The sequence below is a fragment of the Pseudophryne corroboree genome, chromosome 7 (genome assembly GCF_028390025.1).
Source record: "Pseudophryne corroboree isolate aPseCor3 chromosome 7, aPseCor3.hap2, whole genome shotgun sequence".
NCBI lineage: Eukaryota > Metazoa > Chordata > Amphibia > Anura > Myobatrachidae > Pseudophryne > Pseudophryne corroboree.
In genome coordinates, this window is record NC_086450.1 from 413,160,493 (window position 1) to 413,232,581 (window position 72,089).

A 72,089-nucleotide genomic window follows, 5' to 3' on the forward strand; every position below is an offset into this window, starting at 1 on the left:
CTAAGCATATCAAATGCCCTAGGCAATTGCCTGTTTACCTATGCCTATGGCCGGCTCTGCTTGTGTATCAATACCTATTTCCCTACAGAGTGTAATCTTGCGAGCAGGGCCTTCCTGCCTCTATGTCTGTTTGTTATTACCCAGTTTTGCTATTTTACTGTTTTTTTCCAATTGTAAAGCGCAACGGAATACTGTATATTGCACTATATAAGAAACTGTTAATAAAAATAGAATCAATTACCTGGTAGGATAATTGGCTACCAACAAAAAAATTAACCCTAGGGTGCATGTGTGCGTGTACATGTGATAGGGAATATAGATTGTAAGCTCCACTGGGGCAGGGACTGATGGGAATAGTTAAATATTCTCTGTAAAGCGCTGCGGAATATGTGTGCGCTATATAAATAACTGGTAATAATAAATTACCTTGAAAAGCCATGCGATAATTCAATCATTAGCTATGGTTATATACAGGGGCGGATTGGGAACAAAAAGCGGCCCTGGAAAAATTTGTACTAGTGGCCCTACATGGGCAGCACCAGAGGTGTAAGGTCTAGCCATGGGCCATGGCAGCAGCACCCTCCCCCCAAGACTTTCCAGATAGTGGGCATGTCCAGCATCAAGGGGGAAGTTAAAAAGAAATAAAATTAAATATTATGAGCACATTATATGTTACACCTTCAGAATTTAGGAAACTACAGTATATCATTCTTTAGAAAGATATATTTTCTTGCTTATTACACCAACCGTATCCCAATCACTATTCACTCAATCTTATATGTCAGCCAAGCAGGCAGAGAGAGCATACACTAGATCATCTGCATTCACAGGCTAAGTGGCAAAGTAATTTTCATATATGCAAATTATTTTGCATCTTAATTATGTCTATAAAAAGGACCACATGTCCTCAAACAAAACAGGTCCCACGGGTGCGTCGGCCCACCGGGAATCTTCCCTGTAAACCCTATGGCCAATCCGCCTCTGGTTATATAGCCACTGGATGGCATTGTTTCAGTGGAGTCTACGGATGTTACTGTATGTAATTGTATGTATGTATGTCATTCTGTTTCTTAAACATTTATTTGTTGGGCACCACAATACTGTGTAGTGATGGTAAATAGGGAAAGCAAAGTGTACATAAAACATGAAGCAAGGACTAAAGGCCCATACACACTAAACGAGCCCCCACCGACGCCGATATTGACATCATGTCGTTAACGAGGACCTCCCTCATCTGTACATGTTCAGACGAGGGAGGGGGTCGTTATTGATGTGCGGGAGCACGCATCATTAACAACATTGAGTGCACACACTAGAATGGCCCTTCTGAGCGGTATCTTTTATTTTCTCTTCTAGTGTGTATTGGCCTTTAGGCTGGGTACACACTTGACGATATGCAGATGATATATCGTCTAAATCGACGGATTGGATGATATATCGTTCAGATCGTCCAGTGTGTATGTACTATGGGGGGTATTAAATTAGCAGTGAAACCGCAGTAATTTACTGGGATTGCCGTTTTTGCCATTTTCGCGTCTTTTTTGCTACGAAAACAGACTTTTCGTGGGTATGTGCACTCCCGCAAATTGCCCATTGCAAATGCAAATTAGCAAAAAATTGGTGGCGAAAGTGAAAAATGGGTAAATCTGTCCATAGCCTCCCCAAAAGCTAAACTAATAGGCCCTACACATTAGGCGATATAACTGAACGATGTGAACGTTCTCGTTCATTAATGAACGAGAACTTGTTCATATCGTTCAGTGTGTAGGCACCAACAATGAACGATGCGCGGCCCCGCGCTCGTTCATCGTTGGTGCCCCGTCGCTTATGCATGCAAGCCAATATGGACAATCTCGTCCATATTAGCTTGCACTGCTATGGAGCTGGGTGACAGGGTGAGTGAAGAAACTTCACTCTCCCGTCACCTCCCCCCGCCACCGGGTCGACCGTCTGCCGTACCGGCCGACGGGCAGCTCAGAGGTGGGTCCACGATTGTGTAGTGCCCATAACATCGGATAACAGTATAAAAGTTTATTATTGGTTATAATAAACGTATTTCTGGTACTTAAATTGGGTCGAATGGATGTTATATGCATTTTTTTAAATGAAAAAAATTATAGAAAGCTATTTTTTTCAAAAAGTAAGTGCTAAAATTAAACTTGGGGTACATAAAAATGGGTATAAGTATATATGTATTTGGGTCATTTTAGGGGACTTTTAAAACAAGTGGAAACAGACCGATTACTCCCACCTGCAAATCTGAAAACACTTGTCCCACTCATAAAGCACCCCAATATACCTGTACCATACCTTGTACCCCAATTTCCATAATTTTGCACTTTTTCACCCCAAAAATGACATTTCATTATTGTCCAATTAAAAATAATAAAAAAACATCTAAGTGCCTAATTAGTCATTCAGGGGGTTGTCCCAGGGGTTCAGAAACAAATCCCAACATTTTTAACGTAAAATATGGATTTTCCCCAAGTTTTCCGCCGGCTCAGAGTTGGTAAATAGAAATTTGCTGTAAAATTACTGCAAAACAGCTTTTGCGGACAACTGAATAGGCGATTTCACAAATTTACCGCGATTTTCGGAAATTTGGTGTCTTTTTATCGCGAAAATGCTAATTGAATAACCCCCTATATCATTATCGATGCGCGCTCCCGCGGGTCATTTGCGATGTCCAATATCTTTAGTTCAAGCTTTGAAATCTAAAGATATTGGATAAGACTGCATGCACCTCGATGTGGGTGGATGCCATCACTGACGATATCAGTAACGATATTGTTCAGTGTGTATGCCCGATATCATTTGCCTTGACGATGTTGCATCGTATGCGCATTGTGTGTACCCAGCCTTACAAAGTAGCCAAGAAAGACTGGACAGCAATTAGTGTTCTGCTCCAAAGGGATTACCATCTAATGATCTTGGCTGCATGATATGGTACATAACTCCTACAGATTTGTATAAAACCTTTTATATCAACATAAACACTTAAGTTCTGTATGCTTTCTACTTTTAGAACCAGCTTTTGATTCAATGCTTTGAGCTAAGGTAGCAGCGACCACATTTAGCAGGGTGCTCTGTCAGAGCATAAAATAAACTTTCTTAAATTACATTACACGTCCCTTATCCACACGGCTTCGCTGAGAGTATGCCGGCAAAACTATCCAAAGTTTGATGTAATAAAGGCTTAGGCAACCCATGACTTTCATGTTGCTGTGGAACTACAAGTTTCTGCATGCCTGCTAGTTCCAAAATAGCTGGAGAACCACAGGATCCCTGGCTGAGCTGTAGAGTGATCCAATATAGTTTATGATGGAAAACAAATTTCCAATCAATTTTCATGTTAATCTGGCCATTAGATGGCGCCGTGTTGGTGCTGTCAATACATTTCATCTCAGCAGAACATGCACTATGGGAGGGACCTCAGTGGATATCAGGAGATAGCGTTTTCGATCGCACAAAGGTTTCTAGGGGGCTGCTAGTTGCGAGATTTACGAAACTCCGGAATGCAAAGCTTTATAAGGCATTTGCCATTGTATCCTATAAACTACTTTCCACACAATTTAGTGGGAGATGGGTCCAAAGGATTCCTCTCTGGCAATGACAGCTCATACTTACGCGATATGATGTCCATGCATGCGCATGGTCAGAGTCGGCCTCAGGCATAGGCAAACTAGGCAAATGCCTAGGGCATTTGGTATGCTTAGGGGCACCAGCAGCTCCCGCTGATTAAAATGATATGCGGCATGCCTATATTCTGTGTGTGACTGCGGCTGTATCTGCATACAAAATGCTACGTTGCGTGTATTCCTGGAAATCACTGTAATGTAGCATTTTGTATGCAGATGCAGCTGCAGTCGCACACAGAATATAGGCATGCTGCATATCATTTTAATCAGCCGAAGCTGCTTGTGCATCCTAGCCATATAGTAATGCAAATAATATGCATTTTCATAAACAAAAGGTGCCCGACGTTAGCAGAGCTGCCAGCTGACTCATGCCAGGCATCTCCTGCAGAACTAGCGGCGGTGCTAGGGCACATCAGCCAAAATCTTGCCTAGGGTATTATATTGGTTAGGGCCGGCTCTGCGCATAGTCACTCTGATCGCATTAGAGCCCCGTCTCTGGATGTGTTCTTTAATTTAATGGCGGCAATACATCATTTCCAATTGGTGCGATCAGCTGTGTAAAGAATTTTAAACCTAATAATTAGCAAATATTCTCCTTTATTACTACAAATAAGCTAGCCTGTAATGTTTGGCTATATATTTTTAGAAATAATTTTACGCAAGTGAAAACAAAACTGTATGTTCTGTGTAATGCTGTGTGCACTATTTATGGAAGGAACACTCCTTTTACGTGTTCTTCCTTTAATAAGAGTTGTTCTACAAACACCTGGGCATCTGTGACGCCCGATAAATAGGGAGAGTACTAGACATGAACTAAGGTGCTTTTTGTTTTAGGTTCAGCAAACCTTTGTGCAGTGTTTGACTTAGGAACAGCAATTTAATCTCCGGTCACACAGGATCACTCAGTTCTCATGTGCTCTAGTGTGTTTCTTTGCTTGACTACACTTGTTCTTCACCAGTAGATCACAATAAAACATCTCCATAAACAGACTGGCGCACTGTTGTAGCCTATGGGATCACATCCGTCAATCAGTTATATATGTATATAAATAAACGTAAACCTGCATGGAATTATTTTTTTTTTTGTATCACGGGATTAACCACACAAACTAGTTACTTGTTGCTTACTCCAGACACACAAAAGGATCCCCCTCGCTCGCTCGAAACTTACTTATAGGCCTGTTTGGCATCAGTGCATACCATCCAATATTTGGCAAAAAAGATACACCTGGAAGACACACCCTCACTGAACCCTGGCTGTTAGTGCGCCCCTCTACTTTATCCCAGTGCTGCCACTTGTATACCAGAGATGTGAGTGACAATGCCTCATAGGCCCTACACACTGGCTGACATCACTCAAAGAGATGAACGATTGGGATACGTTATTGATGTGCGGGAGCACGCATCATTAACAACATTGAGTGCACACACTAGAATGGCCCTTCTGAGCGGTATCTTTTATTTTCTCTTCTAGTGTGTATTGGCCTTTAGGCTGGGTACACACTTGACAATATGCAGATGATATATCGTCTAAATCGACGGATTGGATGATATATTGGCCCTCATTCCGAGTTGTTCGCTCGCAAGCTGTTTTTAGCAGCATTGCACACGCTAAGCCGCCGCCTACTGGGAGTGTATCTTAGCATAGTAAAATTGCGAACGAAAGATTCGCAATATTGCGATTACACACCTCTTAGCAGTTTCAGAGTAGCTCCAGACTTACTCGGCATCTGCGATCAGTTCAGTGCTTGTCGTTCCTGGTTTGACGTCACAAACACACCCAGCGTTCGGCCAGACACTCCCCCGTTTCTCCAGCCACTCCTGCGTTTTTCCCAGAAACGGTAGCGTTTTTTCACACACCCCCATAAAACGGCCTGTTTCCGCCCAGAAACACCCACTTCCTGTCAATCACACTACGATCGCCTGAGCGAAGAAAAAGCCGTGAGTAAAAATACTAACTTCATAGCAAATTTACTTGGCGCAGTCGCAGTGCGAACATTGCGCATGCGCACTAAGCGGAAAATCGCTGCGATGCGAAGAAAATTACCGAGCGAACAACTCGGAATGAGGGCCATTGTTCAGATCGTCCAGTGTGTATGTACTATGGGGGGTACTAAATTAGCAGTGAAACCGCAGTAATTTACTGGGATTGCCGTTTTTGCCATTTTCGCGTCTTTTTTGCTACGAAAACAGACTTTTCGTGGGTATGTGCACTCCCGCGAATTGCCCATTGCAAATGCAAATTAGCAAAAAATTGGTGGCGAAAGTGAAAAATGGGTAAATCTGTCCATAGCCTCCCCAAAAGCTAAACTAATAGGCCCTACACATTAGGCGATATAACTGAACGATGTGAACGTTCTCGTTCATTAATGAACGAGAACTTGTTCATATCGTTCAGTGTGTATTCACCAACAATGAACGATGCGCGGCCCCGCGCTCGTTCATCGTTGGTGCCCCGTCGCTTATGCATGCAAGCCAATATGGACAATCTCGTCCATATTAGCTTGCACTGCTATGGAGCTGGGTGACAGGGTGAGTGAAGAAACTTCACTCTCCCGTCACCTCCCCCCGCCACCGGGTCGACCGTCTGCCGTACCGGCCGACGGGCAGCTCGGAGGTGGGTCAACGATTTTGTAGTGCCCATAACATCGGATAACAGTATAAAAGTTTATTATATCTCCTATATAATAGCCCTATTCTGTGACCTTGTGATTCATTTGCTAACGCTGGGCGGAGTCACAACAGTGGGCGGAGTTATTCAAATGAGTCACAGAGATCTGGCCAAATCTACAGGAGACTAGGAGCAGAAGCAGATAGCATGGACATTGGGCATGTCACAGACAGGGCTGCATACCTCCCAGCTTTCTGCAGGAGCTTTCTCCAGGCAGGAGGGAAACACTCGGCGAAAAGGGGGCGTGGCTTCACGGGTGGGTCCCCGTTTTCGTCAGTGAGGGGGCATGCCCAGCGCTCTGTGAGCTGCTGGCATGCCCCCAGGGGCTGATTATGAGTCCGGGGGGCCCAGGGCACTTGAGACAGGGGAGCCCTATCTCATTGCTGTGCCTGCTGGGGGTTGGGGGGCGTGGCCTAATCGCGGACCGCGCGGCCACGCCCCCTTATGCAAATTCCGATTTTTGTTTTTATTTTTTAAATGGGATTTTGGCCCCTCAGCTAGGGCTAAATCCAGAGGAGGTGGTCGCTCCCCCCTACACACCCGCACAGGGAGAAGAAAGCAGACAGACTGCTGCCTCCCTGCAACACCACAGACCTGCCAATATGCAGCAGCGTGTGCTGACTGTAGCACAATGCTGCCACTGTTGCTGGCAGGACGGGGGGGGGGGGGGGAGCTTCTGAGCTGGGACAGAACTACTCCAGCCGGGGGGGCCTCTAAAACTGTGGGGCCAACGGTACGTATACCCCGCCCCCCCCCCTTAATCCGGCTCTGCTGCTGGAACCCCCCCATTAATCCGTACCCCCTGATGCCCCCTCTCCCTCTGTCTCCACTATTCACCGCTGCTCTGCTAAGCAGAACAGCGAGTACAGGAGCTTTCCAACTGCCCCCCCCCCCCCACCGCAGGACACTGCGACCCGCGGGTGGGACAGCGGGACAGACCCCAAAAAATGGGACTGTCCCGCGAAAATCGGGACATTTGGGAGGTATGGGGGTGTGTGAGGGGTATGTCATACAGACAGACGGGCACCGGCTCACTGTGTGCTTGACCCCCCACATCGGCATACTCAGCAGGGTCTCTCTGGTGCGGAGGAGCGTCACTTTCTGACACACTCCACGCTTCTTAGCTGCAGTTTAGTGAGGCACCTGCCGCTGTGCAGGTTCCATACTGCCTCTGTTATCTCCAGCCCCGGCAACCCCACCGCTAGCTGCAGCGCTGCCACCCGCAGTGGAGTGCGCCCAGCTCATTCACACACTTTAGCTGGCGGGTAGCGCTGCAGAAATCCGAGCTGCTTGCAGGCTCTGACCCACTCCTCCCTCCAGCCGCAGCGTCTCCTGGGAGCTAACCAGTCACTCCCAGTCTCCCCTTACCACAGTGCCCGGAAGCCGTGAGGTCCGCGCCACGTGCATGCTATGACCCCCTCCTCCCTCCAGCCGCAGCATCTCCTGGGGGCTAACCAGTCATTTCCAGTATCACCTTACCACAGTGCCCGGCAGCTGCGCGAGGTCTGCGGTGTGTGACTGAGGAGGGGGGGGAGGGATGCGGACTGGCAGAGAAAGCAGGACTCCAGCCTGAGAGAGTCAGCCATGCCAAGTCTCCAGCAGCAGCAGATCCCAACAGGTTGGAATGGAACAGCAGCAGCCAGCAGTGACTCCGGTAAGACACATCTGTCTGTCACCACTGTTTTGTCCCTAATACCAATCTCTCCCGTGCCCTGTGTTCTGTCATGTCCCTGGCCTTGCCCTGCCACCCTTATTCTGGCCCTTTCACCCTTATCCTGGCCCTGTCACCCTTATGCTGGCCCTGTTACCCCTATCCTGGCCCTGTCACCCCTGTGCTTGCCCTGTGAACCCTATACTGGCCCCGTCACCCCTGTCCTGGTCCTGCCGCCCCTACCCTGGCCCTGTCACCCCTATCCTGGCCCCGTCACCCCTGTCCTGGCCCCGTCACCCCTATCCTGGCACCGTCACCCCTGTCCTGGCCCCGTCAACCCTGTACTGACCCTGTCACCCCTGTCCTGGCCCTGTTACTGCATACCCTCCAACTACCTTTTATGGCATGTACAGTACCCGCAGCGCCTCCAGACCTCTCCCCAATGCACCACACCTCCGCACCTTCCCCTCCACCACATGCGGCACTCCACCCCTCCCCCACATGCTGTGCCTCCAGACCCCCTACACCACCCGTGGCTCCCACTCCTCCACCCCTTCACCACCCACAGCACCTCCAGGCCCCTTCCACCATTCACCCCCCTTATACGTCTCCCCCCACACCTGCCCCCCTCCACCCGCAGCATCTGCAGACACCCTCCTCCATCAGCGGTCCCCCCCTCACCCACCCCTCCCCCACCAATGGCACCCCTGCACCTGCCCCTCCACCACCTGCAGCACCTCCTTTCCCATCCGCCGCAACACCCGTACATGCCCCTACCCTACCCATGGTGCCTGCGGTCCCCTACCCAACCCCCGGCACACCCGTCCCTTCCCATCCCACAGCACCTCCGGAACCCTTCACCCATCCACAACATCCCCACACCTGCCCCTCTCCCACCCGTGGCACCCCTGCCCCTCCCCCACCTGCGGTGCCTCCGGACCCCTCCCCCATCTGCATCCCCCACTCCTCTGCCCCTCCCCCACGCGCAGCACCTCCCGAACCTTCCCCATCCGGGCCCCACCCCCACTTCTGCCTCCCCTCCACCCGCAGCATCTACAGACACCATCCGCAGTCCCCCCCCGCACCCGCTACATTCTGTACATCGTGCCCTGCAGGTGCTGTTCACGCCGTCGCAAGGGGCTGCACCTCCTTTACCATCGCACGCCCTTTCATTGTGCAATATTTAACCACTAACAAAGGAATGCAGGTAATACTCCATATAATACAAATATTAAACCCCAGAAAGGCATGCAAGGGTTAAGGGGGCGTAGCCCCTTGCGACGGTGTGAAGTGCGCCCGTAGGGCGCGATGAAGCACCTAGTTGGTTATAATAAACGTATTTCTGGTACTTAAATTGGGTCGAATGGATGTTATATGCATTTTTTTAAATGAAAAAAATTATAGAAAGCTATTTTTTTCAAAAAGTAAGTGCTAAAATTAAACTTGGGGTACATAAAAATGGGTATAAGTATATATGTATTTGGGTCATTTTAGGGGACTTTTAAAACAAGCGGAAACAGACCGATTACTCCCACCTGCAAATCTGAAAACACTTGTCCCACTCATAAAGCACCCCAATATACCTGTACCATACCTTGTACCCCAATTTCCATAATTTTGCACTTTTTCACCCCAAAAATGACATTTCATTATTGTCCAATTAAAAATAATAAAAAACTTCTAAGTGCCTAATTAGTCATTCAGGGGGTTGTCCCAGGGGTTCAGAAACAAATCCCAACATTTTTAACGTAAAATATGGATTTTCCCCAAGTTTTCCGCCGGCTCAGAGTTGGTAAATAGAAATTTGCTGTAAAATTACTGCAAAACAGCTTTTGCGGACAACTGAATAGGCGCTTTCACAAATTTACCGCGATTTTCGGAAATTTGGTGTCTTTTTATCGCGAAAATGCTAATTGAATAACCCCCTATATCATTATCGATGCGCGCTCCCGCGGGTCATTTGCGATGTCCAATATCTTTAGTTCAAGCTTTGAAATCTAAAGATATTGGATAAGACTGCATGCACCTCGATGTGGGTGGATGCCATCACTGACGATATCAGTAACGATATTGTTCAGTGTGTATGCCCGATATCATTTGCCTTGACGATGTTGCATCGTATGCGCATTGTGTGTACCCAGCCTTACAAAGTAGCCAAGAAAGACTGGACAGCAATTAGTGTTCTGCTCCAAAGGGATTACCATCTAATGATCTTGGCTGCATGATATGGTACATATCTCCTACAGATTTGTATAAAACCTTTTATATCAACATAAACACTTAAGTTCTGTATGCTTTCTACTTTTAGAACCAGCTTTTGATTCATTGCTTTGAGCTAAGGGAGCAGCGACCACATTTAGCAGGGTGCTCTGTCAGAGCATAAAATAAACTTTCTTAAATTACATTACACGTCCCTTATCCACACGGCTTCGCTGAGAGTATGCCGGCAAAACTATCCAAAGTTTGATGTAATAAAGGCTTAGGCAACCCATGACTTTCATGTTGCTGTGGAACTACAAGTTTCTGCATGCCTGCTAGTTCCAAAATAGCTGGAGAACCACAGGATCCCTGGCTGAGCTGTAGAGTGATCCAATATAGTTTATGATGGAAAACAAATTTCCAATCAATTTTCATGTTAATCTGGCCATTAGATGGCGCCGTGTTGGTGCTGTCAATACATTTCATCTCAGCAGAGCATGCACTATGGGAGGGACCTCAGTGGATATCAGGAGATAGCGTTTTCGATCGCACAAAGGTTTCTAGGGGGCTGCTAGTTGCGAGATTTACGAATCTCCGGAATGCAAAGCTTTATAAGGCATTTGCCATTGTATCCTATAAACTACTTTCCACACAATTTAGTGGGAGATGGGTCCAAAGGATTCCTCTCTGGCAATGACAGCTCATACTTACGCGATATGATGTCCATGCATGCGCATGGTCAGAGTCGGCCTTAGGCATAGGCAAACTAGGCAAATGCCTAGGGTATTTGGTATGCTTAGGGGCACCAGCAGCTCCCGCTGATTAAAATGATATGCGGCATGCCTATATTCTGTGTGTGACTGCGGCTGTATCTGCATACAAAATGCTACGTTGCGTGTATTCCTGAAAATCACTGTAATGTAGCATTTTGTATGCAGATGCAGCTGCAGTCGTACACAGAATATAGGCATGCTGCATATCATTTTAATCAGCCGAAGCTGCTTGTGCATCCTAGCCATATAGTAATGCAAATAATATGCATTTTCATAAACAAAAGGTGCCCGACGTTAGCAGAGCTGCCAGCTGACTCATGCCAGGCATCTCCTGCAGAACTAGCGGCGGTGCTAGGGCACATCAGCCAAAATCTTGCCTAGGGCATCATATTGGTTAGGGCCGGCTCTGCGCATGGTCACTCTGATCGCATTAGAGCCCCGTCTCTGGATGTGTTCTTTAATTTAATGGCGGCAATACATCATTTCCAATTGGTGCGATAAGCTGTGTAAAGAATTTTAAACCTAATAATTAGCAAATATTCTCCTATATTACTACAAATAAGCTAGCCTGTAATGTTTGGCTATATATTTTTAGAAATAATTTTACGCAAGTGAAAACAAAACTGTATGTTCTGTGTAATGCTGTGTGCACTATTTATGGAAGGAACACTCCTTTTACGTGTTCTTCCTTTAATAAGAGTTGTTCTACAAACACCTGGGCATCTGTGACGCCCGATAAATAGGGAGAGTACTAGACATGAACTAAGGTGCTTTTTGTTTTAGGTTCAGCAAACCTTTGTGCAGTGTTTGACTTAGGAACAGCAATTTAATCTCCGGTCACACAGGATCACTCAGTTCTCATGTGCTCTAGTGTGTTCCTTTGCTTGACTACACTTGTTCTTCACCAGTAGATCACAATAAAACATCTCCATAAACAGACTGGCGCACTGTTGTAGCCTATGGGATCACATCCGTCAATCAGTTATATATGTATATAAATAAACGTAAACCTGCATGGATTTTTTTTTTTTTGTATCACGGGATTAACCACACAAACTAGTTACTTGTTGCTTACTCCAGACACACAAAAGGATCCCCCTCGCTCGCTCGAAACTTACTAATAGGCCTGTTTGGCATCAGTGCATACCATCCAATATTTGGTACAAAAGATACACCTGGAAGACACACCCTCACTGAACCCTGGCTGTTAGTGCGCCCCTCTACTTTATCCCAGTGCTGCCACTTGTATACCAGAGATGTGAGTGACATGCCTCATAGGCCCTACACACTGGCTGACATCACTCAAAGAGATGAACGATCTCGTTCATTAATGAACGAGATACCGTTCATATCTTTGAGTGTGGAGGCACCAGCGATGAACGATGCGCGGCCCCGCGCTCGTTCATCGCTAGTGCCCCGTCGGCTGTGCATGCAGGCCAATATGGACGATCTGCACTGCTATGGAGTCGGATGACGGGGGCCCCCGTCACTGCCCCCCCGCCGCTGGGTCGCCCTTTGGCCGTATCCGCCGTCGGGCAGCTCGGCGGCGGATCGGTCAATGTGTAGGGCCCTTAAGACTTTGTATCACCAATATGTACAAACGGATCATCCGTGCTGCAAGAACACAAAAGATACGCCCGCGCGCGCGCGCGCGCGCACACACACACACACACACACACACACACACACACACACACACACGTCCATAAGTGTGGAATCACCCTTATAAAAATGAAATGAGTAACTGGTAGCATTCACGCTGGGGCGCCCATTTTTTCATATGTTCCCGGTTACCGCCACCCTTCCATCCTCCTGCTGCACCCTTTATCCATTGTAGCAGCACCCCTCCACACTGACGTGCTCCTGAGCTGTCTCAGCTCCCTGCAGCTGACAGCTATTTCCGGCTAATGCGCTCCCCCTCTGCGTGCAGCCGCATTGCTAATTGGACACTGCTGGATCTGGTGAGACAGGAGGGCTGGCTTTGATTCTCCTGCCAATGCAAACCCAGCCCTCCTGTCTGTCTGAAGTTTTTATAGGAGATGACAGTAGGGATGGCCATCATGGACTGTCCATTGATGGTTGCCATCGATGACACCATCAGTGATAACCATTGATGGTACATAAACCATCTATGGCAAATCATCGATGGTTAGCACCACTCGATGGCCACCACTGAAATGTGCTGCCTGGGCTGCGGGCCAATAAAAAAACAAGGGCGGGGCTTAGCAGTGTCTGGGCGGAGCTATGCACCGTGTCCCGACACCTTGCAAAAAAATATAAAAAATTAAAAATATTCGTTTATGCCGTGCCATCAGAGGCAGAACTCTGGGAGGCAACGGAGTCATCTGCCGCCGGGCTCCTGCTTTGAAGGGGGGCACCTCTCCTCCTGTTCCGTGTGTTCAGTGACATTAATCAATTAAGTTAATTGACAGCAGCTGGTATCTCTTCCGTAGCGGACTTCCCCACTAGTCACTACACCTTACAAATCACACCCTCTTTATTATAGATACACTGGAAGCAGACACCTTACTGATGAAGCTATTTGCTCCTATAAAGGAAGCATGAGAATTCTTACTATGGGGGTAATTCCAAGTTGATCGCAGCAGGACATTTTTTAGCAGTTGGGCAAAACCATGTGCACTGCAGGAGGGGCAGATATAAAATGTGCAGAGAGAGTTAGATTTGGGTGGGGTGTACTCAAACTGAGATCTAAATAGCAGTGTAAAAATTAAGCAGCCAGTATTTACCCTGCACAGAAACAAAATAACCTACCCAAATCTAACTCTCTCTGCAAATGTTATATCTGCCCCCCCTGCAGTGCACATGGTTTTGCCCAATTGCTAACAAACTTGCTGCTGCGATCAACTCAGAATTACCCCCTATGTGCAGTTATTTCTCTGATAATTACAAGTAACTTCATATAGTTAGAATTCTCCTACTTCCTCTGCAAGAGCAGATATCTCCATCAGTAAGGTGCATGCTTACAGTGTAATAGGTTGTTGGTTCTAATCCTGGATACGACACTTGCAAATTAATTGTCAGAGAAATAATCAGCATTGTGAGTGACTGAGCAGATCTATGTAGTGTGTGGCTGGACCCCTACATAGATCTGCCTAGTTGCAACGGTTTTGTAGCAGCTTCATATAGGGGGTCATTCTGAGTTGTTCGCTCGGTAAATTTCTTCGCATCGCAGCGATTTTCCGCTTAGTGCGCATGCGCAATGTCCGCACTGCGACTGCGCCAAGTAAATTTGCTATGCAGTTAGGAATTTTACTCACGGTTTTTTCTTCGTTCTGGTGATCGTAATGTGATTGACAGGAAGTGGGTGTTTCTGGGCGGAAACTGGCCGTTTTATGGGTGTGTGTGAAAAAACGCTACCGTTTCTGGGAAAAACGCGGGAGTGGCTGGAGAAATGGAGGAGTGTCTGGGCGAACGCTGGGTGCGTTTGTGACGTCAAACCAGGAACGACAAGCACTGAACTGATCGCAGATGCCGAGTAAGTCTCGAGTTACTCAGAAACTGCACAGAGATGTCTTTTCGCAATATTGCAAATCTTTCGTTCGCAATTCTGCTAAGCTAAGATTCACTCCCAGTAGGCGGCGGCTTAGCGTGTGCAATGCTGCTAAAAGCAGCTTGCGAGCGAACAACTCGGAATGACCCCCATAGTTAGAATCGGCAGGCTTGCTATGCAGGAGCAAAGCATTTTTTTTTTTTACACATATATATTTATATATACCTCCTATATATTTGGCTACATCTGTGACTCTGTGCCTGGCCGTAACGCTGGGTGGAGTCACAGCGGTGGGCGGAGTCAGCAAGTATCTGCTCCTGCTGCCTGTCCATCTCTCTCTCTCCCCTCCCCCCACCCATCAGCAGCTCTAAATCCCCGGCCGCGGCGCCGGGCCAACAACAACGGCTGATGCCGCCCCCGGCATACACATTAGGAGGGACGGGTGGCGCAGGAGAAGGCTTTCATAGCCCTCCCTGCCCCGCGTACACAGACCCGACGCCTCCTCCGCACACATCCAGCTGTCCGCTCTCCTGCTGTGACAGGAGGCGAGTGCTGCAGTGACGTCATCTCCTGCAGCACTCGCCTCCTGTCACAGAGAAGAGCCGCCACACACACTCCAGTCTCCGGGGGCTGCCAGCATCTACAGGCTAGCTGGAAACACCCCCGGAGCGAGAGAGAACATACCTGCGAGGCCACGCCCCTTTCACAGCAGGCCACGCCCCCTTCCATCCACCGCGCAGCACGAGTAGGGGGGGAATGTGTGTAATAGTAGCACAGACTGCCTCTGAACACTGTACTGTTACCAGCCTGCAGCAGCCGCCCACAGCCCCAACGGTGAGTCCCTCCGGCCATTCTACCCACTGATTCTATGTGTGGGCGCCACTTTACACAAGTCTCCTCTTCTGGTGCCCTCCCCCTCCACTACTTTCCCCCTCTCTTCATCAGCTTCCTCACTGGGGACCCTCCCTGCCGACCCGCGTCTCTATATCCCCTCCCTACCGCCCCGCGTCTCTATATCCCCTCCCTACCGCCCCGCGTCTCTCTATCCCCTCCCAGCCGCCCCGCCTCTCTGTATCCCCTCCCTACCGCCCCGCGTCTCTCTATCCCCTCCCTACCGCCCGCGTCTTTCTATCCCCTCCCTACCGCCCGCGTCTTTCTATCCCCTCCCTACCGCCCCGCGTCTCTATATCCCCTCCCTACCGCCCCGCGTCTCTCTATCCCCTCCCAGCCGCCCCGCCTCTCTGTATCCCCTCCCTACCGCCCCGCGTCTCTCTATCCCCTCCCAGCCGCCCCGCCTCTCTGTATCTACCTACTGCCCCGCGTCTCGTATCCCCTCCCTAACACCCTGCATCTCTGTATCCCCTCCCTACCGCCCCACGTCTCTCTATCCCCTCCCTACCGCCCGCGTCTTTCTATCCCCTCCCTACCGCCCGCGTCTTTCTATCCCCTCCCTACCGCCCCGCGTCTCTATATCCCCTCCCTACCGCCCTGCGTCTCTCTATCCCCTCCCAGCCGCCCCGCCTCTCTGTATCTACCTGCTGCCCCGCGTCTCGTATCCCCTCCCTAACACCCTGCATCTCTGTATCCCTTCCCTACCGCCCCACGTCTCTCTATCCCCTCCCTACCGCCCTGCGTCTCTGTATCTCCTCCCTACCGCCCACGTCTGTCTGTATCCCCTCCTCCCTACGCCTCTGTATCCCCACCCTACCACCCCGCGTCTCTCAAACCCCTCCCTACCGCTCGCGTCTCTCTATCCCCTCCCAGCCGCCCTGCCTCTCTGTATCCCCTCCCTACCGCCCTGCGTCTCTCTATCCCCTCCCAGCCGCCCCGCCTCTCTGTATCTACCTGCTGCCCCGCGTCTCGTATCCCCTCCCTAACACCCTGCATCTCTGTATCCCTTCCCTACCGCCCCACGTCTCTCTATCCCCTCCCTACCGCCCTGCGTCTCTGTATCTCCTCCCTACCGCCCACATCTGTCTGTATCCCCTCCTCCCTACGCCTCTGTATCCCCACCCTACCACCCCGCGTCTCTCAAACCCCTCCCTATTGCCCGCGTCTCTCTATCCCTCCCTACCGCCCACGTCTCTCTATCCCCTCCCTGCCACCCTGCGTCTCTCTATCCCCTCCCTACCGCCCCGCGTCTCTCTATCCCCTCCCTACCGCCCTGCGTCTCTCTATCCCCTCCCTACCGCCCTGCGTCTCTCTATCCCCTCCCTACCGCCCGCATCTCTCTATCCCCTCCCTACCGCCCACGTCTCTCTATCCCCTCCCTGCCACCCTGCGTCTCTCTATCCCCTCCCTACCGCCCTGCATCTCTCTATCCCCTCCCTACCGCCCTGCGTCTCTCTATCCCCTCCCTACCGCCCTGCGTCTCTCTATCCCCTCCCTACCGCCCCGCGTCTCTCTATCCCCTCCCAGCCGCCCCGCCTCTCTGTATCCTCTACCTGCTGCCCCGCATCTCTGTATCCCCTCCCCAACACCCTGCATCTCTGTATCCCCTCCCTACCGCCCACGTCTCTCTATCCTCTCCCTGCCACCCTGCGTCTCTCTATCCCCTCCCAGCCGCCCCGCCTCTCTGTATCCTCTCTGTATCCCCTCCCTAACACCCTGCATCTCTGTATCCCCTCCCTACCACCCCGCGTCTCTCTATCCCCTCCCTACCGCCCTGCGTCTCTCTATCCCCTCCCTACCGTCCCACGTCTCTGTATCCCCTCCTCCCTACGCCTCTGTATCCCCACCCTACCACCCCACTTCTCTCTATCCCCTCCCTACCGCCCTGCGTCTCTCTATCCCCTCCCTACCGCCCTGCATCTCTCTATCCCCTCCCTGCCGCCCTGCGTCTCTCTATCCCCTCCCTGCCGCCCTGCGTCTCTCTATCCCCTCCCTACCGCCCTGCGTCTGTGTGCCCTCCCTACCGCCCTGTGTCTCTGTATCCCATCCCTACCGCTCTGCGTCTCTGTATCCCCTCCCTACCGCCCTGCGTCTCTGTATCCCCTCCCTACCGCTCTGCGTCTCTGTATCCCCTCCCTACCGCCCTGTGTCTCTGTATCCCCTCCCTACCGCTCTGCGTCTCTCTTTCCCCTCCCTACCGCCCTGTGTCTCTGTATCCCCTCCCTACCGCTCTGCGCTTCTGTATCCCCTCCCTACGGCCCTGCGTTTCTGCATCCCCTCCCTACCGCCCCGCGTCTCTGTATCCCCCCCCTACCGCCCTGTATCCCATACACGGTCCATACCACTGGCTCCTTGATACCTCCCTGACAAACCCTCACCAGGAGTACAGGAGCCATAACCCACTGCGGTGCCCCCCATAGTTACCGGTATATCGGTGATGGTCTGCTCTGCCGCCTCCTCCCTATCCCTCACACAGCAAGCGCAGGGCGCAAGCCCAGCACGAGCACATGACCGCGCTGTCCATGCCCATTGGCCATGGTACCAGCTCCAGCCATCGCCCCCTCCTCCTACTGCACCTGAGGGGGGCACACACATAGCGCATGCAGAGGGGACTGGTGCACCTGCGGCCGCGTGGAGACCTTGCGTGCGCAACATGTCCGTGTTGCTACACCTGAAGGATGGTATGGTGTAGAGAGAGGACACAGCTGCCCCTGCTCCGCATTGTACCAGCACTACCCTCTGTGTCTAATGACACCATATACCTCTTCATGCGGGTATGTCTATATCACATACATGCTTATCCGTGTCCTATATATTGTTACAAATAAAATGACATAGGTATAGGTCCCGCACCCCCTCCCCCCACACCTGCATCCACCTCCCCGTCTACTCGCAGCATCTACATACTCCCTGCCTCATCCGCGGTCCCCCCCGCACCCGCTACATTCTGTACATCGTGCTCTGCAGGCACTGTTCACGCCGTTGCAAGGGGCTACGCCCCCTTCATCATTGGAAGCACTTTCGTCGTGCAATATTTAACCACTAACAAACCTAGGAATGCAGGTAATACTTGTAATATCCTATATTTTATGATAAAAGATGATAAATCAATTCATTTATTAAAGCAATACTAGGGGAAGAAAAACTACATTAGGGATATATATATAAGTATATGGTTGCATTGACAAGGGAAAATATTGTACTTATTTATGTTGATAAATTACCCTCATAGAGGGAAAAAGTTATGTTCGAGTTGTGACACTATTCTAGAGAGTTGATATATATATATATACAGTATATTTCCCTCACAGAGGGACATTGGAATCAGCTGCCCGACTGCTGAGCCGGGGACGGGATGGTGCGGTCCCAGGAGAGAAGGGGACGAGAGCCGGTAACTGTCAAATGCTGGCGCGTGCAGACATGCTCTGGCGGGACTGATCCGGGTACTGAAAGGGGAATGTAAAAAGGAGACCCGCGGGACGTTGGAGAGAGTCTCGGGACGACAGCGTGAGGGAGCAGAGCTGCTGTACTGTAAGCAGGAAAAGATTTACCTCAGAGACGGAGGGGCCAGAGAGAACCCTGAGCCGCAGCAAACAACGACGATTCAGCGGACACTGAAGAAATAAAGAGAGAACCGGAGAGTCCCATAAGCGCTCACCTGAATTGATGAGGTAACCGGAGCGCAGAGACAGGTACTATGGAGAGTCTGGATGTAGAACATCTCCTTAGATAGAAATACGGAGAGACGCAGTGAGGATACCTATCCGGCAGAAGAGATTGAGGTATTTCAGAAGGCTGGTGAGGGAGGCGGTCGCGGATGTTCTCTAATTGACAGCCGCATTAAGCTATGTCAAATCCTAACAAGAACAGTTAATTACCTCATTGACAGCGGCATTAGATACCGTCAGTCTCCAATAAGAACAGTTAATTACCTCATTGACAGCAGCATTAAATACCGTCAGTCTCCAATAAAAACAGTTAATTACCTCATTGACAGCAGCATTAAATACAGTCAGTTTCCAATAAGAACAGTTAATTACCTCATTGACAGTGATATTAAATACCGTCAGTCTCCAATAAAAACAGTTAATTACCTCATTGACAGTGATATTAAATACAGTCAGTCTCCAACAAGAACAGTTATTTACCTCACAAAACGCTGTAACTACGCCAGTAAATAAACCAACACAGCAGCTGAACTTATCTGGTATTGACCAAGTGAAGCGTATTTTTCTATAGATATATATATGCACTCCGTTGCTATTGGTAATTCTATATATTTAATTATTTATACAGAATATCCGAAATACAAGTAAATCCTGAAATATTAATTAATTATAACAAAGTGCCAGGAATTCAGAGGAGCCGTATAGAAGTAATTCTTAGCATAGCGGAGTTCAGGACACTCAATAAGCTTGTACGCTAGTCAATACAGAACTACTTTAATTTATAAATAAAGTAAAGAAAAGAAGAAACCATACGGTAGCGTAGCGTGGAATATTATCTGTACGTCTTGGACCATATATCCGACATTCCTAGTATAGAAACTATAAAAGAAGATAGTGCATCTACATTAATCATACCTGGATTACAAAGGACTGGATTTGTTCATTAGGGAGGTCTTCTGGGAAAACGTCATGTGCACCAACGTCAAGGCCTTTAGTCACTGTGCAGTAAATAAATAATAAAATAGATCCTTGAGATTAGAGGAGTATTTTTAGGATGCATACAGTAAAATTTACTTAAAGATTTGTAGTGAACACTAGATGCTATAAGATTTAAAGGATTTTCTAAGAAATATTACAATAAATCCTGCAGAAGTATTACTATTCACTTTTGTAACAGTGTTGAGAATAATATGATACATAGTAAAGTTTGTTTAAAGAGTAACAGATATGGCCATATAGAAGAGTCATTCCAGTTTGACATATTGTAATAAAATGTGTATTTACTATTGAATGATTTAATTGGTGGATTATTCCATACTTACCTTCTGAAACCTGTGGAGTAAAGAATAATAAAAGAAGAAAACAAGAAAACAGGTACGACTTAAGGAAATAAAATAGAGTACTGAATAATAATAAAAGATTGTTGTTTACATAAGTGGCGTCCACGAACAGGATCCGAAAAAGTACGTACGATAGAACAATGACGGAACCCCAGGCATCATCTTCAGGTCGAAGATTATTACCGGCATCTCCGGGACAGAGGTCAGTAACACCGACCAATGAGTCACCAAATAAGGAAGGGTTGGCGACAACACAAACAACGGCAATCACCATGCCATATTATTTCGGAGCTTCATGGCTTCCGATCTACTCGGGAGACACCCGGTCAAAGGGTACAAGTGCTTTCAGGGACTTTAGAGATAAAATGCGTTCAATGTTCAAGCTGTACCCGCTAAAGGAAGAACAGAAGGTACAGATAGTGTTGGGACAATTACAAGGCTCGGCTTTACGTGAAGCTAAAGCATGGGAAGAAGAAGAGAGGAAAACAGCCGAAGACATTTTTAAAAAACTAGAACGCATCTTCAACTCTCGAACCATCGCTGACCTTAAGAGTCGATTATATGCGAGGAAACAGCAACCGCAAGAGTCTCTGAGAGAATTTGCGTTAGGATTACAGGAAGCCATGCGGGCTATCCGAGCGTATGGGGCAACAGAAATAGAACAGGTTGATGAGACCCTTATCAACCTGTTCATCGAAGGGGCTCATGGTGAGTCGGTCAAGGCTCAACTCCGAATGTGTAGACGGCAAAATCCTGCATGTACGTTTCCTGAATTCAAGGAAGATGTTTTAGACATTCTGGGATTAAATCAGAACTTGGATACAGAATATAACCCATCCGCCGCATCAGAGGAAAGTACAGAATGGGAAGAAGTTAACTCATACATGAATCCTGACTTAGAAACCAAAAAGAAACTAGTTACTCAACAAGTACAAGTGGGCCAAGATCCCATTGGGACTCTTACCAACGCCATTACCGAAATGATGAGAGAAATTAAAGAAATTCGCCTGGAACAGGCTGGGGCTCGTCGGCGGGACTGGCGCCAAGAACGGGGAGGAAGAAATAGGGCTCAATGGGAAGTGCCCCGTGAAACGGGTCGACGTCCAACTGACCAGTTCGACCAGAGTGGAAGACCCATATGTCGAGGGTGTCAACAGGCGGGACATATTGAAAGGAATTGCCCTCAGGGTGATTTAAATGGAGGGACCCCGAGGCGAGGGACCGACCCTCGGGAGGAAATTCAACAGTAGGTCCCGCAACACAAGATTGGTGGCCCCGGTATGTTGGAGAGTGTCCTCGTTTGAAAATTAGAATTAATGATGTGGAAATAATGGCTTTACTAGATACCGGTTCCCAAGTCACCACTATTCAAATGCCAGAGTTTTGTCGACATTGGGAGGAAGAAGAAATAGTGACACCACCTACCACCTGGTTACAGCTTCTAGCAAGCAACGGACAGCCGATCGTTTATCGAGGCTATTGGGAAGCGGAACTAAAAATTGGACAGACGAAACTCCCGAGACAAGGGTGCCTAATAACGACTAATTGGAACGAACACTTGCCCCCAGTAATTCTGGGTATGAATGTTCTAAAAAACTGTCCTGAAGAATGGGTAGAGGCTCTAAAGATAGAAATGCGAACAGCGGCCCCAAGGGAACAAAAAGCTCTAATTCAGACAGCGCGGTTGCTGGAAGGACACCGTAAATTCACCAACTCCCTAGGAGAAGTCGGAAAGGCGAGAATTGCTGATAGACGTCCGGTACTGCTATTACCAAACTCTGAACATGTTGTTTGGTGTAAGGCCAGGATTGGGCCAGGAGGAAAGGATTATGAGGCAGTAATTGAAAGTTGTGACACAGATGGGAGACAACCATTTGCAATCGCCCGAACGTTGGCAAAAGTAGAACGTGGAAAAGTACCCATTCGCATTCTCAACCCACATAATTACCCCATTCGACTTTTTAAACACTGCCCAATAGCTCGAGTAATACAAGTGGATTTTCAGGACATACTTGGAGAAAACAGGACCACCATCACCCAAGGAGCAGTCACGGAGAGAACCACTGGTGCTAATGATGAGGTACCATGGTGGAATGAGTTGCAAATAGGGAATGTAGAGACACCAGAAGAACAACGACGAGGGGTCCTTCAAGTGGTGCAACGTAATGCAACAGCTTTTAGTCAACACCCTTCAGATTTCGGACTAGCAGATAACGTATTTCATTACATCCCCACTGGGACAAATCCCCCCATCAAGGAGAGACACCGACCTTTACCCCCAGCAATGTACCAACCAGTCCGAAATATGTTGACGGAGATGAAAGAGGCCAACGTAATCCAAGAGAGCCATAGTCCCTGGGCGGCCCCAATTGTTATCGTAAAAAAAAAAGACGGTAGTCTTCGCTTTTGCGTGGATTACCGCAAACTGAATGTAATAACACACAAAGATGCTTATCCCCTACCCAGGATTGAGGAATCGCTAACAGCCTTGAAGACTGCGGCTTATTTCTCCACGTTAGACCTTACAAGTGGATATTGGCAGATTCCGGTAGCCCCTGAAGATCGGGAAAAGACTGCGTTTACTACTCCAATGGGTCTGTTCGAATTCAACCGGATGCCGTTTGGACTTTGTAATGCTCCCGCCACATTTCAACGCGTGATGGAACACTGCCTGGGACATCGCAATTTTGAAATGGTACTATTATACCTGGACGACGTAATCATCTTTTCAAAGGATTACGATGAGCACCTTAAACATCTCGAAGAGGTCTTCATCCAGCTGGCCAAGGCAGGCTTAAAATTAAAACCATCCAAATGTCACTTACTAAAACCCGAAGTACACTATCTAGGGCATATTGTCAGTGCGGAAGGTGTGAAACCTGACCCGGAAAAAATCAGAGTGATACGAGATTGGCCGGTACCCAAAACCGTGAAGGATGTCCGAAGTTTCTTAGGTTTTGTTGGTTATTACAGGCGCTTTATAGAGCGATTTGCAAAGATAGCCACTCCACTTCATGAACTGTTACGGGGCAGATCTGGTCAGGAGAAAAGGGGTGTGACTGGAATTTCTTGGTCAAGAGAACATCAATGCGCCTTTGATCAATTGAAAACTTCCCTGATAGAAGCTCCACTACTTGCTTACCCGGACTATGACAAACCCTTCCTTGTGTACACTGATGCGAGTCATAGGGGTTTAGGGGCAGTATTATCACAAATGCAGGATGGACGTGAGCGGGTCATAGCCTATGCTAGTAGGGGTCTCCGAAAGACTGAACGACAAAGTGAAAATTATAGTACTTTCAAATTGGAGTTGCTAGCCCTTATATGGGCTGTCACAGAAAAATTTAAGAACTATCTAGCCGCTACACCATTTGTGATAGTCACTGATAACAACCCATTGGCACATCTATCTACTGCCCGTTTGGGAGCACTTGAACAGAGATGGATGTCACGTCTATCTAATTTTCGCTATACTGTACGTTATAGAAGTGGTAAATCTAATGGAAACGCTGACGCCTTGTCTAGACTACCCACCACTGATCTCTCAGAAAGTGAAAAAGATCAAACAGAAGAAGTAGAGATACCTACATTTCAACCCGTAAGGAGAAAGCCAAAACAAGTTGCTATCTCTGATCCCGTGACTGCTAACACCCCATCCAACCCTGAGCGCGTAGAGCCGGAATCTCTTTTATTGGACTGGAAACGAGTTCAAGAGACTGATCCTGTACTATGTCAATTGATAGACATTATCCGGAAGAAACAACAGTTGACCAAAACGCAGCGAGACACTGTTGATCCTGAGTTGGTGAAATTACTTAGACACCGAGACCGGATTAGAGTTAAACATGGCCTCATAATTCGGGAGAGCCTGGATCCCGGCACACATCAACTCATCAACCAAATTGTGGTCCCTCGACAAAAGAGTGATCCGCTTATCCACTCCTATCATAATCAGTCTGGGCACTTCGGCACTCAGAAGACAGAAGCTGTCCTCCGTAGGAGATATTTCTGGGTTGGGATGAAAGCAGACATACATAATTGGTGTCGTAAATGTGTGACCTGTAATCTTAAACGGAGCCCTGATCCAAAACAAAGAGATCCTCTACACCCCATTAAGAGTTGCCGCCCATTGGAAATCGTGGCCTTAGACCATGTCAAACTTGATTCCAGTTCCAGTGGGTTTCAATATGCCTTGACGATTATTGATCATTTCAGCAAATTTCTGGTTATTGTACCAGCCCGTGATTTAACTGCCAAAACCACGGCTAACCTGTTCTTGAGATACTTTGCTCGACCATATGGGTATCCTGAGAAAATCTTGACGGATCAAGGTCCAGCCTTCGAGTCCCAGCTGTTTCAAGAACTTTGCTATCTATATGGATGCAAGAAAATTCGAACAACCGCCTACCATCCCCAAGGTAATGGGTTGTGTGAAAGAGCCAATCAGACCATCATTGGACTCCTCCGTAGTCTGTCAGCGGAAAAACGTGCTCAGTGGCCGGTATATTTACCCGAACTGGCCTATTTATACAATAATACCGAACACTGCTCCACCGGGTTCACACCCTTTTACTTGCTCTTTGGACGACAAGGTCAGCTACCCAAAGATCTAGAACTACTCCCAGAGATGAGCGAGCCCAGTACTGTTCAGAACGATTGGGTACGAACGCATCAACACCGAATAAAAACGGCTCAAGAAATCGTGGTATCCAGAATGGAAGTGGTACACCACCGACAAGAAAAATATTATAACGAACACGGCAACGCTACTATCGTGCAGCTCGGTGATAAAGTCTGGAGAAGAAAACATAAGCGTTGTAACAAACTGGACATCATGTGGGAGGATGTCCCTTATGTTGTGGTTGGCATTCCCACTGGTAACAACTACACCTATCGAATCCGTCAGGACAATGAAGGACCAGTCCGAGTAGTATCCCGAGATCAAATTAAACCTTGCGCGGTGGAAGGTCCTAGAGTGAGAGAAGACTCAGCTCAGACCGAAAGCCAAGAAATTCCGGGAAGCATCCCATTACATAATCCCATGGAACTTCTGTTGTTCATGAGTGGTACAATGCTGACAGATTCTATAGAAATGCCAACTTCCAAATTCGGAGTAGAGAGGTCCATTGAATATCATGATGCTATATTCAGTGACAATATTCCATCCGAGGAAGGAATTTCGAGCCCAGTCATTAGGAGATCGAAACGTAGCACTAGAGGTAAACTACCTCTAAGGTATTGTGAATAAAGAAAAAGGACATATCCTGATGACTTATATATTTATGAATAGTTATGTTAATATTGCGTGAGGACACGCATCCTTTTAGCCGGGAGACATGTAATATCCTATATTTTATGATAAAAGATGATAAATCAATTCATTTATTAAAGCAATACTAGGGGAAGAAAAACTACATTAGGGATATATATATAAGTATATGGTTGCATTGACAAGGGAAAATATTGTACTTATTTATGTTGATAAATTACCCTCATAGAGGGAAAAAGTTATGTTCGAGTTGTGACACTATTCTAGAGAGTTGATATATATATATATACAGTATATTTCCCTCACAGAGGGACATTGGAATCAGCTGCCCGACTGCTGAGCCGGGGACGGGATGGTGCGGTCCCAGGAGAGAAGGGGACGAGAGCCGGTAACTGTCAAATGCTGGCGCGTGCAGACATGCTCTGGCGGGACTGATCCGGGTACTGAAAGGGGAATGTAAAAAGGAGACCCGCGGGACGTTGGAGAGAGTCTCGGGACGACAGCGTGAGGGAGCAGAGCTGCTGTACTGTAAGCAGGAAAAGATTTACCTCAGAGACGGAGGGGCCAGAGAGAACCCTGAGCCGCAGCAAACAACGACGATTCAGCGGACACTGAAGAAATAAAGAGAGAACCGGAGAGTCCCATAAGCGCTCACCTGAATTGATGAGGTAACCGGAGCGCAGAGACAGGTACTATGGAGAGTCTGGATGTAGAACATCTCCTTAGATAGAAATACGGAGAGACGCAGTGAGGATACCTATCCGGCAGAAGAGATTGAGGTATTTCAGAAGGCTGGTGAGGGAGGCGGTCGCGGATGTTCTCTAATTGACAGCCGCATTAAGCTATGTCAAATCCTAACAAGAACAGTTAATTACCTCATTGACAGCGGCATTAGATACCGTCAGTCTCCAATAAGAACAGTTAATTACCTCATTGACAGCAGCATTAAATACCGTCAGTCTCCAATAAAAACAGTTAATTACCTCATTGACAGCAGCATTAAATACAGTCAGTTTCCAATAAGAACAGTTAATTACCTCATTGACAGTGATATTAAATACCGTCAGTCTCCAATAAAAACAGTTAATTACCTCATTGACAGTGATATTAAATACAGTCAGTCTCCAACAAGAACAGTTATTTACCTCACAAAACGCTGTAACTACGCCAGTAAATAAACCAACACAGCAGCTGAACTTATCTGGTATTGACCAAGTGAAGCGTATTTTTCTATAGATATATATATGCACTCCGTTGCTATTGGTAATTCTATATATTTAATTATTTATACAGAATATCCGAAATACAAGTAAATCCTGAAATATTAATTAATTATAACAAAGTGCCAGGAATTCAGAGGAGCCGTATAGAAGTAATTCTTAGCATAGCGGAGTTCAGGACACTCAATAAGCTTGTACGCTAGTCAATACAGAACTACTTTAATTTATAAATAAAGTAAAGAAAAGAAGAAACCATACGGTAGCGTAGCGTGGAATATTATCTGTACGTCTTGGACCATATATCCGACATTCCTAGTATAGAAACTATAAAAGAAGATAGTGCATCTACATTAATCATACCTGGATTACAAAGGACTGGATTTGTTCATTAGGGAGGTCTTCTGGGAAAACGTCATGTGCACCAACGTCAAGGCCTTTAGTCACTGTGCAGTAAATAAATAATAAAATAGATCCTTGAGATTAGAGGAGTATTTTTAGGATGCATACAGTAAAATTTACTTAAAGATTTGTAGTGAACACTAGATGCTATAAGATTTAAAGGATTTTCTAAGAAATATTACAATAAATCCTGCAGAAGTATTACTATTCACTTTTGTAACAGTGTTGAGAATAATATGATACATAGTAAAGTTTGTTTAAAGAGTAACAGATATGGCCATATAGAAGAGTCATTCCAGTTTGACATATTGTAATAAAATGTGTATTTACTATTGAATGATTTAATTGGTGGATTATTCCATACTTACCTTCTGAAACCTGTGGAGTAAAGAATAATAAAAGAAGAAAACAAGAAAACAGGTACGACTTAAGGAAATAAAATAGAGTACTGAATAATAATAAAAGATTGTTGTTTACAATACTCATACAAATATTGAACCGCAGCAAGGCGTGCAGGGGTTAAGGGGGTGTAGCCCCTTTCGACGGTGTGAAGAGCGCCCGTAGGGCGCGATGAAGCACCTAGTATATCTATATATATACTGTCCGATAAGGAACAAATCTCTATTTGATCCTCCTTCTATCAGCCCTACGATCAAAGCCTTTACTAATGTAATTACAAGCACTATAGATGCACAATCTACTAAACAGCCGAATATCTTGGGGAATCTTAATAAATCAGAGCAATTGGCATTAAGGAATCTGTCTAGATATACAGATATTGTAATCCGCCCCGCAGCTAAAGGGGGCGGGATTGTAGTTCTCAATGTTGATGACTACACAACGGAAGCCTATCGCCTGTTGAATGATAATAGTGTATATCGTAGAATTGAGAAGGATCCCACAGAAGTGTTTAGTAAAGAATTAGAGGAAACTCTGAAAGAAGCAGTAGATAATAATTACATCTCTTCTAGCACTGCTGCCTCCCTGCTTAAAACATCTCCACGTACACCTGTTTTCTATCTACTGCCAAAACTGCATAAGGATCCCATCTCACCACCTGGGAGACCTATAATCTCGGCAAGAGATTCATTGTTTTATGATGTATCACGATATCTTGATGTATATTTACAACCGGTGATCCAGGCAGAAAACACCTATCTTCAAGATACAACCATGTTTCTTAATAAGCTAAATGAAGTAGAGTTTTCTCTGGAGGGATGTTGGATGTGTACTATAGACATCGTAAGTCTGTACACCAACATACCACACACTAGAGGTATTGAAGCAACAAGGAGGTTATTAACGAATAACCCCAAATATGTGGGACCAGATCTAGACTTCCTTTTGGAGCTTTTAGGATTAGTTCTAAACAGAAATTATTTTTTGTTTAATGGGGAGATGTTTATACAGCTCCTTGGCTGTGCGATGGGGTCTTGCGTGGCCCCGGAATACGCCAATGCATTTATGTTTTCAGTAGAGAAAGATCTTTTTTTCAGTAATCCGCACTTGTCAGCAAAAATAGGTATGTTCTATAGATATATAGATGACATATTTATGTTATGGCATGGTGAAAAAGATGAATTCATTGATATGATGACAGAAATTAATTTGATGGATACTAACATCAAATTTACCTTTGAGATCAGTGATAAATGTATCCATTTCCTGGATGTATATGTTAAGATTAACGAGGGAAAATTTAATACCACAGTTTTTAACAAACCAACTGATTGCAATTCCCTGCTTAATGCTTCAAGCCATCATCCAAGAGCATTAAAGGAAGGTTTGCCTTACTCTCAATACTTACGTGTAAGGAGAATCTGTGACAATTCTGCTGATGAAAGTGAACAACTTAATCTCATGACAAAAAGATTTTTGCAAAAAGGGTATTCAGCACAGACTCTACATAAAGCAATGAATAGAGCCATGTCTATTCCAAGATTGGAACTATTAAAGAAGAAGGATAAGAAGGTTAGCTCAGAGGATAGAATCACTTATATTAATGAATATTCAACATCCAGTATGGAAATCACTGGAGTAGCTAAGAGACATTGGCCAATCATTACAAGTGACAAGAATCTTTCTCTGTTGCAGAATACTAAACTATTACCGTGCTACAGGAGATCTAAAAATATCCGTGATTGGGTGGTACACACGGATATCACCGAGCTGACATCTTTGAAGAACAGTAAGTCACAGCATTTTCTAACCAAGAAGCCAGGAAATTATCGTTGTATTGGCTGCACTACTTGCAGTTTCCTTGAACCAGGAGATACATTTACACATCCCAGAACGGGAAAGAAATTTAAAATTCACCATGTCCTGACCTGTACCAGCCATTTTGTCATATATTATATTCGCTGCCCTTGTGGCTTATTCTATATTGGCAAAACGGTTTGTACCTTACGTGAACGCATGGCGCAACATAGAAGTGCCATTCGCCAAGCGCTGGATGGAAAGCAAATCGACCAGCCGGTCGCTAGGCACTTTAAGGAGTTTAAGCACAACCTTTCAACACTCCGGTATAAAATGATTGATTTTGTTCCTGAAAGCCCCAGAGGAGGAGACCGAGCAAGAGCATTATTGCAGCGTGAGGCACGCTGGATTTATGAGCTAAATACAGTGAAACCTCATGGACTTAACGATCAGCTTAGCCTCCATTGCTTCATATAAATTTAGTGATTTAAGTATAGTCCTAATTATTAAGGAAAATTTTGATGTATATTGCTGCTTTAACAAATTAAGTTATTATAATACTGGCTTTAGATATAACCAAAGAATGGAGCCTTTCATGTTGTTACATTTTCGTACAGTATCTGATGGTGAGGGGTTTGTTTACACTGGCCGCTATGCTTCCCTGTAACCTGGCAACCTGACGTCAGGAGACCCGGGACGGGCGCGCAATGATGACGTCAGACGAGACCAGCGCGGGACGCGGCGGCATGAACTGTGCACTTGGGTGAAGCTTTAAAAGGTGAGCATATCTGTTTTTATTGATGTCCTGACGAAAATGTATTTACTAAATTGAAACGTTGACAAAATAGACTACTTGGTCTGAGTATTTTCTTCTTTGAGAATTCCTGTGAGTGCCAACTATCTATACATTGCTTTTGGAGGGCACCAAGGTCGATGTTATCCACAAGGTGGAGTGCCGGGCATTTTTCTGTATATATATATATATATATATATATATGGAGAAAAAGGTACAGGTGCGCTGGTGATCCTATAATGAGAGTTTGTCAGTCCACAGTGAATGAATCCCTGGGCTGTAGCACTGGTGTAACCAACACCGCTGCAAATCTCCAAATGAAGCTCAGAACTCCTTGAGCAAATTGTGTCTGGAAAAAATCAGGAGAATGCGCCCATAGTGCAGATAAATTTATTTCACACATAAATTAAAAACAGGACATTCCATGGATTATAAAAGACTCGTACCATAAAAGACCCACTCTTTGGGCCAGTTAAAACACATGAAACAATCCACCAGGCTATCCACCAAACCTGCTGCAGTCAAAGACCGGACCATGCACCGGTGGGAGAAGACGCACGTCTGGCAAGCCCCGACTCTACGCGTTTCGTAGTTACTTCGTCAGCCTCCTGACGAAGTAACTACGAAACGCGTAGAGGCGGGGCTTGCCAGACGTGCGTCTTCTCCCACCCGGCTCACACATCCCGGCTGCTTCACTGTGAGTGACCTGACGAGTTCGGCTTCTACCGGCGCGGTGCATGGTCCGGTCTTTGACTGCAGCAGGTTTGGTGGATAGCCTGGTGGATTGTTTCATGTGTTTTATCTGGCCCAAAGAGTGGGTCTTTTATGGTACAAGTCTTTTATAATCCATGGAATGTCCTGTTTTTAATTTATGTGTGAAATAAATTTATCTGCACTATGGGCGCATTCTCCTGATTTTTTCCAGATATATATATATATATATATATATATATACTAGGTGATTCATCGCGCCCTACGGGCGCTCTTCACACCGTCGTTAGGGGCTACGCCCCGTTAACCTCTGCACGCCTTTGAACATACGCAGGGCGGTAGATAACAGAATCAGTAACGCAGGGCAGTATAGAGGGCATACAGAAATGGGTTCCGGTTGAGATAAGATAGAGCGGCGTAGGGGGAGAGAAAGGGAATGTACAGAAACGCTGTGCGATCGGTAAAGGATAGGGAGAGGCAGGGTGGTAGGGAGAGGATAAAGAGAGGGAAGGTGTTAGACAGAAAATACCGTTGCAAGGGGCTACGATCCATTATCCCCTGCACGGGCTTCAGCTGTGCTATAATTGTTATTATATGGAGTATTACCTGGTTTTTTTTTTATGGCAGTGGGTAAATATTGTAAGGGGGGAGGGCGTGTGATTGTCAAGGGGGCGTAGGCCTTTGTGAGGGCGTGCAGAGTGGCCGCAGGGCACAATGAATAACATAGTGTAGAGTGTAGTATATATTGCTAGTGTCTGCATTATGAAGTACCAGATGAGTAACAGCAATGCACTGTAGATAAGATACGAAGGTGCTGTGGCCACAGGTAGCAGAGCCGCTTATACACACAATGGCCACAGGTAGCAGAGCCGCTTATACACTCAATACCCACAGGTAGCAGAACCGCTTATACACACAATGGCCACAGGTAGCAGAGCCGCTTATACACACAGTGGCCACAGGTAGCAGAGCCGCTTATACACACAATACCCACAGGGGTCAGAGGCGCTTATACACACAGTGCCCACAGATAGCAGAGCCGCTTATACACACAATACTCACAGGTAGCAGAACCGCTTATACACAGAATACCCACAGGTAGCAGAACCGCTTATACACACAATACCCACAGGGGGCAGAGGCGCTTATACACACAGTGCCCACAGATAGCAGAGCCGCTTATACACACAATACCCACAGGTAGCAGAACCGCTTATACACACAATACCCACAGGTAGCAGAACCGCTTATACACACAATACCCACAGGGGGCAGAGGCGCTTATACACACAGTGCCCACAGGTAGCAGAGCCGCTTATACACACAATACCCACAGGGGGCAGAGGCGCTTATACACACAGTGCCCACAGGTAGCAGAGGGGCTTATACACACAGTGCCCACAGGTAGCAGAGGCGCTTATACACACAATACCCACAGGTAGCAGAGCCGCTTATACACACAATGGCCACAGGTAGCAGAGCCGCTTATACACACAATACCCACAGGTAGCAGAGGCGCTTATACACACAGTGGCCACAGGTAGCAGAGCCGCTTATACACACAATGCCCACAGGTAGCAGAGCCGCTTATACACACAATACCCACAGGTAGCAGAACCGCTTATACACACAATACCCACAGGTAGCAGAGCCACTTATACACACATTACCCACAGGTAGCAGAACCGCTTATACACACAATACCCACAGGGGCAGAGGCGCTTATACACACAGTGACCACAGGTAGCAGAGGGGCTTATACACACAATGGGCACAGGTAGCAGAGCCACATGTACACACATTACCCACACGTAGCAGAACCGCTTATACACACAATACCCACAGGGGGCAGAGACGCTTATACACACAGTGCCCACAGCTAGCTGAGCCGCTTATACACACAATACCCCCAGGTAGCAGAGGCGCTTATACACAGTGCCCACAGGTAGCAGAGGTGCTTATACACACAATGGGCACAGGTAGCAGAGCCACGTGTACACACAATACCCACAGGTAGCAGAGCGGCTTATACACACAATACCCACAGGTAGCAAAGCCGCTTATACAAACAGTGACCACAGGTAGCAGAGCCGCTTATACACACAGTGTGCACAGGTAGCAGCGCCACTTATACACAATGGGCACAGGTAGCAGTGTTGCTTATACACATAATGGCCACAGTATTAGTGTTTCTAATTAATCCAATGTCCATTGCTAGCAACTATACTCACAAAAGTTTGGGGGGTTTGGAAAGGGGGTGGGTTCAGTGAGGTTCCTATCCGTGGGAATCACTTGTAGCGGCTGTGGATGGTGATTCGAGGTGCTACGTGTGGTGGAGGGTTGGGTGTGGGAGGGGGTCCAGAGGTGTTGTGGGTGGCGGAGGGGTGGGTGCAGGGGCATGGATGGCGTAAAGGGTGCAGAGGTCCTGTGGGTGGGGGAGGTGTAGAGGGGGCGCGGATGGGGATTGTAGTTGCTGGTGGTGGGGGAGGGGAGGGGGACTGTGGATGAAGGAGGGGGTATGGAGGTGATGTGTGTGTGGGAGGGGCGATGTAGGGGTGTGCGTTTGGAGGTGCAGGGGGGGTGAGGTTAGGTGATGGGTTCCAGAAGTGTTGTGCTTGGGGGAGGTGTGGGATGGCACGGATGGGGGATGTAGATGTTGTGGATGGGGGAGGGGTGGATGCGGGGGAGCTGTGGATGGGGGAAGGAGTCCGGAGGTGGTTCGGGTGGTGGTCCAGAGGTGTTGCGGGTGGGGGAGGAGCAGGTGTGGGAGGTCCGCAGATGTGGAGGGTGCCTGTAGATAATGCGGGCGGGTAGGTGCTGTGGTTGTGGGAGTGGCGGAGGTGTTGCGGGTGGGGTACGTGATCTGGATGGGGTAGGTGATGTGGATGTGCGGTAGCTAGGGGAGGGGCGGGGATGGCACGGATGGGGGAGGGGGTCCGTGGGCGCTATGGATGAGTGAGTGGTGGGTGTGGGGTTACGGCGGTTGTAGTGGGCCAGGTGTGCTGCTGCAGTGGGTGGGGGAGGGTGCCGGTGCAGGGATACCGCAGTTGGGGTAGTGCGGTTGGTGCAGCTGCGGCGGGTAGGGGAGAGGCAGGGGAGGGGGTGCGGCGGTGGGGAAGGGGCGGGTGTGAGGATGCTGCGGGTTGGTTGGGGGGGGGGCGGGAGGGGGTGTGGATGGGGTCTGTAGATGCTGGTGGTGGAGGGGCAGGTGCAGGAGGCTGTGGATGAAGGAGGGGGTCTGGAGGTGCTGTGTGTGGGGGAGGGGCGATGTAGGTGGAGTTGGGGTTGCAGAGGGGGAGGTTGGGTGATGGTTTGTAGAAGTGCTGGGGGTGGGGGAGGTGTCTGTAGATGATGGGGGTGGGGGAGGTGCTGTGGGTGGGGGACAGGTGGGGAGGGGGGGCAGGGGCTGGAGCAGTGGTGGTGCAGTTGGGTGGTGGGAGGCAGCTGCTGGGGTTCCGAGGGTTGGGGAGGTGGTGCGGGTGGGGGAGGGGTGGGTGCAGGAGGGGTGGGTGCAGGATGGGGCAGTTGCGGTGGTGGTGCGGATTGGGTGAAGGGTGCAGCAGGGGGGAGAGGTGGGTATGGGGGAGGGGCAGGGTTGCAGCGGGTGGGGGAGGGGCGGGGGGTGCTGCAGGTGTGGGAGCTACGGGTGGGGGCGTGAGTGCCGCGGGTGCGAGCGGATGTGGGGGATGCGTTGGGTGCCGCAGGGGGGGCCAGCGGGTGTTGGTGCTGTGGGTGGGGGAGGGGGCAGAGTGCCACGGGTGTTGGTGCTGCGGGTGGGGGAGGGGGTGGAGTGCCACGGGTGGTGGGTGGATGCGGTGGGTGTCGCGGGTGTTGGTGCTGCGGGTGGGAGTGCCGCGGTTGGGGGGCGAATGCGGTTGGTTTGCCTCAGGTGTTGGTGCTACCGGTGGGGGAGGGGGCGGGAGTTCCGCGGGTGGGTGGCGCGGGTGTTTGTGCTCTGGGTGGGGGAAGGGACGGGAGTGCCGCGGGTGGTGGGTGGATGCGGCGGGTGTTTGTGCTACGGGTGGGGGCGGGAGCAGTGGCGCCACAACGTGGGTGCGGGCCGCACCCGGGTGTTACCCTCTGAGGGGTGACACCAAAGTGCCGGCTCCTGTCACAGTGCAGAAGCCAGCACTGCCCCGACCCACAATGTGCCGAAAACGGGGGGTCGGGACGCGATGCCACGCCCCCTCCGCGAAGCCACGCCCCCTTTTCACCCGCGACCGCGGGTAAGTGACGGGTGGATGCCGCGGGTGGGAGGCAGATGCGGGTGGTTGCCGCGGGTGGGAGGGGGGGCGAGTTGTGCCGAAAACGGGGGTCGGGACGCGAAGCCACGCCCCTTCCGTGAAGCCACGCCCCATTTCCACCCGCGGGTAAGTGACGGGTGGATGCCGCGAGTGGGAGAGGGAGCGAGAGCAGCTGCCAGTGCTCAGCATGTCCCCCTGAACTCTGCAGCAGCCGCTAGTCTGTGAGGCGGGTAGTGTGAGTTCCGCTCACTGTCAGCGGCTGCGGTGTCACCAGAGAGAGTGTACGGGGAGAAGGGAGACAGGGGACTGGGCGGAGAGAGGGAGGGGACTGTTCCTGGCCAGATCTGTGCCTGTGACTCCGCCCAGCGTTACGGGCACAGAGTCACAGACTTGGGCAAATATATAGGAGATATATATATGGGGCACCAATATTTTTCTTGCCTCCGGGCAACTGTGACAAACTTACGCCACTGCGTGCCATCGATGGATGGAAACCATCTGGTTCTCTCCCATCGATGGCAAAAGCATTTGACATCGGCCCAAAACCATCGATGATTAGGGGTGAGGGGGTGGGCTTGGATGGGTTGAGGGGGGCCCAAACCATTTTGCTGCACCTGGGCCCACCGCTCGCTAGTTCCGCCACTGCGCCCCGCATTTCAGGCCCGACCCCCCCCCCCCCCCGCGGGCACAAGTACAAAAGCATCGAACAGCGGTGATGCCTTTGTACTGGAAGAGTAGCTCCCTAACAGCGCAGCAGGGAGCTACTCGTCACTGCCTGGGTCGCAGCGTCTGCGTGTGACATCACGCAGCTGCCACGGCTTGCCCCCCCAAACGGTCTGGGCACGCCTGCGTTGCCCGGACCATGCCCCCTAAACGAGGCAGAGGCGATCGTAGGGCTAAGTCAGCCATCGGCTGTCTGGTATGCGCGCGCCGGCTCATGCGCAATTCAGGACTGATCGCTGCTGTGCGAAAATGCACAGCACCGATCAGGTCTGAATTAGCCCTAAAGTCGCCGGAGATAAAGTACCAGCCAATCGGCTCCTAGCTGTCATGCCACAGGCTGTGTTTGAATAATAATACTACATAATAATCAGATAATACGGAGATCTTAGTTGTGTATATTTGCAAATATAGGGTTAAGCCCCCAGGCCGATCGGCAGGCTTCTCCGTCACTGGGGGTCCCTAATACTAGGTATAGGTCCTGGGTGCAGGACCCCATCATGTCGGTACAGGTTGGCTACCCCAGGTGCCGACGTGATGGGGTCCTGCACCCCAGACCCATACCTAGTATTAGGGATCCCCAGTGACGGAGACGCCTTGCCGATCGGCCTGGGGGCTTAACCCTATATCTGCAGATATACACAACACAACTAAGATCTCTGTATTATCTGATTATTATGTAGCATTATTTTTCACTCAGTGTGCATTAGGGAACACAAATTGTTTTTTCTTGCACAGAGTTACCCCTCCCTTTTAGCACCTGAGTGACATCACAATCTGATTGAGCAGCTTTCCAATATATGTGCATTGTGTTTGAAAAATGACAGGAGCTGATTGGCTGGTACTTTATCTCCAGCGACTTTATCTTTATCCAAGGCTTAGTAAATAGAGCCCAAAGAGGAGAGAGAGAGAAAGAGGGTGTCAAGGAGAAAGAGGGTGACAGGGAGAGTGGGGTAGGGATGGCCATCAACCATCGATGATTCCAAATCATCAATGTTTTATGGCCGATGTTGAATGTTTTTGCCATCGATGGGAGATATCAGATGGTTTCCCTCCATCGATGGCACAGCATGAACAAATAGTTTTTTTATTTGCAAGGTGCCAGGACATGGAGCATAGCTCCGACCCAACACCCGGTAAGCCCCACCTCCATTTTTTTTAATGGCCTGCGGCCCGGCCAGCACCTTTCAGTGATGGCCGTTGAGTGGTGCAAACCATCAATGGTCCACCATAGATGGTTCAAGTGACATCGATGGTTATCACCGATTGTGCCATCAATGGCAACCCAACGAGTGGGGGGGAGCAAGAGAGGGGGATAGAGAGAGAGGGTGTCAGGGAGAGATAGAGGCAGATAGAAAGAGGGGAACAAGAGACGGAGAGAGACAGGTTGGCATGGATATAGGGGAGGTGCGGGAGAGAGAGAGGGGGATAGATAGAGAGAGTGTCAGGGAGAGGAAGAGATATAGAGAGTCCACTAAAAGGGAGAGAAAGGAAGGAGGAGCGAGCGGTGGAGAGAGAGGATGTCAGGGAGGGAGAAAGAAAGGTGAGGGAGGGGGAGCAAGTGGGAGAGTGTCTGGGAGAGAGGAGAGAGACTCTACCCGTCCCACCCTCTTCTCCATACACCCACAAATTGCGGCACTGCACTGCTGCCAGGAGCCGGTCATGTAGGGTATAGCGTGGCCTGGGGCAATGTTTGGCTCAGTGTGGGGGCAACCATCTCATCTTCCTCAACTGTAATCCGGCCCCACCAACGCAGGAGTGTTGCTGACAGCGGATGCGTTCATACACAACCGCTCACACAGTACGCCATAGGGCTGGTACAAGTTTCGATGGTGCAATTGATAGTGCGACCGATGGTGTGTCTAAAGATGCACTGAACAAAAATGACCTGTCATATAAGTGGGTATCTCAGTTGTTTACAAATTGGAGGAAGCAATTAGCATACAGAGGCGACTGTGCAAAAGACGCAGCCGCACCGTGCCTTTGTCAGAATGAGGCTCTATACAGTATGTTATGCAATAAATGCCTTACCTGCCAATCTTTATTGTAACCAGGGACTAAGGGTCCTAGGGCCTGATTCAGAGATGTACGTAACCGCAATGTTTTCGTGCATCTCCTATGTCTTTCATCTGCACAGGCCCTGTACTGTGTATGTGAAGATCTGTGGATGCAATGACGGTCACAGTGCCTGTGAGCTGCAGCACAATTGACAAGCTGCAGGCCTAGAAGCGGTTCTTGGCGCGGGCAAGCAGTGCCACCCCACAGGCGCCCGCCGCCTAACCGCACCCCGCTCCCCGGCTGCAGCAGACGCTGTGGGCTGTGTGGGCACCCGCTGCAGCCGGCTCCATCATCAGACACTAGAGGTCATAATTGACCTCTAGTGTCTGTGCAGCGCTGCTATGGGAGAGACGTAATGACGTCTCTCCCATAGAGAGGAGCGGGCGGTCAGACGGAGCAGCAGCGGCAGCAGCGGTCGGGAGCAGGAGCGGGGCTGGTAAGTATTTTGTTTTGTTTATTTTTTGTGTTTGTAAGCGACTACTAGGGGGCACAGCAACAGGGGGCACAACTACTGGAGGCACAGCTACAGGGGGCACAACTACTGGGGGCACAGAGACAGGGGGCACAACTACTGGAGAAAATCTACTGGGGGCACAACTACTTGGGGCACAGCTACAGGAGGCATAACTACAGGGGGCATAACTACAGGGGGCACAGCTACAGGGAGCACAGCTACTGGTGGCACAGCAACAGGGCACAACTACAGGGGGCACAAGTACTGGGGCAAATCTACTGGGGGCATAGCTACAGGAGACACAGCTACTGGGGGCACAACTACTTAGGGCAAATCTACTGGGGGCACACCTACAGGGGGCACAACCACTGTAGCAAATCTACTGGGGGCACAGCTACACGGGGAACAACTAATGGGGGCACAGCTACTGGGGGCATAACTACAGGGGGTATAACTGTGGCCAAGCCCCTCCTCTATGAAGCCACGCCCCTATTTTTTTTGCTGCACGCCTTTGGCACGCACTAACTGTTTTACCAGGGAGATGGGTGGCGCCATTGGAAACTTTCGCCCTGGGCGCCACAAAGTGTAGAACCGGCTCTGGCTGCAGCCATTTGGGGGTGGGGACAGGGTGTTAACAGGATGCATTCTCGAAACCGATGTTCAGTACTTTGAACATACGCAGGGCCCGTTCTGTGCGTGAGTGAATGGGTCATACGATGTTGGAAGCAGGACGACAGCAGACTGTCAGTGATTTACTGTCTGCTGCTGTTCAGGGGCGGGCAGGGTGCGGCGACGGCCTCCGTTTGTGAAAACAGAGGCGTGTTGCCACCGTTTAGGGGGTGTGGGAGGACGGAGATTTCTTGCTTGTGCTACAATATATCGGTGCTATAAGCCACCCAATGCTGGGAGAGAGATCCGATGTGGCATCCTAGGTCGCAGCTCAGATCACTACTGTAGCAGGAGGCGTCTGCTTGTAATAGACGCCTCCTGCTGCATTACCATTCAGAGCTACCACTACTGCTCCCAAGGAAGTGATAGCACCTCATTCAGCCCTATATCATGTGATGATATAGGGATGAAGTGATGAGCCTCATTCAGCCCTATATCATGTGATAATCGGTTTGGCAACTCCTTTGTACCTAGTGAGGAATGCCATTCCTTTGCCCATCTCCTGCGCCTAACCTGCTCTAAATTGTGCTTCTTCGCAAATGACGAAATCTTAGGGAGTAAACCATAACATGCACTTTAACAAATATCTAGGAATGTGACTAAACCAGGAGGATTCTGTGTTGTGCCTCGGCCGTCTTGCACTTTGTAAATAAGACAAACAGATTTCAGAGTTCTTGAAACTAAGTGGCTATGGAAGATGTGCCCCAGGAACATAGCTTTTAGGCTGCCTGCCAATGTAAACACACAGTTTCATTGTTTCATGGAACAGGCACACAAGCCCAACCTACACTTATCTAAAGTTAATATCTTTTTGATTCAGGTAATTTTCAGTTGCGTATTGTATACTCTGGTAACTACTCAATTATACTGGCAACTAATACTTAGAAATGAAATACTTTCATTTCTACATCATGGTATACATACAATCCTGCCATAAGGGGGGAAAGGCCACAATTCGGTACCCCTTTATTCAGAGGCGTCACTAGGGTTGGTGTCACCCGGTGAGATAACTCATGGTGTCACCCCCCCCCCCCCCCCCCCCCCCATGGACCTCCTCCCGTATCACACCACACAGAATCCTTGGGTTATTAAAAAAAAAAATGGCCTCAAATTACACCAAAATCATCTTTTTCATTAGATTATGCACCCCAAATTTAATGAAATTATTTCAACAAAAAATAATTGATTCTGTTTATTTAGAAAATAAATTAATGCTGCCTCAAATTACCCCAAAAGCAAATTTTATCTAGCATTTTTTGTTTAATTGCATTGTAAGTAAATGAAATTTATAAGCATTTTTCAGTTAATTATTTAAAAAAATGCACAAATCAGCATTGTGACACCTTTTAAAAGGGTCCAGAACTCTGCTTATGCTCACAACTTTCTAGATGATTTTGCTAACATAGGAGTAACTTTTTGGGGGGGACATAAAGTTCTCCCCACTTTTTAATTCACTTATCCCAGGTCATATTTTGTAGAAAATTTGCAACCCCTCACTGCGAGTACTGCAATTTGGCTTTTTTTTTTTTAATTGTATTTCACATTTCTTAGGTATGTACATTCATGCGGAAGTCTGTTTCATGACAAAACAATGCATTTGCAGACACGCATTTACAGATGTGTCCTCTTACACTCCCACAGCTAACAAAGGGGCTGATTCAGCATGGATCGCTGAAGCGCTAAAATCACAATTTGCCGGTGCGCACATGTGCAAGGTCTTAAACTGCGTTCTCTTCAGAATGCAGTGTAAGTGCTGGCAGGGGGTGGTGATGAGCCGTTGATGCATTGTTTGGGGAAAGTGGTCCATACAACGCAGGCGTGTCCGGACGTTGTACGCTCTCCCACTTTTGGCTATACCTTTCGGCTCGCCTGTAACTTCCGCGGATAGCCCTCTCCCAATGGCCCCTGTGACAGCGTGAACGGGCATGTACATTTGTTATTTGTGGATGCTGGGGACCAGTGGACACGTGGAGAGGACATACCTCTCCCTGTGGACAGGGAGGGTTAGGGGGCCACTGGAGGAAGGTAAGTATACTTACCTAGCTCCTGTCAAGATTCTCATTATTGGGATGCTGCGGATGGTCTTCTGACTGCCGGCATCCCAAACGCCAGCATATCGTACCCAACACACTTTGCTCTTCCCTTCTGCACTACTGTCACACCTTGATAAAGGAGCAATTATGTACCGAAACATTGGATTCTTTATGTTTCCTTTGTTAAGACTTTGAGTGTCACTGATTGTTCCACATGCTACCTACTGCGTAGGCAGGGATTGATCACAGATCGATGCATTCACAATTAAATTGCGGACGCATTGTGGGGTGGCACAACACACATGCTGGGCGGCCCCCAGCATGTGAGTAGATGGATGCAGATCTTGCTGCGGAATCAAGATCCGTGTCCATCTCTGAATAATCCCCATTGTGTACTGCGGGTCACGGGTGTCACAGTAAATGTTCATAAGTGAGTGTGCTCTGAGCACTGTATGACTGCATGATTCCTGCCCCAAGAGTTACATTTTATTAGGCTCCTATGTTGCTCATCAGTTTTAAATGAGCATACAGTAACTAAACTCCACAGTAATTAATGCAAAATACTGCTTAAAATGAGTTAATTACAGCATGCAGCATACATACTTGCTGACATTCTGGCTGTCCTCACAAATTACCTGTGTCATGTCTGTGATTTGTCATTTAGCAACAACAACAACAACAACAAAAAAAACAGAAATATGTGCACAGGTGGCAAAAGTACCCACATGGTTCAGTGATGGCTGTGGAAGCTGCAGTCTCTGGAAGTAGCAGTGAGCGGCTGGAGGGACCAAGGCGGAGTCGGAAAGCGGCATCTGCTCTCTCTGCACAACCCGCGATTCGCGGGTCTTCAAAGGGGCGGGGCTAAATGGCGGGGGCGGGGCTTAAATCGCGGGCTGCGGTAAGCAGCTCTATTACACAGGAAACAAATTGGTTGGTCAAGGGGGGATTGCTGGGAACTTAGAAACCCCCCTGCGTGCGTTACTGGATGGGGGGTGCGTGTGCGGCTCGTTTTGGTGTCACCCCATTTAAGGGTGACATCCGGGTGCGGGCCGCACCCCCCGCACCCCCCTCATGACGCCACTGCCTTTATTCACCTTGCACTACGCAAAGGATCTTCTGCAAGTAAGCAACTAAGGGGGACATTTACTAAGCAGTGATAAGAGCGGAGAAGTAAGCCAGTGAAGAAGTTGCCCCATCAACCAATCAGCAGCTCTGTATAATTTTATAATATGCAAATTCTAGATGTTACTTCACTGCTGATTGGTTGCCATGGGCAACTTCTCCACTCTTATCACTGCTTAGTAAATGTCCGCTTAACTCCCCTACCTTCCTGCTGCTCCTTATACCTGGCCCCCTGCCCCGTCCCCTCTCAGCTGCTGGCGGGTCCACTTAAGTGTTGAAACAGGGACAAGCTGCCTTGCCTGTCTCTACTGCTTTCCCGCCGCTGACCAATGGCCACTTCGTGCCCTCCCCCTTACCGGGCACCAGCGCCATTTTGGCTTCATTTGCCCCCATTAGAGTAATTGAGGGGAAATTTGGCTACAGGTTTAATTCTTGCGGCCTTCCGCAAGGTCCAGCTAAAGCCAGTAGCGTATATATAATGGATGTAGTGTGTGTTCTGGGTCTATTTTCGCAAAAACTTACCTCTACCGATTCCCGCATGAGCGGCAGCAGTGCTGCACAAATCACAGATATTATCAGAGGCCATTTTCCCGACGTTTTGCGTATGTGCAGTAGGGAAATCACCAGGGGCGGATTGGCCATAGAGCTCACCAGTAAGATTCCTGGTAGGCTGACGTGTCCGTGGGGCCTGTTTTGTGTGTTGTCATGTGGCTCCACCCCCACATGACAGGTAGCCCACCACACTCAGTACACTGCAATGTCCCCATTCATTCTGTTATTCTATCTCTGCAGTACAGAAACTCTGCTATCCAGTGATGCTGCCATGGCTGCACGGTATGTTATACCTCTTGTGCTTCCCATGTCGGGTCACTTCTACAAAATTTTACAGGGCCACTTTTAGTTCCCAATCCACCCCTGGTCTCAGACACAACTGCAGCAAAAGATGCAAAGGAAGGCCACAATTGCGTACCATCAGGCCCCATGAGGTGGTATCCCACCCCCTCAACAGACCCACCCCCATTATGGCTGCTTCCATAATTTTCCCAGGCTGAATTCCATCCCAATCCGTCCCTGGCTCATACTGTATGTCTAATGTAAATTTCCACTCATACTGTGTGGCATAACATGAATTTGGCTCATACTGTGTGGTGTAATGTGAATTTAAGGTCATACCGTGTGGCGTAATGTAAAAGTTGGCTCATACTGTATGGCGTAATGTGAATTTGGTTTATTCTCTGTGGCATAATGTGAATTTTGTCTCATACTGTGTGGGGTAATGTGAATTTGGTTCATTCTGGGTGGCATAATGTGAATTTTGGCTCACACCGTATGGCGTAATGTCAATTTGACTCATTCTCTGTGGTATAATGTGAATTTCGGCTCATATTGTGTGGAGTAATGTGAATTTGGCTTATTCTCTGTGGCATAATGTGAATTCCAGTTCATACTGTGTGGGGTAATGTGAATTTGGCTCATTCTCTGTGGTATACTGTGAATTTTGGCTCCTTCTGGGCGGGATATATTAACATACATCGCCGCCCCTCTCAGCGATGTTGATCGCATATGTACTAACATATGCGATCAACATCGAAATGCGGTGATGGAGGCCCCCCCGATACCTGTGAGGTGGTGTGTGGGGGGTCTCCGTCACCCCACTGGGCTCTCCACACTCCCCCCACACCGTAGGCTGTCCCCGGCACCTCCTCCTCCCCCCTGTAGCTGGAAGGACCTCCAGCTGCGTTGCTAGGGGGAGGAGGAATTTACCTTCCGGGTCCAGGCATCCTGGAGGAAGGTATGCTGGGGAGGGGGTCGGCATCTGCAGTGGGGGCGGCGGAGGCGGTGGGTTGAGGCGGACGGTGAAAAGAAGCCCATGACTATACCCTGGGTGGCGAAAACCCGGCGACTGGGTCTTATTACATTTGAAAATGCAGTAAAACCCCCGAAAACTGGGGGTTTACTGCATTTTTCCCTTAGTACATCCCGCCCACTGTATGATGTAATGTGAATTTGGCTCATTCTCTGTGGCATAATGTGAATTTCAGCTCATACTGTATGGTGTAATGTGAATTTGACTCATTTTCTGTGGCGAAATGTGAATTTGGCTCATACTGTGTGGCGTCAGGGGTGGATTGGCCATAGAGCTAACCAGTAAGATTTCTGGTAGGCTGACATGTTTATGGGGCCTGTTGTGTGTGCCATGTTATTGTGTGTGTCTGCCATGTGGGCCCACCCCGCACATGACAGGCAGCCCACTGCACTCAGTACACTGCATTGTCCTCATTCATTCTGTTATTCCATCTCTGCAGTACAGAAACTGTGCCATCCAGTGATGCTGCCATGGTTAAACGGTATGTAATACCCCATGTGCTGCCCAGGTCAGGTCTCTTCTACAGAATTTTACAGGGCCACTTTTAGTTCCCAATCCACCCCTGGTCTCAGACATAACTGCAGCAAAAGATGCAAGCAAGGCCACAATTGCATACGATCAGGCCCTATGAGGAGGGATCCTACCCCCTCAACAGACTCCAGACCCTCATCAGGCTGCAGGCTGTTTTTCATCCCAATCCGCCCCTGGAAATCACCCACAAAATAGCCAGCACGCCATTTGCCCGGAGACCTGTGCACGCGCAGTAGACTGGCACTGGCAGTGTCTATTTTGCTCCTAGTGCTCAGGGTCTACCGCTGCTTGCTTTGAGAGGAGGGTGCTGGACAGAGGCTGCACAATATGTCTCAGTCACCTGCACCCTATTTCCCCACACTCATAGTATGGCTCGGATTGACCCATTGAAGGGCAGATGGACCCATAGTCATGAGATAACCTGGTCAGATACCACATTTGACCCATTATAGCTTGGCTCCATGCAGGGCCGGTGCAAGGTCTCCCTACACCCTAGGCAAAGCTTCAGCCTAGCGCCCCCTAACCTGCAATCCCTGCCACCACCACCTCTTGGAGGTGAGATGCAGATGACCACTAGGTGGGCTGGTGTGAATTGCATCATTATACACATACAAATGGGATAACATTCAAGCACTTTTAAAGTGAAAAAGTATATTGCAAACATAGGCCCCCATTTATCAAGCCTTGGAGAGTGATAAATAGCACAGTGATACCAACCAATCAGCTCCCAACTTCCATGTCACATGCTGTGCTTTAAAAAAATGACAGTTAGGAGCTGATTGGCTGGTGAATTTATCACTCTCCAAGGCTTGATAAAACTGGACCAGAGTCTCAGAATTTTATGACTTTGTTCACAATATACTTTCACTTTTAAATCCTTGAGTGACGAGCATTCTTTCTGCCTATGTATACACGCTAGCTGGCATTTTAGGGATTGCATAGAATACTGAGGCCAATTTTACGTTTTTTCTGAGTACCGGGATATGCATATGGGGTATGGTGGGGATATTTAATTGTATGTGTACACAAACATATATCATACTTGCCAATATTTGAAATCTCCTCTCCGGGAGATGCCCGGAGAGGAGAAGCAGATGGGCGGTGATGAGGGAGGGGCCAAGCTGATTGCATCAGAAGGCCCCACAAGTCTGTGATTGGGCAAAATTTGTGTAGGGGTAGAGCTAAAATGACGCGATTAGCATATAATTGCGTCATTAGGCTCCGCACCTCCGCCAGGTCCGTTATTTTGCCGTGTTATTCTCCCAAAAACCGGGTGTCTCCCGCAGAATCCGGGAGAGTAGGTAAGTATGACATATATACACAAATACATACAGTTGTATTCTCCTTACTGTATTCAATCCCCCCATCTGTAAGTTCATTACTGACCCACTCTTGTCTATATTTACTGTATTTTGCCCCAGTGCCTGTGTTTTCCATATTATGCTGTTTACACGTGCAAATTCCCCATCGGGCTGTAAGAACTGTGCTGTCTGTGGTTCCACAGAAGCCGCCATGGGTTACTTACCTAAAAGTTGTTTCCTTGTTACCCTCATAATTGACATGGTTCCGTTTACAGGTGGCAGCAGCATTACAGAGACGTTACTGGGCGCAGACATGTAGTCAGGTGCTGATTGCTGCTGGAGAGATGGAATCCAGGGGCCTGGAGTAGGTGCATCACGGCTATGAGGAGCGGCCGTGGGTGCGCCCCTCTGGAGCCATAGTTATATCCGCTCCTATGTGCCTTCACATGGCTTGACGTTACACGTGTCAGCATGAAGGAAGCGCTACGGCACAATGTGGTACATCCTGATAGTGCTGACACTAGACCTGATGAGATCCGCAGCAGCCGCCAGCGCGGTGTAAAAGAAGGAGGTCGCATACAGTGACATCTTTACGTTTTTTGTTAGATGAATTCAGTGGCACCTTTCAGGGGTTGGCGCCTCTAGGCCCCCTCAAAGCTGCCTAATGGTAGAGCCGGCCCTGGCTCCATGGCAGTCTACCATAACCATTTCAGTGTTGGGCCCATTTTACTGTTATAGTAAATTCTAACTATTCTACATTATGGGTGAGATGAATTCCATTAAAGTGTGAGGAAAGACCTTTTACCACCCACCACTTTACTGTGACCTTTTTGTAATTTACCATGTGTAAAAAGACTGTAACAGAATGTACTAGCAAAGGCTATTACAGCATTCGTAGAATTTCTCTTTATCTGTTAATCCTCGATGATATCTGTGAAATAATACTACGAAAGAGAGAGCTGGACATTCTCTCTTAGATTGTAGCCTTGTTTAATTGATGCAAACAAAATGGGCTGGCAAGATGTGAGGCCAGGCGACGGCTATTTACACTTGCTTATTCTGTTCCCAACTTGCTATTGGAGAGATGAGTGCTTGCTGGCCTAAGGCTGGGTACACACTATGCGATATATCGTTGGCACAGCCGATAGGTCGCTAGTGCATCGCACAGGGGCATTTTAACAGTGGAGGCCTGTGTGCAGACTCCGGGTGGGCAGAGGCGTAAGTAGGGTTTTCGGAGCCCAGGGCAAGATGGAAAATGGCGCCCCCCCACCCAGAAAAAAAAAACATGCAAAAAGAATCATGTGCGCGCGCCAAAGGCGCGCACGGCGAAAAAAAATGGGCTTGGCCACACACCAGAAGGGGTGTGGCCACGCTCCAGAAGGGGTGTGGCCACTGAAAATTACATTGCCCCACAGTGCCAGTTACATTGCCCCACAGTGCCGGATACATTGCCCCACAGTGCCGGATACATTGCCCCACAGTGCCGAATACATTGCCCCACTCAGTGCCAGTTACATTGCCCCACAGTGCCAGTTACATTGCCCCACAGTGCCAGTTACATTGCCCCACAGTGCCGGATACATTGCCCCACAGTGCCGGATACATTGCCCCACAGTGCCGGATACATTGCCCCACTCAGTGCCAGTTACATTGCCCCACAGTGCCAGTTACATTGCCCCACAGTGCCAGATACATGCCCCACAGTGCCAGATACATTGCCCCACAGTGCCAGATACATGCCCCACTCAGTGCCAGATACATGCCCCACAGTACCAGTTACATTGCCCCACAGTGCCGGATACAATGCCCCACAGTGCCGGATACATGCCCCACAGTGCCAGATACATTGCCCCACAGTGCCAGTTAAATGCCCCACAGTGCCAGGCCCCACTCAGTGCCAGTTACATGCCCCACAGTGCCAGGCCCCACTCAGTGCCAGTTACATTCCCCATTTGGTGCCAGTTACATGCCCCACAGTGCCAGATACATTGCCCCAGAAGTGCCAGATATATACCCCACAGTGCCAGGCCCCACTCAGTGCCAGTTACATGCCCCATTTGGTGCCAGTTACATGCCCCACAGTGCCAGATATATGCCCCACAGTGCCAGGCCCCACTCACTGCCAGTTACATGCCCCATTTGGTGCCAGTTACATGCCCCACAGTGCCAGATACATTGCCCCACAGTGCCAGTTTCATGCCCCACAGTGCCAGTTACATTGCCCCACAGACAGTGCCAGATACATGCCCCACAGTGCCAGTTACATTGCCCCACAGACAGTGCCAGATACATGCCCCACTTGGTGCCACATACATGCCACCCCGTGCCGCCGGACCGCCCCTCCCCCCCCCCCCCCCCCGTGCCGCCGGACCCCCCCCCCCCATCACCTACCGGCCGGTGGCTTCTTGTTGCTATGTGAGGGGAGGAGAGCGCAGCTCCAGGTCTAGCCAATCAGAGCTCGCGGACCGGCAGCCAATCAGGAGCCGGTCCGCAAGCTCTGATTGGCTAGCGCCAGAGACCGGACACAGCAGCGCTGCTGGCAGCGCTGCTAGTGCTGGCAGCGGCGGTGAGGGGAGGGAGAGACGCTGCGCTCTCCTCTCCTCACATTTAGGGTTGACTGGGGGCGAGTGGGGCGTGATGCCCTGGACGCCGGCGGCGCCCCCCTCTCCTGGGCCTGCCAAGGCGCCACTCGCCCTACCCTAGATACGCCTCTGCGGGTGGGTGCAGTAGACTCTGGCATTGTGCATGTCGGACATTTTGTCTGTGATTTTTGCAGCAGCTGCAGTGCCCAACGCGGGACTCTGGAAAATAAAGTAATAAACTATGGGTGAAGTATGTGCGGTGTGGGCCCCCTAGACCCAGGGGCCCATGTGCACTGCACACATTGCACCCATTATAGAAATGCCAATGGCATTGCAGCTTTTTCTAATACAATTTTTGTTTGTTCTGTATACAGACTCAGGCACACACAATATACAAGTGTCATATATCAAATTAATCAGTATAGTTGTGTCCTAGTTGCATTGCATTGGGCAAACTTGGCAATGGCGGCCATTTTGCAGGTGAAGTAGATTAAGCATGACAACCAGTTTCAGGGGCAGATGTATTAAGCCTGTAGAATGGATAAAGAAGTGATAAAGCGGTGATAAGTGCAAGGAGATAACGCACCAGCCAATCAGCTCCTAACGGTTAATTTACATATTGGAGCTGATTGGCTGATGCGTTATCACCTTGCACTTATCACAGTACAGTTGTGTCCTAGTTGCATTGCATTGGGCAAACTTGGCAATGGCGGCCATTTTGCAGATGAAGTAGATTAAGCATGACAACCAGTTTCAGGGGCAGATGTATTAAGCCTGTAGAATGGATAAAGAAGTGATAAAGCGGTGATAAGTGCAAGGAGATAACGCACCAGCCAGTCAGCTCCTAACGGTTAATTTACATATTGGAGCTGATTGGCTGGTGCGTTATCACCTTGCACTTATCACCGCTTTATCACTTCTTTATGCCTTCTCCAGGCTTAATACATCTGCCCCTCAGTTACTTAGCAACATCCAGTAACCACTGCAATGGCAGCCATTCTGTAGGCAAAGTTTAAGAATCATGACAACCAGTTTTGGTTGCCTAGCAAACGTCCGGTAACCATGGCAATGGTGGCCATTTTGTAGGCAAAGTTTAATGAGCATGACAACCAGTTTCAGTTGTCTAGCAACATCTGGTAACCATGGCAATGGAAGCTATTTTGCAGGCTTTTTTAGAAGTTGGCAAGAATATTTTACATTTAAGGAAGCTCAGCACAGAATTTCCTTTAAACATGTAGATTTTCAAGCACTGAATTGTGCTGGAATCTTTGTTTTGTCTTCCTCTAAATAAACATATGTAATGCCCAGGTACCCAGGTATGCTTGCTTTTGTGGTCGTCGATTTCTTCTTCAGAGTCCACCAGCGAAGGCACACCATGACAGTGAGGCAAGTGTAGGTGTAACTCCCCATTTGCAGACACAATGATAACCAGTTGTAAAGGTACAACACATTTTATTTGTTCAAAAATGGCAAAGGTGTTACATTGGTACAAGCAGTTCTTTCTTTACAGTCCAGTTCCAAGGAAAACAGAGGGGTATATTTACTAAGGTCCCGATTTTGACCGAGATGCCGTTTTTTCATCAAAGTGTCATCTCGGTAATTTACTAAGCAATAATCACGGCAGTGATGAGGGCATTCGTAATTTTTTGGAAGTCCAAGAAAAAAATTACGAATGAATACACCATCGGTCAAAACGCGGCTGTTTAAGTATGAATCTCGGTAATTAACTAAGAAGTGCAAAGCAAAAAAACAAACAAACACTGCCGTGAAAAATTACAACTCGTAAAAAAGTGCTAAAAAAAAACAGACCTGCTTTTTTAATCCGTGATTGTATAGGCATGCAGGGATCCATGAGATCCGTGCATGTATATCAGTGGGAAGGGGTGGGAAAGTGGTTATTTTCTAAATAAAAATTGCGTGGGGTCCCCCCTCCTAAGCATAACCAGCCTCGGGCTCTTTGAGCCGATCCTGGTTGCAGAAATATGGGGAAAAAATTGACAGGGGTTCCCCCATATTTAAGCAACCAGCATCGGGCTCTGCGCCTGGTCCTGGTTCCAAAAATACGGGGGACAAAAAGAGTAGGGGTCCCCCGTATTTTTAAAACCAGCACCGGGCTCCACTAGCTGGACAGATAATGCCACAGCTGGGGGTCACTTTTATATAGTGCCCTGCGGCCGTGGCATCAAATATCCAACTAGTCACCCCTGGCCGGTGTACCCTGGGGGAGTGGGGACCCCTTCAATCAAGGGGTCCGCCCCCCCCAGCCACCCAAGGGCCAGGGGTGAAGCCCGAGGCTGTCCCCCCCATCCAATTGGCTGCGGATGGGGGGCTGATAGCCTTTTGTGAAAATGAAAAGATATTGTTTTTAGTAGCAGTACTACAAGGCCCAGCAAGCCTCCCCCGCATGCTGGTACTTGGAGAACCACAAGTACCAGCATGCGGCGGAAAAACGGGCCCGCTGGTACCTGTAGTACTACTACTAAAAAAATACCCAAAAAAAGACAATACACACACACCTTGAAAGTAAAGTTTTATTACATGCATCCACACAAACATACATACATACTTACCTTATGTTCACACGAGGGTCGGTCCTCTTCTTCAGTAGAATCCATGGGGTACCTGTTGAATAAATTCTACTCACCAGATCCAGGGTACCAGGCTCCTCGGATAATCCTTTTGTAATCCACGTACATGATTTAAAAAAAAAAAACGGAGACCCGAGCAACGCACTGAAAGGGGACCCATGTTTTCACATGGGTCCCCTTTCCCCGAATGCCAGAAACCCACTCTGACTGATGTCTAAGTGGGTTTCTTCAGCCAATCAGGGAGCGCCACGTTGTAGCACCCTCCTGATCGGCTGTGTGCTCCTGTACTGTCTGACAGGCGGCACACGGCAGTGTTACAATGTAGCGCCTATGCGCTCCATTGTAACCAATGGTGGGAACTTTGTGGTCAGCGGTGAGGTCACTTTCGGTCAACCGCTGACTACAAAGTTCCCACCATTGGTTACAATGGAGCGCATAGGCGCTACATTGTAACACTGCCGTGTGCCGCCTGTCAGACAGTACAGGAGCACACAGCCGATCAGGAGGGTGCTACAACGTGGCGCTCCCTGATTGGCTGAAGAAACCCACTTAGACATCAGTCAGAGTGGGTTTCTGGCATTCGGGGAAAGGGGACCCATGTGAAAACATGGGTCCCCTTTCAGTGCGTGGCTCGGGTCTCCGTTTTTTTTTTTTTAATCAAGTACGTGGATTACAAAAGGATTATCCGAGGAGCCTGGTACCCTGGATCTGGTGAGTAGAATTTATTCAACAGGTACCCCATGGATTCTACTGGAGAAGAGGACCGACCCTCGTGTGAACATAAGGTAAGTATGTATGTATGTTTGTGTGGATGCATGTAATAAAACTTTACTTTCAAGGTGTGTGTGTCTTGTCTTTTTTTGGGTATTTTTTTAGTAGTAGTACTACAGGTACCAGCGGGCCCGTTTTTCCGCCGCATGCTGGTACTTGTGGTTCTCCAAGTACCAGCATGCAGGGGAGGCTTGCTGGGCCTTGTAGTACTGCTACTAAAAACAATATCTTTTCATTTTCACAAAAGGCTATCAGCCCCCCATCCGCAGCCAATTGGATGGGGGGGACAGCCTCGGGCTTCACCCCTGGCCCTTGGGTGGCTGGGGGGGGGACCCCTTGATTGAAGGGGTCCCCACTCCCCCAGGGTACCCCGGCCAGGGGTGACTAGTTGGATTTTTGATGCCACGGCTGCAGGGCACTATATAAAAGTGACCCCCTGCTGTGGCATTATCTGTCCAGCTAGTGGAGCCCGGTGCTGGTTTTAGAAATACGGGGGACCCCTACTCTTTTTGTCCCCCGTATTTTTGGAACCAGGACCAGGCGCAGAGCCCGATGCTGGTTGCTTAAATATGGGGGAACCCCTGTCATTTTTTTCACCATATTTCTGCAACCAGGGTCGGCTCAAAGAGCCCGAGGCTGGTTATGCTTAGGAGGGGGGACCCCACGCATTTTTTTTCTCCGTTTTACAGTGTTTATTTAAAAAAAAAAAAAAATGAACCCCAGCACGGATCACACAGATCCGGCCGAGATTCATTGTGATAAAGTCGGCAGTGTTTTGCTAATCACTGCCGTAAAAAATGGGGAAAAAACACGAATGACATCGACATCGGAACAAATGAAAAATCCGAATACGTCAGCTTAGTAAATTAGGCGTAATAAATTCAAAAAGTTGCAGTTTTACACTTTCGATGTCATTCGTGATTGAACTTTGACCTTTTTCCGAAAATTACGAATGTTAGTAAATATACCCCATAGTGTTACAATTTGAAACAGTATCAAACACTCATATAAATCATATAACACAGTCTATGCAAATAAGTGATCTTTAAATAAAACACAGTTCAACACAAGCAGGCCGTTGTAGTACTTGTAGTGCACCAGGTTAAGCTAAGCAGTCTATGTAATCAATGAGCTTTTGAATAAGGAACAGTTCAACAAAAGCAGGCAGTTGTAATACTTGTAGTGCACCAGGTTAAGCTATATAATCAATGAGATTTTGAATAAGGAACAGTTCAGCACAAGCAGACCGCTGTAGTACTTGTAGTGCACCAGGTTACGCTAAGCAGTCTATGCATACTTGCCTACCCTCCCGGAAAGGCCGGGAGGCTGTTGAAAATCGGGTGGCCCTCCTGGCCCCCCGGAAAGGTGGGCAAGTGTCCCGCTTTTGCTGGCAGCCCCCGCACTCCCTATCAGCCGCCCACAGCAGAGAAAAGGTGGGCGGTCCGAGGGGGATACAATGATGCGATTTGCGTCATCGTAGCTCCACACCCGCTGTACAGTGCCTGTTTTCTCGGCACTGTCTAGCGGGGGCAGGGCTACGATGATGCGACTATGGTGGCACACCCCTGGACCGCTCACTTTCCCAGTCGGCCAAGCCCCCGGACCACCCACGCCCCCATTAGCCTACCACGCTGCAGCCTCCCGGAGGATGGTGCAGCAAGATAGGCAACTATGAGTCTATGTAATCAATGAGATTTTGAATAAGGAACAGTTCAGCACAAGCAGACCGCTGTAGTACTTGTAGTGCTCTTCCACTAGGAGTCTTCCCCTGTGTCCAGCTCCGATCTCTCCCTGTCTTGACATAGGCCCACGTTTGAGAGCGCTCCCCAGTCCGCAGTCACCAATGGTTCGCCTGGCACTGGCTCTTCACCCTGTGGCTGTTTGATAAAACTGTGGGGTGCAGAATGCACCCAGCAACTTTATGCTGCCCTGTGCAAGGTGTCCATAGACCTCCCCAGTCAGTGTGTGACTGTGTGTGTCCCATAATTATAGGCACCACCAGCCTAACCCTTCCCTCCACTCCTGCAGCTTAACCCTAGCCTCCCTTCCCACAGCCTATCCCCAACCCCCCCAGTGCTTAATCCTAACCTCCCCTCCCCGCATCTTAACCCTAACCCTTCCAGCAGCTTAACCCTAACCTCCCCTCCCCCGCAGCTTAACCCTAACCTCCCCACCCCTGTAGCGTAACCCTAACCTCCCCTCCCCGCAGCTTAACCCTAACCTCCCCTCCCCCGCAGCTTAACCCTAACCTCCCCACCCCTGTAGCGTAACCCTAACCTCCCCTCCCTGCAGCGTAACCCTAACCTCCCCTCCCTGCAGTGTAACCCTAACCCTCCCCTCCCGCAGCCTAACCCTCTCCTCCACTCCCGCAGTCTAACCCTAACCTCCCCGCAATGTAACTCTAACCTCTCCTCCCCGTAGCATAACACTAACCTCCCCTCCCCGCAGCGTAACACTAACCTCCCCACAGCATAACACTAACCTCCCCTCCCCCGCAGCTTAACCCTAACCTCCCCACCCCTGTAGCGTAACCCTAACCTCCCCTCCCTGCAGCGTAACCCTAACCTCCCCTCCCTGCAGTGTAACCCTAACCCTCCCCACCCGCAGCCTAACCCTCTCCTCCACTCCCGCAGTCTAACCCTAACCTCCCTGCAATGTAACTTTAACCTATCCTCCCCGTAGCATAACACCAACCTCCCCTCCCCGCAGCGTAACACTAACCTCCCCTCCCCACAGCATAATACTAACCTCCCCTCCCCGCAGCATAACACTAACCTCCCCTCACTGCAGCATAACACTAACCTCCTCTCCCCTCCGCGTTACCCTAACCTCCCCTCCGCGTAATCCTAACCTCCCCTCCACGCAGTGTAACCCTAACCTCCCATCCACGCAGCTTAACCCTAACCTCCCCTCCATGCAGCTTAACCCTAACCTCCTCCCCCAGTACCTAACCCTAACCTCCCCTCCCACAGCGTTACCCTAACCTCCCATCCCACAGCCTACCCCCAACCTCCCCCCCCCCCCCCCCCCCCCCAGTGCCTAACCTTATCAGGCGGTGGCTGTGGAACATATAATATGCCATGTCTGCACTGTTTCACCTAAGGGGCTCAATATTTTGGTTAGGGGGGGGGGGGGGGGACTGACGATTTTCCTAGGGTGCTGAAAAACCTTGCACCGCCCCTCACCACAAACCTTTTTTTTTTAATACCTTTAGCTCTCCAAAACGGATTATTATTGTTATGGCTTTAAAATACTTTTTCTCTTATAAAACAGACATTGTCCAATTTACATTTTGCGCACAAAATAAACAGAAGTATTTATTGTACTGTACGAAATAAATTGTTGAACTTGGCAGAATACATTTTGTTCATGTAGTTAACGGTCTGAACGTCATGGATTCGGTGTCACAGATTTATTTTTCGAAAAATATCATACCATTCTGTGTGCACATTGGGCCAGAGATGTACGTATAGACCTCCAGTGTTCCGATGCATGTGCAAATGCGGGGGTGCAATATTGCTCGCAGTTCCACAAATGCTGCAGCATAATTGACATGCTACTGGCTTTTTGGTGCGACTGGAAGCGTTACAGGGAACAGGGGTAAGTAGGTCCCATTTTCTGAGCATGCAGAAGCCTGTGGCTGTGTCCTTGGACTCAGCTTCACTGACTTCAGCAGCATGAATTTTACGGCCATCCTGAGTAGCCTGAGGGTCCAGTGTTTACGCAGGTGATCTGATGCTGCGTCTTTGGACACAGCAGCCGATCACTGAAGCCTGCAGTGGACATCTTTCTACTACAGGCGGCTCCTGCTGCTTTTACATATGTTAGCACAGCAGCTTCTGTACGCAGCGTCTCATAGCTCTCTTAGGGGCCCATTTATCATAATTTTTTTACTAAAATAATGTGAAAAAGGGTGTTTTCACACCCATTTTACATTATTTTAGTATCACTTAAATAAGAATTTACTTACCGATAATTCTATTTCTCATAGTCCGTAGTGGATGCTGGGGACTCCGAAAGGACCATGGGGAATAGCGGCTCCGCAGGAGACTGGGCACAAAAGTAAAAGCTTTAGGACTACCTGGTGTGCACTGGCTCCTCCCCCTATGACCCTCCTCCAAGCCTCAGTTAGGATACTGTGCCCGGACGAGCGTACACAATAAGGAAGGATTTTGAATCCCGGGTAAGACTCATACCAGCCACACCAATCACACCGTACAACTTGTGATCTGAACCCAGTTAACAGCATGATAACAGAGGAGCCTCTGAAAAGATGGCTCACAACAAATAATAACCCGATTTTTGTAACAATAACTATGTACAAGTATTGCAGACAATCCGCACTTGGGATGGGCGCCCAGCATCCACTACGGACTATGAGAAATAGAATTATCGGTAAGTAAATTCTTATTTTCTCTGACGTCCTAGTGGATGCTGGGGACTCCGAAAGGACCATGGGGATTATACCAAAGCTCCCAAACGGGCGGGAGAGTGCGGATGACTCTGCAGCACCGAATGAGAGAACTCCAGGTCCTCCTCAGCCAGGGTATCAAATTTGTAGAATTTAGCAAACGTGTTTGCCCCTGACCAAGTAGCTGCTCGGCAAAGTTGTAAAGCCGAGACCCCTCGGGCAGCCGCCCAAGATGAGCCCACTTTCCGTGTGGAATGGGCTTTTACAGATTTTGGCTGTGGCAGGCCTGCCACAGAATGTGCAAGCTGAATTGTACTACAAATCCAACGAGCAATAGTCTGCTTAGAAGCAGGAGCACCCAGCTTGTTGGGTGCATACAGGATAAACAGCGAGTCAGATTTTCTGACTCCAGCCGTCCTGGAAACATATATTTTCAGGGCCCTGACTACGTCCAGCAACTTGGAATCCTCCAAGTCCCTAGTAGCCGCAGGTACCACAATAGGCTGGTTTAAGTGAAACGCTGAAACCACCTTAGGGAGAAATTGAGGACGAGTCCTCAATTCTGCCCTGTCCGTATGAAAAATTAGGTAAGGGCTTTTATAGGATAAAGCCGCCAATTCTGAGACACGCCTGGCTGAAGCCAGGGCTAACAGCATTACCACTTTCCATGTGAGATATTTTAAGTCCACAGTGGTGAGTGGTTCAAACCAATGTGATTTTAGGAACCCCAAAACTACATTGAGATCCCAAGGTGCCACTGGAGGCACAAAAGGAGGCTGTATATGCAGTACCCCCTTGACAAACGTCTGAACTTCAGGAACTGAAGCTAGTTCTTTTTGGAAGAATATCGACAGGGCCGAAATTTGAACCTTAATGGACCCTAATTTTAGGCCCATAGACAGTCCTGTTTGCAGGAAATGCAGGAAACGACCCAGTTGAAATTCCTCTGTAGGGGCCTTCCTGGCCTCACACCACGCAACATATTTACGCCAAATACGGTGATAATGTTGCACAGTTACATCCTTCCTGGCTTTGATCAGGGTAGGGATGACTTCATCCGGAATGCCTTTTTCCTTCAGGATCCGGCGTTCAACCGCCATGCCGTCAAACGCAGCCGCGGTAAGTCTTGGAACAGACAGGGTCCCTGCTGGAGCAGGTCCTTTCTTAGAGGTAGAGGCCACGGGTCTTCCGTGAGCATCTCTTGAAGTTCCGGGTACCAAGTCCTTCTTGGCCAATCCAGAGCCACGAGTATAGTCCTTACTCCTCTCCTTCTTATGATTCTCAGTACCTTGGGTATGAGAGGCAGAGGAGGGAACACATACACTGACTGGTACACCCACGGTGTTACCAGAGCGTCCACAGCTATTGCCTGAGGGTCCCTTGACCTGGCGCAATATCTGTCCAGTTTTTTGTTGAGGCGGGACGCCATCATGTCCACCTTTGGTTTTTCCCAACGGTTCACAATCATGTGGAAGACTTCTGGGTGAAGTCCCCACTCCCCCGGGTGGAGGTCGTGTCTGCTGAGGAAGTCTGCTTCCCAGTTGTCCACTCCCGGAATGAACACTGCTGACAGTGCTATCACATGATTTTCCGCCCAGCGAAGAATCCTTGCAACTTCCGTCATTGCCCTCCTGCTTCTTGTGCCGCCCTGTCTGTTTACGTGGGCGACTGCCGTGATGTTGTCCGACTGGATCAACACCGGCTGACCCTGAAGCAGAGGCCTTGCCTGACTTAGGGCATTGTAAATGGCCCTTAGTTCCAGGATATTTATGTGAAGTGACGTTTCCATGCTTGACCACAAGCCCTGGAAATTTTTTCCCTGTGTGACTGCTCCCCAGCCTCTCAGGCTGGCATCGGTGGTCACCAGGACCCAGTCCTGAATGCCGAATCTGCGGCCCTCTAGAAGATGAGCACTCTGTAACCACCACAGGAGAGACACCCTTGTCCTTGGAGACAGGGTTATCCACTGATGCATTTGAAGATGCGATCCGGACCATTTGTCCAGCAGATCCCACTGAAAAGTTCTTGCGTGGAATCTGCCGAATGGAATCGCTTCGTAAGAAGCCACCATTTTTCCCAGGACCCTTGTGCATTGATGCACTGACACTTGGCCTGGTTTTAGGAGGTTCCTGACTAGGTCGGATAACTCCCTGGCTTTCTCCTCTGGGAGAAACACCTTTTTCTGGACTGTGTCCAGAATCATCCCTAGGAACAGCAGACGTGTCGTCGGAATCAGCTGCGATTTTGGAATATTTAGAATCCACCCGTGCTGTTGTAGTACTACTTGAGATAGTGCTACTCCGACCTCTAACTGTTCTCTGGACCTTGCCCTTATCAGGAGATCGTCCAAGTAAGGGAAAATTAAGACGCCTTTTCTTCGAAGAAGAATCATCATTTCGGCCATTACCTTGGTAAAGACCCGGGGTGCCGTGGACAATCCAAACGGCAGCGTCTGAAACTGATAGTGACAGTTCTGTACCACAAACCTGAGGTACCCTTGGTGAGAAGGGCAAATTGGGACATGGAGGTAAGCATCCTTGATGTCCAGAGACACCATATAGTCCCCTTCTTCCAGGTTCGCTATCACTGCTCTGAGTGACTCCATCTTGAATTTGAACCTTTGTATGTAAGTGTTCAAGGATTTCAGATTTAAAATAGGTCTCACCGAGCCGTCCGGCTTCGGTACCACAAACAGCGTGGAATAATACCCCTTTCCCTGTTGTAGGAGGGGTACCTTGATTATCACCTGCTGGGAATACAGCTTGTGAATGGCTTCCAATACCGCCTCCCTGTCGGAGGGAGACGTTGGTAAAGCAGACTTCAGGAACCGGCGAGGGGGAGACGTCTCGAATTCCAATTTGTACCCCTGAGATACTACCTGCAGGATCCAGGGGTCCACTTGCGAGTGAGCCCACTGCGCGCTGAAAATCTTGAGACGGGCCCCCACCGTGCCCCAGCGTAAGGCCCCAGCGTCATGCTGAGGACTTGGCAGAAGCGGGGGAGGGCTTCTGTTCCTGGGAAGAGGCTGCCTGCTGCAGTCTTTTTCCCCTTCCTCTGCCCCGGGGCAGATATGAGTGGCCTTTTGCCCGCTTGCCCTTATGGGGACGAAAGGACTGAGCCTGAAAAGACGGTGTCTTTTTCTGCTGAGAGGTGACCTGGGGTACAAAGGTGGATTTCCCAGCCGTTGCCGTGGCCACCAGGTCCGATAGACCGACCCCAAATAACTCCTCCCCTTTATACGGCAATACTTCCATATGCCGTTTGGAATCCGCATCACCTGACCACTGTCGCGTCCATAACCCTCTTCTGGCAGAAATGGACAGCGCACTTACTCTTGATGCCAGAGTGCAAATATCCCTCTGTGCATCTCGCATATATAGAAATGCATCCTTTAAATGCTCTATAGTCAATAATATACTGTCCCTGTCCAGGGTATCAATATTTTCAGTCAGGGAATCCGACCAAGCCACCCCAGCACTGCACATCCAGGCTGAGGCGATTGCTGGTCGCAGTATAATACCAGTATGTGTGTATATACTTTTTAGGATATTTTCCAGCTTCCTATCAGCTGGTTCCTTGAGGGCGGCCGTATCAGGAGACGGTAACGCCACTTGTTTTGATAAGCGTGTGAGCGCCTTATCTACCCTAGGGGGTGTTTCCCAACGCGCCCTAACCTCTGGCGGGAAAGGGTATAATGCCAATAATTTTTTAGAAATTAGCAGTTTTTTATCGGGGGAAACCCACGCTTCATCACACACCTCATTTAATTCATCTGATTCAGGAAAAACTACGGGTAGTTTTTTCACACCCCACATAATACCCTTTTTTGTGGTACTTGTAGTATCAGAAATGTTCAAAACCTCCTTCATTGCCGTGATCATGTAACGTGTGGCCCTACTGGAAAATACGTTTGTTTCCTCACCGTCGACACTGGAGTCAGTGTCCGTGTCTGGGTCTGTGTCGACCATCTGAGGTAACGGGCACTTTAGAGCCCCTGACGGTGTTTGAGACGCCTGTACAGGTAATAACTGATTTGCCGGCTGTCTCATGTCGTCAACAGTCTTTTGTAAAGTGCTGACACTATCACGTAATTCCTTCCATAAGACCATCCAGTCAGGTGTCGACTCCCTAGGGGGTGACATCACTATTACAGGCAATTGCTCCGCCTCCATACCATTTTCCTCCTCATACATGTCGACACAACGTACCGACACACAGCACACACACAGGGAATGCTCTGATAGAGGACAGGACCCCACTAGCCCTTTGGGGAGACAGAGGGAGAGTTTGCCAGCACACACCAGAGCGCTATATATATACAGGGATAACCTTATATAAGTGTTTTTCCCTTATATAGCTGCTGTATAGATTTATCTGCCAAATTAGTGCCCCCCCCTCTTGTTTTACCCTGTTTCTGTAGTGCAGGACTGCAGGGGAGAGTCAGGGAGCTTCCCTCCAACGGAGCTGTGAGGGAAAATGGCGCCAGTGTGCTGAGGAGATAGGCTCCGCCCCCTTCTCGGCGGCCTTTCTCCCGCTTTTATAAGGAAAAATAGGCAGGGGTTAAATGCATCCATATAGCCCAGGAGCTATATGTGATGTATTTTTTGCCATATAAGGTGTTTTTATTGCGTCTCAGGGCCCCCCCCCCCCAGCGCCCTGCACCCTCAGTGACCGGAGTGTGAAGTGTGCTGAGAGCAATGGCGCACAGCTGCGGTGCTGTGCGCTACCTTATTGAAGACAGGACGTCTTCTGCCGCCGATTTTCCGGACCTCTTCAGTCTTCTGGCTCTGTAAGGGGGCCGGCGGCGCGGCTCTGGGACCCATCCATGGCTGGGCCTGTGATCGTCCCTCTGGAGCTAATGTCCAGTAGCCTAAGAAGCCCAATCCACTCTGCACGCAGGTGAGTTCGCTTCTTCTCCCCTTAGTCCCTCGGTGCAGTGAACCTGTTGCCAGCAGGATTCACTGAAAATAAAAAACCTATACTTAAACTTTTTACTAAGCAGCTCAGGAGAGCCACCTAGTGAGCACCCTTCTCGTTCGGGCACAAAAATCTAACTGAGGCTTGGAGGAGGGTCATAGGGGGAGGAGCCAGTGCACACCAGGTAGTCCTAAAGCTTTTACTTTTGTGCCCAGTCTCCTGCGGAGCCGCTATTCCCCATGGTCCTTTCGGAGTCCCCAGCATCCACTAGGACGTCAGAGAAAATGTATTAAAGAGTTTTTGGAGCAGTTTTCATGAAAAACTGCACCAAACCCTTTAATTGTAATTTTTTTTTAGTAAGCCATATCGCATTCCCCATGCTTATAATGGGAAATGCGATCTGGGCCGAATTTAAAATAATACCGCAGTGAGCCCTGTGATAATTTCACCAGCTCAGGCTGGCGAGATCACAGGGCAGCACTGCGATGTGCACCCTTTTGCCCAGCTTTCTTTGCCCCTGGCAGAGAAAGCTGTGCGGGGATCTGGTTAATTAAATAAACATACTTACCAGCCCCAGGAGCCAGTGTCCGCTGCTCCAGTGAGCGTTGCTGGGCGCCGGGTCCCCCAACTGCTGTTCTGTGACCCCGGTGCAGTAAAGTGATGCTGCAAAGCAGCAGCGCACTTTACAGCATCGAGGGTCACAGTGCAGAAGGAGGATCCAGCCGCCCGGCAGCCTTCTGAAGCAGCGGACACCGACTCCTGGACTTGTAAGTATAAAATCCAGGAGATGGGGGGTTTGCGGCGCAAGGGTTGTACCGACGGGGTGGGGACACACCTGGTGGTGGCGGTAGCGACATGCGGCGGCGCATGCGCAGCAGGACATTGGGGTATTTTTTATGAAAAATACCCCAATGATGCTGCGGAGAGGCATCGCAGGGACAGAGCTTGAATGCAAGGTCTGTCTGCATGCGATAAATGATACATCCATGCGATGTACTCATTTATTGCAGTGTGAGTTGGGTCGAGTTTATCACCTGTCATCCGCATCACAAGATGCGGATGGTGATAAATAGACTCCTTAGACCTGAAGTAAGAATATGAAGTTTTCATTACCATAATTCCCAGGTTGGGCGCGTAGACTTAACTTGCTAGAGTACCTGGTGGCTAACCAAATGGACCCCTTACATTGATGTGGTTATCTTCCAATGTAGTGATAAATTCCACTACATTGCCTATACCCTTACTTACTGGAGGAACTAGTGATTTTTGCTCTATGGTTATTTGATTGCCTAGGGAAGTAGAACCTAGCCCTTTAAACATTATTGCTGAATAAACAGATCTCAGATACAGGGTAAGTAAATATTACTGCTGTGCTTCTATAAATACTTCCTGCAGCTCTGGTTTCTAAGAAAAATACCTAGGTGACTAATAGAAGAAACAATTGGCTATGGCATCCAACGTTAATTTTTATTTCCATCCTAGTTGGCACATGTTTTGTGTATTAGTAAAATGTTATATATAACTGTCTTCTACACACAATGGAAAAATACTCTTCTGAGGATGAACAGCAGTCATGAGAATATAGCCTATCACAAGTAATAATAGCGTTGGGTAGAGGATGCCGGCAGTCAGAATCCTGACCATGGCACCGCGATGTTCGTCATGCCGACAGGGGAAGGTAAGTATACTTACCTTCCCCAAATGTGGCCCTAACCCTCCCTCCCCGCAGCCGAACCTAAACACCCCCTCCACCCACCCCCGTGCTGCAGCCTAATGCTATTACCTGTGCAGGGTCTTCGCTCATTCGGGATCCCAGTGGTCGGGTTTCCGGCGGTGAACCAGTCGAGATTGTGGCAGCAGTATTGACTGCTGGGATCCCAACCGCCGGGATCCTGACCGAATCACTGATCTTACTAGATCCTAGTGCACGGGTCTAATGAAAATGCCTAAAATGTGTGTCGTGCGTGTCGATCTTTAATCTCCCCTCTGGGAGTTCTTGAAGATTTGATGCGGGTGGCCAGTGCCATAAACTGTGCCACTGCACATGTAGGGCAGGGCTACGATGTCATGGTTTGTCACGAATCATGTCTACATGCCATCTTCTAACGCACATTTCTCTAGGAAGTGACAGGGATGTGTGAGAGTGACTCAAGCTTCTGCTTCTGGATGACCATGGGGACTGGCCAAAATTTGTGAGTCTGTCGGACATATAAAGATAGTGGATAAATGTGATGTTTACAGGTTACAAAAATGGATGCCTAACGTGTGTGTGTGTGTATGTGTGTGATAAAATGGCTGCCTAGTGTGTGTGTGTGTGTGTGTGTGTGTGTGTGTGTGTGTGTGTAGGTGACAAAAATGGATGCCTAATAAGGATGTAGAGGCCGACTTACCGGCGACCCGCAATAACTGAGACGAGACCACGTAAATTGGGCAATAAAATCGGTCACAGCTTTATTTCCATAACACAATCACAACAAAACAATCGCAGAGCAAGGAAAGGGGAGTGGTGCACACAAAAGGTCTCTCGACGCTGAAACCACCTGGGGCGTGCCCGTCCCAACCTTGTAGGTACGCGACCACGCCCCCTACCATTTGGGACCAGCTACCATCTGCACAACACTCTCACCTGGGGCGGGATGTACTAATGTACATCGCCGCCCTGCGCCACGATGCTGATCGCATATGTACTAACATATGCGATCAGCATTGCGGAGGACAGCTCTTCCGATAAGAGCTGTCCTCCGCGATGCGCAGCGGCAGCCTGACTTCCGGGATTCGGCCCCAGAAGTCAGTCTGCGCATGCGCGGGGTGACGGGGGTGGCCGCAGGGCATGCTGGGAGGGATCGGATCCCTCACACAGCGCCGCGGAGAGAAGCCCATAGGCTTCTATGGACGTACGCCAGCTAAAGCTGGCGTACCCCGCCGCGGCGCTGTCCTGCCGGCCGGGGGTTAGTACATCAGGAAAATGCGGTAAACAGGGAGTTTACCGCATTTTCCGCTTAGTACATCCCGCCCCTGGCACGCAACTCGTATGGCCCATACCACATTATTGCTGGAACCAGGCGTGCGGCCACCTATTGGTGAATATGCAAGGCATTCTGACAATACCCTACTTATCATGCCTTGTGCACCACTCCCTCCCCGCGCACATACTGTGACAAGAAAATAACAATTAACATCCACTTCAATAAGGACTACAAGTACCGAAAATACTTTTTTTTTATTTTTTTTTATTCCTTTTTATTGCTTATTCATTCATTCTGTTTTGTTTAATATATATGCAAAGCACACTGTTACCATATTATATGTGATGACACAATCATAAAAATGTATACATTTTCCACAACTGCCTTCTCCTTTGGCCTTACGCCTGGCTAGCCCCCTCCTTTTTTTGTTCAGAGGGCTGGGTGGGCGGGTGTCCTGGCTGGGGCAGCGAGGTAAGAGGGCTCCCTCCTCTCCGACCTGCTGCTGTATACCCCCCCGCTGCCTCCCTTCCTCAGCAATTAGCCTTGTTAAATTCAACTGACCGGCGAGGCCGGCCAGGTGCTGAAAGGGGCACCGGCTTGCCCACCGGCAACTTCCCCCTTACCCACTGGATACACGCTGTTGACCCGCAGGCCACCTGGCGCCCCTTCCCCTTATACAGCTGCGGTGCCAGTTCCCAGAACCTTCGCTCCCTTGAGTGTAGATGACAAAAATGGCTGCATGAGGTGTGTTTAGGTGACCAGGTCTGAGTGGATGGTAGACTACCTATTTCCTGTCCTCCACAAACCTGCAGCAGAGAGGTCCAGTAACGATCTTAGTGGTGCTGAGAAGTTGCCCATAGTAACCAATCAGATAAAGGATAACTAGAAACTGATTGGTTTCTATGGGCAACGTCTCCACTTTATCTCTTGAAAGCTTAATACATCTGGGAGTGATCAGGGAATGCCAGGTCTCTTCAATCCTTCGAGGCCCTTGCACAGTGCGTCCTATTATTAATTTGCTTGCATTCTATTGCTATCTATTAGTTACACCAACATTTTAATAAGAAAAACTGTTTAACATAAGAACTACAGAAAACTATACTGGATTACACTTGTTGGCAATACTGTGAGATGTAATCAATGTAGATATACAGTATTAGTGATATCACACAGATAACAGGGCCTCAGAAGATCCGGCCTAACAGCTGTGCTAAACATAGTATAATGATATATACACACAGCTGGTCTGTTGGAACTATCTCTATTACACAGATATCAGGAATTTATTACTGGGAAACTGTTTTTTTTGTTGGGCTTGTGTATTATATGTGAAGGAGCCAGATACAATAAAGTTGCCATAGTAATAAAACAAATTCAAAGCAATTTAATCAAACGATTTAAGATAAAAATAAACAAAAGCCACATTGTCATTGGTTCTCAGGCTTCAGAATTCAGCTCTGATTATTGCTGCTTTTTATTATTTTTATTACAGGTTTTGTTCTGGGATGTCCACTGTGATTTAATGACCATTTTCTGCCATCAGTTGTAACCGGGTCCAGGCGTGAACCCCAGCACTGAGTACTGGGCTTTTGGTCACAGGGGGTGATTCAGACCTGATCGCTGCTGTGCATTTTCACACAGCGGGCGATCAGGTCATAACTGCGCATGCACCGCAATGCGCACACGCGTCGGACAACAACAACAGGCATCGCAGGTCCGTGACAGGATGGTGCAAAAATTCCGATTGCATGGGTGTTCGCAAGGTGATTGACAGGCAGAGGTCGTTTGTGGGTGGTAACTGAACATTTACAGGGAGTGTCCGGAAAAACGCAGGCGTGCCCAAGTGTTTTCAGGGAGAGTGTCCGACGTCAGCTCCGGCCCCGATCAGCCCGTTCTCATCGCACTGTAGGAGTAAGTCCTGGGCTGCGCAGAGACTGCACAAAGAGGATATTTGCAGCTCGGCGTACACATGGGATCGCCCACTTGCACAGCGAATTTACACTCCCACTGGGGGCGGCGACTATATGAAAACAGGACAGCAAAGTTAGCAGCCCAGCGATCAGGTCTGAATCACCCCCATAAATCGTCCATACAAGTGGATTGCACGTTGGCTGGATTTGGTGGCTTTGAACGCATATGAGTTGTCAAAGTCAAAAATATTACATACACACCACATACAAACTCCAAACAGATGGGTCTCTTCGTGCGTTTTGCGCATATACGGTAGCATACGCATTCGCACAGAGAAGCCACAAAGACATATACAACATATTCATACAACACATAGACAAAACATGTTTAGCATAATCTTGTATTAAATTATATAATAGAGTGTAAAATCAGATATATATGTATTATTGGAACAGAACAAGTTAAACATATCATGCTTAGTGTCAAAATGATCAGGAGAATGTGTGTATTAAATTGATAGCTATGGGTAGATTGTAGCACATTGCAATGATTAGTTATGATTAAATGTATGAATATGAAGCCACATTCTAAAGTGAACAAAAGACTTTCTGAGACTTGAAACTGGCCTCACAGCATGACCCTGGGGGCAGACACATGTGCCAGCAACCTAGGACAAAAGCCCTCACACTGACCTATGAACCGTCGAGTTCTTGAGAGGTCTGGCCCCTGGACCAATGGAAGATGAAACCCACTGTTGTATACACCCATTATTTTACTGTATAAAGGGACTCAGATTCCAGGCAGCTCTCTCTCTGATACATTCTCAATTCATACACACTCACTCACACATTCACTCTCACACATACATACACACACACCATTATCAGAAGTCTCCTACCTGATGACTGGCTGCCTGGGACCAGTGAAACTAAGCGTATGTATATTTGGCTGTAACTGATCCTTATGTAACTACAACTGCTTCTTGTGTAATTGTAACTCTGTAACCATATATATACTTATTATAACTGAATGGTATACTGTACATATGTAATTTTGTATGCATACCCTTTTAATATCAAATATATACATCTCTGAGCGTTGAACCTCAGCTTACAATGTGTGTGACTGCTTGCTTTCTCTTGAGGGATATAGGACTGCGACGTTCAGCACACTTTTATCGTATATGGTAATAAGATGCGCCTTGCGTCTGCAGTATATATTAACGCTGGCATTTAAATATTTATTAGAAATAATTTGAACTTTACAGTTGGGGGCTATGTCCGCGATATCACGTACTTAATGATGCGCAGTACAGATGCTGCTGTGGTCTACCAGCTAAGGATGGAAGCATCTAGATGCTGCTGAACCACATCCATTTTTTTGTGTTATCAGTAAGGCGCTGATATGAATCAAGGGACAATATATTTATTTGTTGCTGTGAGTGTGACAAAAACGCACAATATTAGAAATGCTACAGCGTATTTTTATTGTTGCTAAAAGAGGTTCAATAAGTCATATTGTGTTTGATTCAGATTGGATTGTTTATCTGTTAAGTAGATTTAAAGAGCATTTAAAAGTTGGTGCATAGTATGGATATAGCTGTGTTAGCATGCTGAGGCCTATTCGCATACTGCTAACACAGGCCTGAAGTAACAAACTTCCGGTGCTTGTATAATTTGTGATTTATTTGTGACAAAAGAGCTAGTGTTTGTATTCTGGCCGCATGGTGTGATCACCATTTTGTCCAAGCACTTGGCTTGGGAAGGGGGAGGAGCAGTGGCCATTTTATGTACGTAAGGTCACTCTCTATCCACCTAGCTAAGAGCTGACTTTCAGTTTGTTACACAATCTGTAGCCTTTGTCACAATGTAAATAAAATATATACAAATTAATCACCATTTAAAAATTACCAATAAATTTAACTAACCCATGCCATAGTCCAGTGGTTCTCAAACTGTGTGCCGTGGCTCCCTGGGGTGCCTTGGGACACTTGCAGGGGTGTCTTGGATTAGTGGTCCAGGACCAATTCAAATTATTTATGATTCATGTAATAAGTAAAACCAGTGCTGGTGGCTGTCAATCATAGAATATGTGGACAAACACAAGAATATCCTGTCCCTCACCACATAACTGACCTGAAGGATGACATATAAACACAATTTACTTCATTTAATATTGCTTTCTAATTCTCTCAATAAGAAAATTAAGCCATGGGGTGCCGTGAAAAAAATTCTGATACTCTAGGGTGCCATAATTCAAAAAAATTTGAGAACCACTGCCATAGTCAATTATTAATAGTGTTTCAATTGGGCCTAGAGAGAGTAATAGTGAGGTAAATACTTAACTTGATGTAAAAATTACAAACAGATAATAAGAGGTTTTTTTCCCCAGGATTTGTTAAAGCCCAGTACCCACGGGCCGATTCGGGGAGAGACGTGTGCTGAGCGGTTCGCTCAGCACACATCTCTCCCGCCGCTCAGCACAGCGTGATCTGTGCTGAGCGTGCGGGGGGAGACGGGGGGCCGCTCATTTCACCCAGCGGGTGAAGTGAGCGACCCGCTAGATTGACCTGTACGGCAGGCCAATCTAGCAGCAGCGATAGCGATGCGCGGGGCTGCGCATCGCTATCGCTGTATGGGGTACACACGGAGCGATCCTGCTTAAATTCTAAGCAATCTAGTCAGATTGCTTAGAATATCGCTCCGTGAGTACCCCCCTTTACCCTCTGCTTGCTACAAGATAGACAATTTAAATGTTAATTAACCTGTTCAACCACTCTGGAACAACAAGCATGTGAACATCTTAGATGCAAATTAGAGGCTCTCTAGAAACTACATTCATTCAGTATGTGTGTATGAATACATGTGCTGTGTGGGGGTTTTATGAGATATATATATATATATATATATATATAGAAAACACATGTTTGCACACTCCTTTTTTTTAAACAACTTATGGGCTGCAATCTTAATACCCTGCTTAAACAGGGACAAATAAGACCAAAAACAAGTCGCACTCTCCAATATAATAGCTTTCTTAGAACTTCTTTAATATCACCTCTCCATATACGGAGGATTTATTCATTAGACCATAACTTTTCAATTTCTTATCAGCTAATCAGATTTTTTCACACACATGTTACACTGAATGCTGTATGGCATTTACATATCACACAACAAAAACATGATTTATGCCTAGCAAAGCAAGGCTTGTGTCCATCCGGAACAATGGCCCTCATTCCGAGTTGTTCGCTCGTAATAATTTTTTGCAACGGAGCGATTAGTCGCAAACTGCGCATGCGCAACGTTCGCAGTGCGTCTGCGCCAAGTAAATTTGCAAAAGAGTTTGGTATTTTACTCACGGCCTAATGTAGAAATTTCATCGTTCTGGTGATCGGAGTGTGATTGACAGGAAGTGGGTGTTTCTGGGCGGAAACTGGCCGTTTTATGGGTGTGTGCGAAAAAACGCTTGCGTTTCTGGGAAAAACGCGGGAGTGTCTGAAGAAACGGGCGAGTGTCTGGGTGAACGCTGGGTGTGTTTGTGACGTCAAACCAGGAACGAAACTGAGTGAACTGATCGCAGTGGCAGAGTAAGTCTCGAGCTACTCAGAAACTGCAAAGAAATTTCTATTCGCATTTCTTCTAATCTTGCGTTCGCAAATCTGCTATGCTAAGATTCACTCCCAGTAGGCGGCGGCTTAGCGTGTGCAATGCTGCTAAAAGCAGCTAACGAGCGAACAACTCGGAATGAGGGCCAATATCCTTAATTTCCACCAATGGTAACATATGATATCTGTTGCTGTTTCACAAAAAGCATCTGTCACAGTCCATAGTTATGGTGTCTTTAGGCTTAAACACCAAGCGGTGTGTGTGTCGGTCGACTTCGGCTGCCATCCGCGCCGTTCAAGACAGAATACCTATTTCCACAAAGACACAAAATAAACAATATCACAATGAATAACATAAACCACCATGCCGGGACCAGGCCACCCTACATTGTCCGCGCTGACATCCACATACCTGTTCAACCTGACCGCTGGCGTGCGTTCCACACCACTGCGCATGTCTGTGCTCCCTCACTCAATGTCCCCGGAGCCTTTTAACTCCCTTCAAGTGGAACTGGTAAGTATGGAGCCATTCAAGTACATATATAGCCAAAAAAACAAAATAAATCAAGAAGGTAATGTCATAAATGGAGACTATCCTGTCCGCACATTAGTATTTCCCAGTAGGAAAGCGGACAGAGATGGGGTAACCCACAGGGTATTTCTTTTTAATTACCACATAAGAAGTATTTATTTCTAGGAATGCCCTTGTCTAGATAAGCTCAGAAATGTTTGTTGGACCATGTACAGACCCTTAATACGGGATGAGAAGGATTGAATGAATACTTTGCATGACCTAGAAGCTTGTTGTTGGTTTTTTTTGCAGTACTAGAAAATTCTCCATCAGGATAAGATCACTGGTAAACACTAATTCGGCAAATGGGAGGAACGAGAGAAGTGCAACATTACCCTTTGACAAAACCTGCTGAAGTTACGATTGGGCCTCTAAACCCTTTTCTTTTCCCCTAGCAGCAGTGGCCCCTCACTAACTTAATTGACAGAGATTTTGTTATGTAAATTAAAATATGAAATACATATACTGTACTCCCACTTAGGAAGTACAAGGTATGTTAGATACTCCTCAAAGACTAATGTTGCATTCCACTGTTCTAGATTCATGTCCATCACAGGTACAGGAAATTTATCTCACAGATACCGGGTTCCCTATGAACTTAGGATGGACAGGACACTGGATTGATAGCTGAGGTAGTCCCAGTAGTGACACAGCAAGCACAAGTTTTAAGGGGGCAGACCAAGTATTTAAGAATCATTTCCCCGTAGTGCCCAATCCAGTTGTCATTTTAATAAAATCCTCTCCACCTCTATAAACTTTACTGTCACCAACCTCTATTCTGTTTCTTCACAGTTTCCTCTTCATCTTTGCGTTCACAAAGGGGGTACAATACATGGACCCAACTCTCCCAAAGTTTCAAGTGACAGCCTGAGTATTTTCTCCCAAGCCCTACATGACTGTTTACAGTCCTTTCAGCCTGAGAATGGATTGGTGCTGATACAATATGTTGATGACTTGTTGCTCTGTGTTGATTCATTTGAGTCTTCCCTGGCCGATACGAAGCAGTTTCTGTTTCGTCTCTTCCAGACAGGACACAAGGTCTCAAGGGATAAACTGCAATTGTGTAGGACAAGGGTCAAATACCTAAGACGTAGTACTGGTACATGATTTGACAGTTCATACACCACATGCCGTATTGGTCCTTCAAAGTTCTGCCCGAACCCAGCATGTCTCATCAGCACGATGGCACCAGTATATTACTGCATTGTTGCCTTGTCATGCACAAAGGGTGGAGGATGAGAATACTGGTGAAGGGAAATTTTGTATAGACACTGATATGCATGATGGTGTGGAATATCTGAATCAGACCTTTACTACGAGACCAGACATATGTGACAGCCCGTTAGTGAACGCAGACATGATTTTTTTCCCTCCTCTAGAGATGTTTTTACTCTACATTGCAAACAAACAATTAAATTGAGATGCAAATGTGTGTTCCCTACAGGAAAAGGAGGTCTGGAAGGCGAAGGGGTGTGGTCAGGAGTCCTCAGGACTCTGGAGAGATGGACAAGGTAAGCTAGTGGCCCCCAGGACGTATCTCCCAAGCCTAGCTGAGGCGGCACATGGTCTGACTCACCTAGGGTAAGGAAGGTATGTGCAAATTGGTAAGAGCTTACTGGCATGTACCAGGGTTCTCTTCTCAGGCAAGCAGGAAAGCAATGACCTGTCTTACTTGCATGAGAAATAACATTTGGTAAGGTAGTACTAACAGAGCCATCCCATATCCCTCCTACAGATGAACCTTTTCAGGTAATACAAATTGACTTCGTACAGTTAAACCCTGTAGGAATTTGAAATATGTATTGGTGTGCACTGATGTTTTCTCAAACCGGGTAG

General features: G+C 48.4%; 1 long non-coding RNA gene across 1 annotated transcript; it reads right to left on the reverse strand.

Annotated features, from left to right (window-relative positions):
• Positions 1-19,917: 19,917 nt before the first annotated feature.
• LOC134943803 (uncharacterized) lies at positions 19,918-41,918 on the reverse strand. The gene is made up of 3 exons (XR_010181764.1): positions 41,834-41,918; positions 27,192-27,274; positions 19,918-20,000 (listed from the first exon to the last, which is right to left on the reverse strand). It is a non-coding gene; the product is annotated as an uncharacterized LOC134943803 (long non-coding RNA).
• Between the last annotated feature and the right edge of the window lie 30,171 nt (positions 41,919-72,089).